Raw genomic sequence first — 72,089 nt, forward strand, 5'->3', positions numbered from 1 at the left:
TGCTCATGATGCACCTGCTAATGTATGCCAGAGTGCAATTAGGTTTACCTATCACTTCTTCACATTGATGACTCATGTTCATCTTGGAGTCGACTATGACTCCAAGGACCCTTTCTGCTGCTTAGAAAGTCATCCCCCAGTCTGCAAATGTGTGGTTGATTCTTTCTCCCTAGGTGTAGTACTTTGCACTTATCTTTGTTAAACTGCATCCTATTCTTTTCTGCCCACTTTTTCAACCTGTCCAAATTCACCTGAATCCATTCCCTGCCCCCCAGTATGTTTACTTTGCCCCATAATTTGGTGTTGTCCATGAATTTGGACAGAGTGCTCTCCACACTCTCATCCAAGTCAATGATGAAGATATTGAACAGCACTGGTCCACAGACCGAATCTTGGGGGACTGCACTGCCCACATCTTTCCAGGTCATTACCGACCCATCCACCACCACTCTCTGAGTGTGTCCCATGAGACAATTTGCCACCCACCTGACTGTGTAATCATCTATGACACAGCCACTTAGTTTATTTATAAGAATGGGATGAGACACTGTATTGAAGGCCTTTTTGAAATCCAAGTAAATGACATCTCCTGCGATTCCTTTGTCTAAGCATTTGGTGACCTGATCATGAAAAGAAACAAGGTTAGTCAAGAAGGATCTACCTGCTATGAATCCATGCTGGTTGCCCTTCAGCATTGTTTTTCCTGCTGGACTTCCACAAATGTGATCTTTAATAATTTTTTCAGAGGTTTTCCTGAGGATAGAAGTGAGACTAACTGGCCTATAGTTACCTGGATCCTCTTTTCTCCCTTTTTTGAAAATAGGAACCACATTGGCCCTTTTCCAGTCCTCTGGGACCTGTCCTGAGTGCCATGAGTGCTAAAACAGTCATGCCAGTGGTTCAGCTATGACACTGGGCAATTTATTTAGCACCCTTGGGTGAAGATCATCTAGGTCTGCTGATTTGAATGCATCCAGCCCCTCCAAGTGCCCCTCAACTAGGTTGGTGCTAACTGTTAGTGGTCTGATGTCCCTCTTGTGTCTGTGCAGCAACTGAAGGAGGAAAACCTAGAAAAGTCCTAAGAAACATGTTCTGAGGTATGGCTACATCATTAGTGGCAGCATAACCCCATACTTCAGCACCATATAGGATCTGAGACACAACTGGCTTTATATGCTGATATAGGAGCTCGGAGTAGAAACAATTACTTCCCTGAATTTGCAATAGACAATCCTATTATGACAACCCAGTATGTTCTTGGCTTGTTTTGCAACAAAATCACACTGCTGGGTCATATTCAGCTTATGGTTTGCTGTAGCCCTCAGATCCTTCTCTGCAGGACTGCTGCCTACCCAGCATGCTGTTCTCCAGTCTGTATTTGGGCATGCAATTTTTCTATCCCAAGTGTAGGATTTGCACATATCCTTGTTGAATTTCATATGGTAGGTATTGGAACATGTATCCCATTTATCAAGGTCATTCTGGACCCTAGCCATACCCTCCAAATTGTCTGCAACTTGATCCAATTTGGTGTCATCTGCAACTTTCCTTTTTTCTCCTCCTTTCTTCTTCTTGTTGAACCCCTTTCTTGTTCTCATTAAAAAGGGACTGAAATTCGTTGTCATTAAAATTGTTTAAAACGTTTAATCAAAATGCTTGTTTGATCAAAAGTAACTATTCAACTGACACAATTTTTTTACTGGAATATTTTGCTCAAAAAATTCCAGGTTTCTTAACAAATAGAAAGAACAAAATGTTTTAGTTTTCTGAGATATTTCAATTTTGGTCAAAAATGTGCTTTTCATTGGAAAAAAATATTTCAGTAAAGAACTTTCAAATAGGTCTAATAGACTGTTTTAAGTATGGCTTTATGTAAGCTCCTGAAAAATCTAGGCTATCAAAAAGGTAGTGACACAGTAAATTACCATTCATCATAAGACTGTATGGTACTGGCTACCCTCTTACAGGGCATGTCTACATGAGACGCTTTGCAGCAGCCAAATAATACGTCACAGTAGCACATCACCCGTATTATTCAGCTACTGCACAGGAGTGTCACTTAAAAGATGTTTGCCAGCACTACTGTGCAGTAACTCTAGTTACTTTGCATTTATGCAGTGCTTGCTTATACGAGTACTAAATAAATGTACAGTAACCTTTGCACAGTAGCATCTCATATAGATACACTCACAGAAAAGTAGATATATCTTACAACACTAAAATCTCACTAGCTTCTCCTCTGCTGCAAATGAGCAAGTAGAGGAAACAAACATCAAGACCGAGAGGTACCGTAGAATGTAAGGACCCTAAGAGCTTGACATTAGTAGTACAACTTGGAAGTTCAAGATATACAGTCTACCAGAAATTTGTAGAGAAAAATACAGATTGAGAAAGTAATTGGGAACTAGGGAGGAATAATCAGAGTAGTGGCTTTAGCTCAATTACTGAATTAGTTATGGACGATTACTGCACTAAAAAATACCCATAGACATTTGATCAGATAACAACATTATGACGTGTGTGACAGGATGGCAGCACACGCTCACTGTTCAGACATTCTATGCCTTGGGCATAGTTTAAAATGTATCATTCCAATCCTTGTTGCTTTACGAGAAGGCCTTAGCGCAGTGCTGCCAAGTCATCCCCTATGCCAAATAATGTCTCCAGGGTCATCAGTTAAGTTCTTTGTAAATCCTGCTCCTCGATAGCCTGCATTCTATCTTAAATTTCCATTTAAAATCTCTTGTGTTATGTCTAGTCACACACATCCTTACAAACTGTAAGATTCTCTTTGATTTGCTTTTGAGTCCAATTGTCCATTCTTTTTTCTTTCCAGATAGTCTGTTATTCTATGCTTTACAGTCCAGCTCTAACTTTACCTCCATCTGTCTGCTAAGTGTTTAAATGTCTTCTCCATCTGCCATGGCTGGCATTTTCACTGCCCATCAGTAAATACTCACATGACTAATATGTATTGAATGCATATTAGTATCAGTAACTTACCTCCAATGAAAGTGACATGGACTACTGAAAAAATATTCAGAGCTAATGGACTATGTCCAAGACATTGTGTGTTTTTCCTTTTCCTTTTCTAAGTTAATGAAGAAATACTCGTTATTTACTGTTCTGCTTTGAGTGCCTTCCTCTTTTCTCATGGTATCAAATAATTTCTCTTTCATTCATTGGCAATGATGATAAAGAATGATGAGATAATGCTTGGTCCTTCAAATCCCTTCTCAAACCAGATCTTTCAATTAGCCTTTCATCTTGGATTTTCACCTCAGCCCTTTTTCCCAACCTTGTCTCCAAATTGTAATTTATTAGGTGAAGTCATGTGCACTCAAAAGATGTTTATATAAAGGTAAGCACTCCTCCAGCTCTTTCCCTGCTTTTAGCATTGCCCTTCTGAAACCCTGTCTTGCACATTTTATTGGCATCATTTGCTGTGCTATATCTAAGATAGGGACAGTTCTGTAACCTTACTTATATTGAGCAGCACACAGTTCTTTCAGTAGCCCCAGTGACTTTAATTTGACTATCCAGAGAGTAAGTGCTTCTCAATATGAGAGCTACAGCAGATGCGATATGGAATCATTTTTGCACAGGCAAAACTGCTTTCTAGGTGCTGTGTACAGCAATGGTACTGCATAAATAATACATTAGTAACAGGGACATGGGTGTCACTTTTTTGCAAATTTATCCAGGTATTGAAAAGCCTAAACCCAAGCTTTTATATGTTACTACAGAAATAAAGTTACCTATATTGGTGGCACCTTCAGTAACATGACATGTTGAGTTGTACAGTCCTCAGTCATCTAATATAATTCTGACTTCATCAAATAATGCAAGAAAAGAAAAGTATGAGACTTTCTCAAACATAGGTTTTAGAGTGTAATTACCCCTCAGGCCACTAAAGAAGAATGGGAAAAAATATTTTTCTTTCAAACTGCAGCCTTGAAGATGGAAAGCATTTTCCGTCTATGGAAATGTCTTTTAACATAGCTCTGCTGGGTATAAAATGAACTTTATTTTGAGTGACAGTCTGCTATTTTCTTCTCAGAATCTTCAGTCTAACTCTATTTCATGGTGTGTCGACTCTCTATATGATTACTCCAATATTCAGGTGCAGAGAAGTAAATGTTTCATGAAAGTGATGTCCCTGTCAGTAGTGTGCATATCATCTGGCCCCCTGAGCTGTCAGTGAACAGATTGTAGAATTACCATTAGAATACAGGAGCCCATAGCTGCAGGCAGTAAATGGAGAGCCGGTAAGCATATGTCACCAGCATGATATTTTAGCTTCATATGAATTTGTAAAGTGGAAATAAGCCAGCAGTATTGCAGCAACTGCTAACTGTTCTGACTACCCATGTTTCCACATTACACCATATGTTCACAAAATTTGCAGCAAAAGGAATAAAACTACTTTCCACTTTTCTGAAATATAACATTACAGGATAGGGCTTAAAATAACATTAGTCTAATGCGTCAGAACTGTGCTTAGCTTAATGGAATTTACTTTTTAAGATGGCACATGATTTCCATGAAAGTCCACCTAGGAAATTGCATTTAGTTGCCAGCAGGATAAAAACAAGACACATCTGGTTGAGTCCTCTAGAGAGAAAGGTGGAAGATATACTTGGATCTCAAAGTCAAATTATATTTTTAATTGTATTTAGGATACAATTTGAGAGCAGGCCATCCATTTAGGCAGATGTGTCTATCAATGCTGGTTAACTTTTTTTTTATTGCTCTCTCAGGTGTTGCAATATTGATAGTATTTTTTTTTTAATTTTAATTGAAAAGAAGGAACTATGATCAATAAAGAAGACTTATCTTAATGTCAGGTACTTATTTTTAAATATGCAGATTTTTACCTCCTGCTATCGTATTAATTCTTGGATATGTGGAAAAACTGGGACAAAGCAGTTTGACCAGGTCTTATCCCACTATAAAACTGCATGTTACATTGATATCACTTATCACATACAATATCTCATTACTTTTTAACATTTATATTGCAATACTGCCTTGAGACCAACTACTTCAAGGCTGCATAATGTCAGATACTATACAAAAAATATTAAAATAGCAGTCCCTAGTACTAAGAGCTTGTGTGTAGGAACTGAAGCTTTGTGAAGCAGCTGTCCTGTTAGCCTGTGAGACAATGTCACCATCTCCTATATTGTGTTTTGTCAATAGCCAACAGTCTGTGGACAAACATGCCCCAGCACAACACACAACCACTCATAAACCAATGTGTTTAGGAGAGAATGTATAACATTGAACTGGATATCATTTTTGTAATAAACCTTCCAAAAAATAAATATATATAGGCATTGTCTTGGTAAAATGTAACTAATACAACTAAGGGTGAGTGTGAAGAGACATTGACTAATGTCGGAGAGATAGAGAATGAAGGAGTGACAGAAGCAGTGAAAAGAGGAAAATGCCGCTTCTGTCGCTTTAAGATAGAAGGGCCAGGAGGAGGGTGCAGCAGCGTGCAGAGTGAGTCCCCACGGATGGGACAGGAAGAGGGAGAGAAGTCCACAGGGGTGAAGGGAACACCCAAAGACTAGTCCTGTGAACAATGGGTAGCTTGATTAAACCTCATTGAGCTGGGAGTGAACAGAGAAGAAGCTTCATTGCCAGGAGGAGATTCTGAGTGGCGTGGGTATGTTGACCAGAGCAGCAGTGAGATCAAAGAGGGCAATTATTTTCCAGGGTATACACCAAAGGTGTGTATAGTTTTTTTGCTTGTGTTTGGACATTTTATAAAGTTAATGAGAATTTAGAGAAATTCACGAGTGAGAGTGTCTAAGTGACGGGTACTCCATCACTGTGAAGAAACAGAACAACACAGAGAGATCTGGCAAGGTAAGATCTCTCTAGGAGACAGAGTGGCATGTACTAAGAAAAGAAAAGGAAATAAGAATTTTTATTATTTATTTTAACTGTTAAATTTCAGTTAATTTGCACTGTATATTATGTAATAATGGAGTGAGCCAATTGAAGATGTACAAAGTCAAAAGTTAATATATACCTGAAAAGCATACAATAATCACAGTCTATTTAACTGTTAGTTGGTTATAAATGTAAAAAGAAAATAAAGAAAAGTGATTAACAAATTGTGCTCCCATAATTTACTTTAATCTCAGGTGTCATCAGGAAGATATTCAATGGAGATGGTGAACCAGTAAGTTCATACGTATATTGTAGTTGTATGATTGCAGTAGAAAATAAATAACACCTCCCGACTAATAAAATCGAGAAATAATTAAGATATGGCAGGCAAGAGTCAGAATATACTGCAAAGTGTCAAACAGTGGCAATCACAAGAAAAAGAAAGAGGAGCTCAAAAGTGAACCTAAACAGAATCTCCACAATGAGATTACATAGTAAAGTTAGCAGGTGCTAATTCTAAGAAATGTTAAACTGTGTATGGTTACTAGTGCTAGTGATCAGATGCATATTCAGGGTTAGCCTCTAATACGCATTGCTTAGACCTGACATTACACGGCTGCTGAGCAGGGGTGTGGAAACTCTGCTCCATGCCTGGCCTGCTTGCCAGCTCTCTATCCATAGTATAGGGTTGAGGAGGAGGGAGGTAAAGGTCCCCCGTTTCTGCTTGGATTGCCCACTCTGCCCCTGAGATCAAACCACTGCTCGTCATTGGCCCTCAGATCCCCTCTCTACCCCTTCCTGCTGGGTGCCTCCATATCCAGATTGTCCCCCCCCCCCCCCCCCAATGCCCTGATTGCCCTTCTTTCCCAAGATAACTGCTCTGCTAATGGGAAGATTGGCCTCTTAATCAGCCCAAGAGAAGTAGTGAAGAGAGAGGAGAATCTTTCTCCCTGTCTGCTTCTGGGGTCCCTGCAGCCTGCACTGCTCCCATGCACCCAAATTCACTTCCACTGGGCCCCACAGCTGCCCCCTGCCCCTATTTCAGTTGTCGGGCCCGATGGGCTTGATCTGGGTGCACAGGATTGGCATGGTCTTCAGGTAGCCCAGGAGCAGACAGGGAGGGAGAATCCTCCTATTCCCACCCTTGCCTCTGCTGGTCTCAGGCTGATCAGGGCAACAGGGTAGTGACCTGGGGTTGGAGGGGCCAGTGGGGGACAGAAGGGGCAAATGGAGTAGCAGGGGAGTGATCTGGGGATGGAGGGGGTAATTCAGGGGTTGGGGCAAAATTTGGTGAGCAGAGAAGGCAACATCCTGGTAGCTTCCCACTCACCTGCTCCCCCCTCCATCTTCCCCCCTACCATTGGCTCCGCTACCCTCCCTCACTCCTTCCCTCCATCCTCACCCCCCTGTTGCCCAGCTATTCCAAGCTGTCAGTCTACAGCTAGAGAGTCCTGGGTGATAGCTGGTGCCCCTGGGAGCGGTGCCACCTGGGATACTGGAGGACCACAAATTTGTGGTTTTATCTCAGCTGAACGCAGAGAAGTTAATTTAATCTTGATAGTACAACTCAAAGATAATCTTTGTCCAAACTGGTGCAACTTTAAGACATCTAAAGGGCACCTGGTACTTGCTAATGAGCTTTAATATGTGATTATTTAAATTTTAGGTGCTCTTAACATAATCAAATTGTAATGTGTAATCTCACCCTAATATTGTATATACTTCATTGGACTTTCATTTATCTATGTTCTCAGCATCATACTCAAGAAGAACACTGCATAAAGGAAATCAATATAATATTGGTCAACTGTTCTGCTGAATTGGTCCTTATATAAAAAGAGGCCAAACTTGATAACCTTCCAGAAATGCTGAAATAGCCATTTATCAGATATATCATTTGAGAAAGGTTTAAGTTGTATGTCCAAGAGATGCAAAAGGAATGTTTCTGTTTGACTTCTTACTGGCTGTTTGAGTTCACTTATTCTCTTTATGGCTAGGGACAGACATTCAAAAAGCCTGAGCTTGAATTGACTCAATCTTTGCAGGCTAGTCTAACCTGGCTAGGCTGAACTGGATTGAAACCAGACAGACTTCCCAGAAATGCAGGCACATGTCTGCAGTTGCTCAGGCTAGAAGCTGTGTGGGCCGGGTCGAACCCCGGGCCCTTTTCGTTGCGCTGCACACAGGCTGTGGCCGGCAGCCCGGGCAGGCCGGGTCGGAGAGGGCGGGCGCCGAGCTAGAATTAGGCACAGACACGTAACAGTTGATTCTAAGATTGTTTACTTACACTGAGATGGTCGCGGTGCAGGCTGCAAACTTGCTTGAGTTGCGGTTACAACAGAAAACACGAACAATCACGTGGAGTTTGCTAGGCTCCACGCAGACAGAACTCCGGATGTCCAGGACAAGGGCGCCTCAAATAGAAAACTCCTCGATACGTCTTATAGAAAGTTACTGCTCGAAGACAGGAAGAGGTGGGCGGTGGATCAGGCCGCCAAACTCCTCTGAGCAACACACAGGGTTTCTATTACCCTGCCGCGCACACCCAGAGTCCCCACGAGATGGATGCGGAGTCCTCTTCAGCTTGGGCGGAAACTGCTCAAGCCTCTTATACGGCTAGCAGGCCTATCGCTAGCCGCCACGTGTGAATAATTTAGCACTAGCCAATAGCGGGACACGAATTTGCATGCGAAGAGCGGGAACTCCTTTGCGCTGTGCATTTCTGTGTTGCAAAGAAAATGCACCCTGCAAAGACAGCTGCAAAGTGGTGGGAACACTCCTTTGCATGCGGGTTCTCTGTGCAGCAGAACTCCTCCGTGCAATGAAGCTGTAAACCCACGGGGATGATTCTTAGTGCCGAAGCACACACAAAAAATCAGACCTTTGGGTCATGACATCCCCCCTTGCTGAAGGCACAATAGAATTATACTTCAAAGCTATCATCCGGGTTATTAACAGCTCTGTCAATGGTTAGCGAAACTAAACGAGCAAAAACAAAATCAGTCAACAATAAAAGTTCATCCTCAAGGGATCGAATCAAATAATAGCCGGCACACACACATATACATAAAATCACATTCATAACAAAAAACTGGACGATCATGACTTCAGTGGGCGTCATGGTGGAATCGCGCATCAGGCCTTCGTTCCTTTCGGTGATGTTGTCCCTCTCGGGGCCTCTCTCCACCATGCACTCCGAATCCCTGATCTGTAAAAGAACTCTCTTAAAATGGTTATTCACTACTATTTACAAAATCACACAGGACCGCACGATAATGCAGTCGATCAAACTTATCATCACTATTAAATACAAATATGTAAACACGATTCTATACTGGACAGTTCTTTCTCTTCACACTCAGCAACTCGATGAAATCATCGAGGAGTCATCATCGCCTTCTTTTAGATAGTGAAAACCTAACTCGTAGGCTAGCTGCCATTGTCCCGTGTCTCCCAAAATCTGAAGCTGTCTCTTATTAAGTCCAGAATGCTGCAGGAGGAATCCAAACATGTATCTCTCCTCTTGCGTTCTCTGGCGTAATACTGGACGTTTGGATTCGTGGCGTTTTGTGTTCTGAGCCTCAGTTGGGCGTTGACATTCCCGATCACTGGGCAATCTTGGCTCCATCAGGACGCGCAGTCTTGGCAACTGATGAAGGAGACTACTCACTGAATGATCAACCATTGGGTTAAGCACAATTCGCAAAACTACGATGTTTCTTTGCCCATAGACCTTAAGACAACTATCTATGCTGTTGAGGGTTACCAGAATGGTTCCAGCGTCTCGCAGGTGACGATGAGGCCATGGTCACATTCGTTGGAGCGGTGTTAGTCCCAGCATACATTCTCTTGGGTTCCAGGCACAATACGAAACTCCGATAATAGCCAGTACAAGCTGTTCTGCACCGGTGTGCTCTGGTCGTCCGTCGTGCCATGCGTGGGCCTTCTGTTCGATCACTCCTGCCACAAGCGCTGGAATTGGAATAGGTCAGTGGATGCTAAACTCCACCATGTCGATGTCGGTGACATGTCCCCTACTCCATGAAGCTTGTCTCACCAAGAAGGTTGCTTCTTCCTGGTCCAGGAGGTTGGACCCTAGCTCCACGACCAGACGTCCCAACCACACAGCCTGAGTTTCTTCGGGTCGGATCCTGAATTCTCTACACAAATTCTGCAGTTCGGCTCTGGAACGAGTGTAATAGGTGGTAGCATGAACTGCAGTCTGCGGACCGATGACTGGGCTGCTTGATGCTGCAGGCTGATCAATTTCTCCACGAGTTGTTGTTGCTGTTGCTGTTTCTGTCGGAGCTGTAGTCATTGTTACAGTGGGGGTTGTTGTTGTTTCAGGCAGGAGGGGCGGATGCACTCCTCCGCTCGACTCCCCCTCCCTTCGGCAGAGGGGCGTGGTCAGCAGAATCTACGCTATGTCGCTGGGCGGAGTTACCGGCCGAACCCTCGCAGGTTCCTCCGAAGCTCCATCCCTCTCTTCCGGCTTCTCCACGCGGTCTTTCCTCTGCTCGGCGCCATCTTGTTGGGGCATTTTAAGATCCTCTCTCTCAGCCGCTTCTCCGACCGCCTGAACAGCCATACGCAGCTGGGTTTTCAAGCTTAAAGTTTTATTCATTAGGTCTGTCATCGTTTGAAAGGTTGCATTTAGTTCTCCCCCCTTGGCACACTGTAGGACCACTCTCTCATCTACGGCGCGGTCCTCCATCTCCGGGTCTTCGCGGAGCTCGGATGGACGATCGCGACCCCTTAGTCTAGGTATTACCATGCAAGGAGAAAGCCATCCGATTGGCATCGGCTCTCCCATCTCCCAGGCACACCACGAGCAACGGACACACTCCCGGGTGGGGGTCAGGCTTACTGCGCTCGCCGGGTCAACTTCGGCGAGGGTTACAGCATCGAGGGGCCTGTACAGGACCCACTTATCACCCATGATACACCCGAACGCCGCGGGGTGAAGATACGCTTCTTTCCCTTCTAGGGCTCCGACTTCGGGAGCTCCTTCTTCTCCCTTTAGCGAAAGTTGTCCCCAGATACATCTCCTGCCCGTTCCGCCCACCTGGTGGTATGCGATGTGCACCTCCAGTTCTGCGATGCTTGTTACGCTGCGTCTCCCACTTATCCAAGGGCAGTTCTCAACCAATTCTAACTCTAGCGAGCCCTCTCCTGATCCTATCCTCGTCGCCATGTGTGGGCCGGGTCGAACCCCGGGCCCTTTTCGTCACACTGCACGCGGGCTGTGGCCGGCAGCCCGGGCAGGCCGGGTCGGAGAGGGCAGGCGCCGAGCTAGAATTAGGCACAGACACATAACGGTTGATTTTAAGATTGTTTACTTACACCGAGATGGTCGCGGTGCAGGCTGGAAACTTGCTTGAGTTGCGGTTACAACAGAAAACACGAACAATCACGTGGAGTTTGCTAGGCTCCACGCAGACAGAACATGAACAATCACGTGGAGTTTGCTAGGCTCCACGCAGACAGAACTCCAGATGTCCAGGACAAGGGCGCCTCAAATAGAAAACTCGTCAATACGTCTTATAGAAAGTTACTGCTCGAAGACAGGAAGAGGTGGGCGGTGGATCAGGCCACCAAACTCCTCTGAGCAACACACAGGGTTTCTATTACCCTGCCGTGCACACCCAGAGTCCCCATGAGATGGATGCGGAGTCCTCTTCGGCTTGGGCAGAAACTGCTCAAGCCTCTTATACAGCTAGCAGGCCAATCGCTAGCCGCCACGTGTGAATAATTTAGCACTAGCCAATAGCGGGACACGAATTTGCATGCGAAGAGCGGGAACTCCTTTGCACCGTGCATTTCTGTGTTGCAAAGAAAATGCACCCTGCAAAGACAGCTGCAAAGTGGCGGGAACACTCTCCCTTGCACGCGGGTTCTCTGTGCAGCAGAACTCCTCCGTGCAATGAAGCTGTAAACCCACGGGGATAATTCTTAGTGCCGAAGCACACACAAAAAATCAGACCTTTGGGTCATGACAGAAGCTACGGGGTGCTACAACAGCCCTGCCTTCCCTTGCACAGAGCAGAGCTGAGGGGGGCACATCCAGGCCCTGGCAGGATGCTGTGATTAGGGAGGGGGTCCCCACCTCCTGAACAGCCCAGCAGAGAATGTTTGTCATCTCTGACTCAGTGTTTATCACCCCATTAAGAAAACAGACGGGCATTACCAACTATCTGTTGATTCTGCCTTTGTCCCATGTGCCACAGCTCAGAGGTAGCCAGCATGTGGTCTGCTAGCTAATACTGAGAGGTGTTGGAGAGTACCTGCTTAGCAGAGAGTGGAGGGTGGGGAGCATAAGCCAGGCAGATACCTGCAGAGACTACCCACACTGCAGCCAGGGAGCAGAGAGGAGGGGCTAGCCCTGCTGTAGAGCAGAGAGCCCCGCCCAGCCCAGAGAGCACATTGGGATGCTGAGGGAGTCAGATTTAATATAAACCAGCAAGGGGTCTAGGACAGACATTGCATACACCAGTTTGAGCCAAATCAGTTAAGTCTGATACTACATTCAACCAGGTTTATCTCAGACCAGTTACAGCCATTCTCAAACTGGGTTATATGGATGGATCATCTGTTTTGTTACAGGTTTAAACCAGTTTCTGATCACTTAAACTGGTTTATATGTTATGTCTGTCCCTAGCCTGTATGATTATTCTAGTGCTGTTTGGTCATCATTTGGGGTCTAATTATTTTAGGGAACTTCTAGCTTTTATTTGGGCATTTTATATAGTTTAAATCAAATAAATAAATGCATAAAAATAAACAATGGCCATGTGAGCATGCAGAACAAGCTAAATACATTTTTTTTAAAAAGAATCTGCAGTAGAAATACCCTCATTCATATTTAGACTTCTGTATTTTTGTCCCTTAGTCAGCAACCTCTGATAAATGGCTATACCAAATGTGAAGATTCTACCCAATGGCAATTAGGAGCTTACTGAACCACTTACAACCGTGGTAAGGCACTATTGTGCCTGCGGCGCACATGCTCACTTTAGCTAATTAGAACCACAAAAACTGCTGAAACAGAGCTGCTGGCCTCTAATCACCTTCATTTTAAAAACTGAAGGCCTCCTGCACCATCACAGGGATACAAAGGAGCTGGTCCATCTGCCATAGCTGGCAAGTTCATGGTTGAAATTTGATGAAAATGGCTGGTTGACTTTCAGCTCTTTTGAAAGGTCAATTTTGAGACTGTTTATTCATTTTCATTGGCCCATAGTGAATAAATGGATACACCAGATATCAAGATTCTAACTTAATCAGAACATGCAAACTAATTGTCAGCATGTCAGCCATTAGAAATATCTATATTATATACATGATAAATCAAATGTTTTGAGTCCTGGTCCCTTAAATGTACTATTGTCAGCTGTGACAATAGTACATTTTCCAGACTAGTATTCTCCTTTCCCTTCCGTTTCCTTCCTTTTTCCAATAACTTATCCCTAATTGAAGTTCTGGGATTTGATCTGAGATTTAAATGAGTACAAGTCCAGTAAAATTGAGGAAATCAAGGCAAATTCATAGATTCATAGAATGAAGGCTGGAAGGAACCTTGGAAGATCATTGGGTCCAACCCCCCTTGAACCAAGCAGGAAAGACAATTGGGGTCAAGTGACTCCAGCAAGGTGACTGTCCAGTCTCCTCTTGAAGATTTCCAGGGTAGGCGATTGCACCACCTCTGGAGGGAGTGTATTCCAGTCTGGACACCTTAACTGTGAAGAAGTTTTTCCTAATGTTGGGCCTGAAACATCTTCCAGGAGTTTGTGACCATTGCTCCTGGTTTTCTCCAAGGGTCATGTAAACAAGGGTTAACAGTTGTTCACCAAGCCCTTTATGTATGCCCCAGATGTAGCAGTAAGCTGCTACAAAGTCCCCTCTAAGCCTTCTCTTCTTCAGGCTGAAGATTCCCAGGCCCCTCAGCCTTACCTTGTATGGCTTGCCGTGCAAGTCTCTAATCATAAAGGTGTACCTTCTCTGGACCCTCTTGAGCTTTTCCATGTCCTTGTTGAAGTGTGGTGCCCAGAACTGGATGCAGTACTCCATCTGCAGTCTCAATGATGCCGAGCAGAGCAGAAGAATTACTTCCTTGGTTTTGCTGGAGATGTATCGATTGATGCATGCTGGAGTGTTATTTGCCCTGCTGGCTACAGCATCACACAGCTGGCTCATGTTCATACCATGGTCACTTATTACCCCCAGGTCTCTTTCATTAGTAGTGCTGGTCAGATTGGTGTTGCCAAGCCTGTAAGTTTTCAGGGGACTGTTTATCCCCAGGTGGAGCACTTTACATTTCTTGATGTTAAATCTCATCTGGTTCTGATCTGCCCATCTCGTCAGTCTGTCTAGGTCCACCTGTATCTGCAGCCTATCTTCAAGCATGATCATGTTTCCCCATAACTTGGTGTCATCCATGAACTTGTCCAGTGAGCGCTTCACCTCCACATCCAAATCATTGATGAAGATGTTAAAAAGCACTGGACCAAGCACCAACCCCAGAGGGACACCACTGGCCAGTTCTTGCTCAGACAACACAGATCCATTCAGCAGAACTCTCTGGGTCCTACCCCATAGCTAGCTTCCTACCCACCTGTCTCACAGTTAAGCCCACAATCTTCCAATTTTCTCATGAGAACATCATGGGATACCAAATCAAAAGCTTTTTGGAAGTCAAGGTATACAATGCCAGCCTCCTCTCTCTTATCCAGGTGGTGAGTTACCTGATCATAAAGGGAGATGAGGTTGTTAAGACAAGATGTGCCCATGATCAAGCCATGCTGGCCGTCATTTAGAAACCTACCTTCTGCAAGCCTATCATGTATAGACTCCTTGATGAATTTTTCTAGGATTTTCCCTGGGATAGAAGTTAGGCTAATTGGCCTATAGGTACCCAGGTCCTCCCTCCTCCCCTTCTTGAAGATAGACACAACATTGGCCCTCTTCCACTCCTCAGGGACCTCTTTGAAGTGCCATGAGTTTTGGAAAAGCTTTGCCAGGGGTTCTGCTATGACTTTGGCCAGCTCCTTCAGTGCCCTCAAATAAAGTTCATCCAGGCCTGCTGATTTATATATGTCTAATTTTTTTAATTGGTCACACACCAGTTCTACGGCAATAGTAGGAAGGTGGTCATTCCTAGCTTGCTCCTTCTGTACCTATCTGGTTTGTTTTCCCCCTTGGCCCTGTGAAAAACCAGAGCAAAATATTCAGGATTTCAGTTTTCTCCTGAGCACTGGTAACTAGCTGTCCTGAGTTGCTGAGCAGTGGCCCCACACTCCCATTTGTTTGCCTCCTGTTCCCTACATATCTAAAGAAGGACTTCTTGTTGTCCTTGATCCCTGTTGTAAAGTTTTAGTTCAGTTGCCACCTTAGCCCTTCTAATCTGTTCCCTATAAATGTGGGTCATTGTTGTATAGTCCTCCTTGGGACTTACCACAAGCTTCCATTGTTTGTATGCCTCTTTCTTCTTTCTTAAGAGGACCATGATTTCCCTGTTTAGCCAAGAGGGCTTCCCAGCTCTTTTGCTACCTTTTCTCCATGTGGAAATGGACTTCTTTTGTGCTTCAAGGACTGTGTCCTTGAAGAATGACCACTCTTCATGTACACCTTTTGCCTTCGGTCCCCGGTCCTGCGGCACTTCCCCCACTAGTAACCTGAGCTTGTATAAATTTGCATTTTTTAAGTCCAAAACTTGAATCCTGCTATCTAATTTGTCTGCCTTACGACAGACAGTGAACATGATGGTTTTATGGTCACTGCCATTCAGGCTGCCCTCTATGTTTAAGTCAGTCACCAGGTCATCTTCTTTCATGAGTACCAAGTCTAGAAAAGCGTTACCTCTGGTTGGCACTTCCACTTCCAGAGTCAAAAAAAGCTCTTTGATACAGATCAGAAAGAAACACAATCGATCTGACTCGGCTGAGCATTCCTCCCAAGAGATGTCCAGGTAATTGTAGTTGCCCATAATGACCATGTTCCATGCACATGCAGCCCCTGTATGTTCTCAGGTGAACTCTAGATTGAGTTCCTCCCTCTGCTTTGGTGGTCTGTAGTACATACCTACAGTTAGGCCTCTCTCACCATACCCACGACCTCCCCCCTCCACACCTCCCACAGAGTTTGACCCAGAGGTTTTGAGTCAATGTCAGCCTCCAAGGAGGTATTAAATTTGAGGACCTGAAATCTTTTTAATCAAAATATGCATATTGGGTAAACCAGAACCATTTACAAATGTATGCAAAATCTATTGAATTGTTTCTGTCAAAAATAAATAAATTTAAAAGTCAAACATTTTGTTTCCCGTGGTGCAGGACCAGTCTACAGACCAGATCAAGCCATGCATCACCCCCTGTCACCACACTGTTGGACTGGGCCCTGCACCATCTCCAGCCAGCCTGCCTAATTTAAATGAAACATTAAGCATTTTGTTTGTTTCCAAGTAATGTGGAATTCGGAAATGTAACTATATTTAAAAATCAAAATAATTTAAAATCAATCTGGAGTTACATTTACACAACTCTACAACTGGGAAGGATGGAAAAGATGATGGTAGTATCGGGTTATGGACTGAACCAGTACTTCATGCAATTTGAAACAGCTTAAAGATATTCCACTCAGTGCCAAATTGGAATGGGGAGAATTAAACTGGGGCAAATACTTAGTGTTCCACTTGAGACTTGTCCCTTCATGTCTGTTACAGCTTTTTGGCCCTTGAGATGCCATGTATATTAGTGTGGCAAGGGGGTTTCACAGAGCCAGTTTCATCAGCTAAGGATTTCCTTACAGAATAGGAAAGAGTCAAGAGGCTTCCAGTATTTAACATAGAGAAGTAGAACTGAGGTTTCTCAGCATCATTCAGAGGGCCCATGGATTTGGCCCTAGTATTATCCAGAGGCAGTAGGAGGGATGTAGCAGGTCACCAGGCTTACATCAGTCATTGAACTCTTGAACTAACTCCCATAATCTGGCCCCAACCACAGTCTCTCTTGCCTTCACAACACAGGCAATAATGGCCTGGCTTCTTTTGTCCCACAGAGCTCAATAGAAAATATAAACAATAAGCTTCAAGCCCTGGGTTAACCCACACCAGAGAGCACAACAAAAAACATAAACACCACAAGCATGGGTTACTGCCCACCCTCTATACTCTTTTCTTCTTTGGAGAGGCCTACCTCTCCCCACAAACAATTCCCCCTCCAGGTCCTCTCTCTTCCTCTTTCTGTCCCCTTTTATTTCCCGGTCAGCCAGTAGACTTCCCCTCATTTACTGATTGACTAAGCCGGCTGTGGCCCCTTAGGCTAATTGCTCTAGGCTGCAAGCCTGCAGCTTATTACAAGGGGGTACATTGTTTGTTTTACCAATAAACAAGCTGTTCAATTATTGTTAAAGCAAAATATATAGTAGAATTATACATATGATATGAAATGTATTTATTTAGACTAAAAGAGCTGTTAATTATGGGTGTGCCAGGGTTCTAGTAAGGTTACAAATGTGGTTTAGCATGGAACAAGATTGTCTTAAGATGAGAAATAGTATTTATTATGGCCTGATAGAGATTTAGCCTTGGGGTAAGGGTAAGCTACCAAAGCTTTAGGGTTCTTAGCAGGCCTGCAGTATGGTAGTTGGCTTTGGGCAGCAACAACAAAAGATAAATGGCTTGGAAAGCAAGCCATAGGAGATGTTGAAAGAAATAGGAACTTTAGCATGAAGAAAAGGCAATTAAGAAGGTATATGATAACAGTCTTCAGATATCTGAAGGGCTGCCGTAACAAAGAACACCTTTTCTCTCTTGCTGCAGAGAGGACAATGCAGATCAATGGCTTGAAGTTGCAGCAGAGTAAATTTGGATTGGCTATCAGGACAAAAAATCTTCATTGTTAGAACAGTGAGGCAGTACTTAGGGAAGCTGTGCATCTCCATAATTGGAGGTATTCAAGAAGAGCTGGATAAGCATTCTCATGGCTGATCTAGGACAGAGTTTTCAACCTGTAGTATGGATTCCACAAGTGGCAAGCACAGCCTCTTTCTGTGGCACATTAAAGAACGGACAGGCAGCACAGTAGCAGATAGGGCGGGAAGCAGAAAGCAGAGTAGTAGATGGGGCAGGGGAAGGGGAAAAAGTGGCACTTGGGAAGGGCACAGGGCTAATATGTGGCATGCCTGCCAAAAAAAATTGGTTCCCATTGGTTTAAGAGTAAATATGCCTGAAGTGCTTTATAAAGCACAGCAATTAGACTCCTGGGGCCCATCCCCACTACACACATGAATCACTAGGAAAGAATGAAAAGATCTCTGCAGCCTAAAGCAGGTAGATACTGAACCATATTCAACAGCAGGAGAAAGCACCAAATGGCTTAGTTATGAAAAAAAAAAAAAATAAAGGAGCTGGGATAGCTTTATGGAGGAGATACAGAAAGGGGAATTCTGGCTGTGTAGTATATGGAAGTATGCTTTCTGAGCAACATGGAGGGTGTTTGGTTTACCTACGGTTCTGGGCTTTGCTGTTTGCCACAATGGGCCAGGAAGAAGTTTTCCCCCAGCTGTTGCAGGTGTCAGGGATGTTTTGCTTTCCTCACAAGCACTGGGAGTTTGACTAGGGTGTGCAGTGCTCCTTCTGGGACTAAAACTTGGAGATTCTTGACTAGAGGGTCTTGGCCCTCTGCTCAGGGTGAGACCGATTGCCACATTTGGCATCAGGAAGGAATTTTACCCCATGGTGAGAATGGTACAGACTGGAGGGAGGAGGAGATGTTGCCTTCCTCTATAGTGGCCGGGGGGGAGGCTTTCCTGGGACCTCTCAAGTATATTTTAAGAACCTTCATAGAAGCAGGACACTGACCACTTGTTCCCTGCTTTACTTGGGGTAGGTTAGGGTGATTTTGGTGACTTTGGGCAATATGTCTTGTAGTGGTGTAGGAGAGTTGACTATAATTTTTAGGAATAAGTTAGACAAAGACTTGTATAGGATGGATAGAGATGATCCTGCCTCAAGCAGATGCTTGGACTAAATGACCTCCCTTCCAGCCCTATTTTTCTATGATTCTGCCAAGTCTCCAATGTATGTTGGGACCCAGGGAATTCCCTAATCATGGTTGTAAGTGTAGTGAAGAAAGAAGAATGGATGGTTTTAGCTGCCGACTGACTTAGGTGTCTAATTCCATTGGGAGCTTTTGAAACTCTGATCCCAAATATTTTTATTCATGATCTTTAGGGTGCTGACAGACATAAAAATTAAACCATTTTATGTGCTGTTTAAACTGCAAGCATCCAGATATACAAGCCTGTTTAGAATGGAGTACATCTCCTGGAATGTTTCAAAAGTACACATGGACAATTGGGTATTATTTTGAAACTTCTCCTGGAACTTGTTCAGCATTAGGTATATACACCACATTTTCTGTGACAACTGTCTGGTCAATCCTCCAGACATCCCGCACTGTACTGCTCTGCTTCTCACACCCTCTCCCCTCCTCCCCTTACCCTCAGCTTCTGCACAGAAATTGGCTTCTCTTTACATAGCCAGAACTCCACTTCCCCAATGTATATTGCCTGAACTTGACCCAGTTTGCACCATCCCAGAATGCTTTGGGTTGGGGAAGGAGTGGTTAGTGGTGTAGAGGAGTAACTCTCTTTTGGGTTCCTGGGGTGCTGTGTACTTTGCAGGGCTGCCCAATATCTCTGTCTTTAATCAGCACTCTCCCTGAAGCTGCTTGCTGGGTTCATTCCACTGGTGGCAACTGACCAAGCTTTGGAACATGCCAAGCTGATCCCTGGCTGTGTGGCAGAAGGCCACCTCTATTTCCTCCCAAAAACTCTGCTCTGTGACCATTTGGCTAGGATAGGCCCTGCAGAGGTTACACAACATACCCTATCTCTTTAGGTAACCTGAGTTGGATACATTCCTGAGGGAGGGGGGGAACCTACTTCCTCTACCTAGGCTTGAGCTCCCTAGTGGGCTAAAGATTGCAAGTCTGCCTAGCAACCAGTGATGCATTTCAAATTGGTTGGCTGGCAGCCAAAAGGTGCTGGCCTCCATTGGACTAGGTAAATTAGGTCATAAGTTAAGGGCTGCCGAGGAGGTGGAGGGAGTAGCCATGATGAAAACTCAGAGAGAAGAGCTGAACCTTCTGAAACTTGCTCTCTCTCAAAATTTGTGACCAAGGAACTGCCTGCCTCCAGAAGGAATCTCCACCTGCCTCTCGATGATACTTGTGAGTAAGCTACCTGAGATCTAACTAAATATATAGCTTGCAGTAACTCAGATGCGTGATCAAAGGCTACTCCAGCCACCGTGTTTGCTCTATGGGATTTTCCTGATCCTACTCAACACTGTACCCTATTCCCACCCTACTCCTTGTAACCAATAAAGCTCTTCTTTGTACCTAGCATGGTAGACTTATAGAGATTGGGTCTAGATTATGCCTTGGTTCAACTGACTAAGGGAGACCACTATTCGTGCTTCCAACTGAGGGAAGCATCCCCAGGTCTTGAAGTGATTCAAGTACCCTTGAAAGCTACTAGGCTTGTGTTTCCCAGGGGGCACCATGCCAGGATCAAGTCCATCTCTGGTTTGTGGCAGCAATACCCCCAGGCTAGTGGGTGTGCTCCAGGAAGGGGGTCGGCCAGACGTGAGGCACCCCCTGGAAGGTATTCGGGTGCAGTGAGGTGGGTGGCTCAGCATAGGAACGCTCCCTACTGGCCCACCACAGCTTGCATTCCTGAAAAGGTCTTAGCAGGTTTTCAAGAGCATTTTCCCCTAAGTCCATGGTCAATTTCATTCCATTCCTGATGTTTAACATGGAGACCTTGGGTAATCTTCCAGGAACTCCAAAGTGGAGGTACCCTTTCTTCCCACCTGGCCCACCACCCCCCACAGCTCAAATCAGCCTGGGATTCTCCAAAGCCCAGTCAGTTGCCATCAAAAGAATAAAATTGATAAGTAGCTTGGGGGAAAATGCTGTTGAAGAATGGTAGAGACTTTTCATAGCACCCAGTTTCTCTGGGACCCAGAAGAGAGAGAGGCATGGATCCAGGTGACCTTTCCCCCTCTTCCACTCCTTCCCCCCTGCAAACAACTGGCCACCACAAATCAGACTGTGATGCACTGAATACTAGTATATTGACAGGAATAGAAATAAATTGATGAGTGGCTTGGGGGAAAGTACTCTTTGAAAGTCACAGAAGCATGGGGTCTAGCCTCTCCTGCCCACACACATACCCCTGTGCATCTCTAGCCAGGGCACCACCACACAGATTTTGGTAAAGTGCAGGAATGGTTTTTATTGAACTCAGTGTTAGAAGGGGGATCATAAAATTGTAACTGTGGTCAATTGACCTCTAATTCTTCCTCTTCCTTGGCATCCAAGCAACGGGGGTCTTCCTTCCCTGCTCAGGACATATAAGGGAAACTAAGGAACTCATTGGGAGACATGATGGGCTGGGTATTCAGTGTCACCCCCTGGTAGAGGTTTGACTGCACTGTAATGCCTAAAAGGTTGACTGTTCTACTTAGAACCCTTGGCAATGTGTGTACAGACACCTCTACATTGGGAAAATTGGGAACTGGTTGCCAATCAGTGACATCCTTGGAACAGTTCAAGTGTTATGACTGTCCAGACCCTTAGGTATGTTCTCACAAGACAAAAGGAGCTGTAAGAATTATACTAGCACCATGGATGTGGCCTGGGAAATGCTTGAGCTCCAGGCACCTAAGGGCTCTATATTTATCCCTCCCTAATATGTTAATATCTACCCCCTTCTTATTCTTCCTAATCTCTATTTTACTTTATTTCTTTGTTTCTTTCTGTCAGACTTAGTGGGATTACTGTATGAATGCTATTAGAGCTGTGTATGGACTTGCCGATTGATAGAGATCCTTCTACCCTCAGGTGTTTCCTCAGTGCTCTGATTAACCCTGAATATGTGCCTGCATAGGCTTGACATCAGTTGCCTACCTTTTATCTCTCACAATGCATACATGGCTCTTTTTGAAGGGCAAGGCTATCCAAAGCAAGAAGTGGATCCTCCCAAATGTGGATAGGTGTAAACAAAGACTGAAACATTTTTAGGGACCGTATTTCAGTGGAGGCTAGAGCTCAACAGAGTTACACTTCCCACCTATGTCCTACCTCAGGAAAGCCACTAACATATTTCCTCTTTTCTTTTAGCAAGAGGAAGCAGCTCAGGCAGGGAAGGTATCTGTACCCCATTTCTGGGAGTAACAGGTTCCTTGACAAAGACAAAAATTCCCCATCCACAATCTCCAATTAATATAAAACCTTTTAGCTAACAAATAGGGTGTCACAGGACGTAGCATAACTATGGGTGGGCAAACAGGGTATGAGTCCCAGGCTGTATGGCTAGGGACAGGCATTGCACATAAACCAGTTTAAGTGATCAGAAATGGGATTAATGTAACAGAACATAAGTTCAGTGCACATAAACCAGTTTCAAAATGGCTAGAACTGATTTAAGATAAATCTGGTTCAATGTAGTATCAGACTTAACTGATTTGGGTCAAACCAATTTAAGCAATGTCTGTCCCAGACTCCTTCCTGGTTTAAGGTAACCATGAGTCCAGTATCCCAGATGCTTTGCAGCCCTGGGCTGTACTGGGCTGGGCTGGGTTGTGCTAGGTTTATGCTCTTTGCTCCAGAGAATAGGGTTGGCCCCGCCCCTCTGCCACCTATCCAGAGCTTCAGCAGAGACTGCAGGCACAGCAGGGTCTGCCTGGCTTCCCCCTGCTCCACTCCCCATCACCATCCCTCCCTTCCATCTCTCACAGCAGAGATCCCAGCCCATGTACCCTAGGCATGTGGTATGCCAGCTAATGTGAGAGGTGTCTATGTGTGTGCGCGTCTCCAATTTCACTGGGAGAAGACAAAGGCAGACAGAATAGTATCCACTTAGGGCTTTTTGTAGCTAATCAACAGGTAGGCTGTTAATGCCTTTCCATTCCTTTCTTGGAAAAAAGCTGTTTAAGAAGAGCTTGAATTAATGAGAGAGTCTTTTGTTTTGTTGATGGGCTGACAAACATCAGATCTCTGCTGGCTCCCTCGCATGTCAGGTTTGCAAACAGTATGAAGAAGCAGAGAGAAGGAGATTGAAAATCTCGGTATCATTGTGGGGTGGGGTGTTGTTCCCTTAGTCACCTCTTACCTCTCAGGAAGCCCGACTGGAGTACTCCTGCATCTTGAAACCGACTCTTGCCTGCCATGTCTTGATCTTACTTGAAGTTATCAGTCAGGAGGTGTTATGAACGCAGAATGACCCCGGCCATACAGATGGAACCCTTTTCTTGTTGACTGATGTGTCACTTCCTGCTCTTCTGGATGAAACCCCAGCCACTTTACGCTTTACCCCTCAGAAGAATCCACTAGTTTCTTTATGGGATTGATCAATTCGCTGTATTGTAAATCAAAATACTCTTTTTCCAATTTTCCAGGCCACTTCAATGGGCTTATTCAACGTAAAACAACATATAAGAACCTAGGTGACCTTCATGAATATTTTAAACTGTTTTGGCCTGGGGGGGGGTCGTTTTTTTTTAAAATAAACTATAAAGAAACTCCCTTCAGTCTCTTGTTGCTTTTCTCCTTTTTTCTTATTGGCTCCCAGGGCACCAACTGTCCCGATCCGTATCCCTCGGATGACACCGGGAAAACAGAACAAAAAGAACCCAAATGAGCTTGCCCTGAGCTTGTCCTGATACCAGTCCACTGCCGTTTCTTCCTTTTCTTCTTCTTTTTTTGGTTCGCTTCTTATTTCTGTTTGCAGCATATAATGTTGCCCTTGCCTTGCCTAGGTGAGTCGATTCTCTTCTCTGCTTCAGAGATTCCTGGGTTCTCCTCCCAGTCGAGTCCCTCTCTCCTTATCAGGGCAGGTCCCTGGGACCCCTCCACTCCAGTCTCCGTTCTCCAGTTTGTCTTCCCCGGGACCACAGGGTTTTTCTTCGCTCGCACTATGCCATGCACCTCTCACACTGCTGCCTGCTCCTAGCTTCAAAGAGCAGCTGCTCTAGAAGCACCGCTCTCCCAGCACCATCCCAATTCCCATTGCCCCAATCTCTTTTCCCATTCCACACATCCTCCCCCTTAAGATGCCGCTAGGCACCTTTATTTTTTCTAGCCTCTCGTAGTGGTTATCTCCAGAGATGTCCATGTGCATCTGGGAGATTTCACTTGAATGGCAATGGGAGAGGAAGTCAGCTACCACATTGGCTTAACCCAGTCTAAAAACAATGTCAAAATGAAAGGGTTGTAAGGCAAGGGCCCAATGGATTATTCTTACATTATCAGTTTGACTGGTTTTTAGTCACCTCAGTGGGGCATGATCCATTATTACAGTGAACTTTCATCCTAATAGGTAGTATTGAAAATATTCCACCCCCCATTTAATGTCCAAACACTCTCATTCAATTGTGCCATACCTTTGTTCTTGGGATTGAAGTTTCCAACTGGCATAGGCAATAGGACGCTCCACTCTGCCTACCTCTTGTGTTAAAACAGTGCCTACAGCTTTGTTGGATGCATCTGTCTGCAGGACAAAAGGACGATTGAAATCTGGAGTGTGAAGCACTACTTCCTCTCACAAGGCCTGGGGAAAGCCATAGGGAAAGCATCAAACTTTGAGATCAGACTTAGCTTTCTGAAGTAAGTCTATACATAGCCGTAGGGTACCGTCTTGCTTGGGCACCACGACTAGGGGGCTCCTCCACGGACTACAGGATTCTGTTATTACTCCCTGGGACAACATCTTATCTATCTCTGTCTTGACAACCTCATATCAGTGATATGGAATTCTCCATTTTTCCCGTACCACTTACCCTTCAGGAGTGACTATGTTGTGACTTATTCCTTTCACACAACCCAAGTTCTTGTTGAACACATTTTTGAACTCCTGTACGAGGACTGTTAATTGTTCTTTTTGTTCAGTATTCAATTAGTCTCTGAAGTTTACTCCTTTATGTGTTTCGCTTTCGCCCTGTGAAAAGAAGGCTTTTTGCCCTACAAGTGGCAGTTCCCTGAGCCTAGTCACAAATAGTCCTTCGGGTTCATTCCACTGTTTCAATAAATTAATGTGAAAAACTTGTTTTTCTGTCCTTGAGCCCAGATGTAGTATCTCATAGTCAATGGGGCCGACCTGCTTGCTTATTTTGAACGGCCCTTCCCAACACATTAAAAATGTACTTGTCATACTCGGTAGAAGGACCAAAACTTTCTGTCCTTCATGTAATTCTTTTTCCTGAGTGCCTTTATCACAGTAATTTTTCTGTTTCTCTTGGGCTTGTTTAAGATGGCCTCTGGATACTTCTCCAACCCTTTGTAATCGTCTCCTTATTTCTTGGACATATTCCGTTGGTTGTGTCCCTTGTGATCCCCCATTCTGCCATCCTTCCCGTACCACATCCATCAGGCTCCTTGGCTGATGTCCATAAATTAGTTCAAATGGGGAAAACCTTAAGGATGATTGTGGTGCTTCTCTTACCACAAATAACAAGGGTGATACTAGCACATCCCACTTTCTAGGTTCCTCTTGAGCGCCCCTTTGTAACATACCCTTTAGAGTCCCGTTGAATCACTCTACCAGCCCGTTCATTTGTGGATGATAAACAGCTGTTCGTAAGTGTTTAATCTTTAATACTTGACATAGACTTTGCATTACATGGGACATGAAGTTTGTCCCTTGATCCATGATTATTTCTTTGGGTACGCCCATTCTAGATACCCACTTGAGTAGTTCTTCTGCCACTCATGGTCCAGTGACCATCCGTAAAGGTATTGCGTCTGGATATCGGGTGGCATAGTCAACCATGACTAAGATAAACTGGTGCCCTGCAGAGCTTTTCGGTAAGGGTCCAGTTATGTCTAGGGTTATTCGTGAAAATGGTTCCTCCACCACAGGCATTGATTGTAACGGAACCCGAGAAGGTTTTTGAAGACTAACTCACTGACAATTTGGACAGGTTCAACAAAACTCCTCCACTTGCTCATATAACTGGGGCCAGAAACACCACTTGGTAAGTCTGGCTTCCATCTTGGACTTCCCCAAATGTCCCCCCAATGGATTGGTATGACCTAGTTTTAATAGCGGGCTTCGGTACGCTAGGGGAATCAATAGCTGTGGTACCTCTATTCCATCATGTTATCTCAATTTTATCCTGTACAGCAAACCTTTTCTTAATTCATACCGAGGCAATGCCTGACACCGTTCTGGAGATATTACCTGTTCATCTCGCTTGGTCACTTCTGACTGGATGATGGATCAGAACAGGTCTTCTCCCTCTTGCACTTCTCTGAAGTGCGCACTGCTCGATAAACTCTCTGTATCCATGCCTGCTACATCTGGCAGATCCACGGCTTGCTCACCGACCATACCCTCCTGTGCTCTTACTGTATCTAACACCTGGTAAATTTCTGCTGAGTCTCAGCCAGAATCGTAGGATACAGAAGATCCCTTGCTAAACCTACGGGCATCTCTCTTGTCCTGCCGAGAACTTTGACCATGTATTTCCTCTGTTGGTACATTGATGGTTGTTCATGCATGCAGATCATTTGCACAGCATCTGCTTTTGGAGTCCATTCTCGAGGGGCTAGTTCTGTTTGGATTAGGGCCTGTGTGCAAACGGTATCCACTATAGCTTTTATCCTTATCCCCCCGACCTTTACCCATACCGTGGGCCTCTTATTTGGGCCTTCGCACCCAAATTTTCCGATGCTGAAGTCCATCAGCTCAATTGGCCCGTTCTCTCTGTTGTTGTTCCATGGCATCCTGGGATCACCAGCGTGTTCCCTTAACCTTGGTGTCAGACGAGGGTTACTTATACATTCCCGAGCCATGAGTCCTATCTTTCTATATCAAAAACAGACGATTGTCAATTTTCTCTCATCCCATGGTTCTTTATATTCTATTTCTTGTGTTGTTGGGTTAGCTCCTCCTTTAGGGCCACGTTCCTGGTTGTTTTCTCCTTGGGCACTGTCAAAGTTTTCTGCTATTTGCAGAGCTTCTGTGGATGACTTTGGGCAATGGCATCGCACCAACCATTGTGTATTTTCATCCAGACCCAGTAAGAACTGTTCTAATAAGATTTGGTCACACAGCTCCACTTTGGAAACCTCGTTCGACTTCAACCACTTCTCTAAAAGATCAGCCAAATTGTGAAGTAAAATCCAAGGGGATTTATCTTCTTTTCTCTTTCTCATGCGAAATGCCTGTCTGTACCTCTCAGGGTTAATGTCCAATTGGTACATAATCTCCTATTTGACCTTGTTGTAATCCATCGCTTCTCCGCGTGGCATGGCTCTATAAGCAGCTTGTGCCTTTCCTATCAAAAACACTCCTAACTGACCAGCCCACCGGTTTTGCTCCAAACCCAAGGACAATGCAGCTCTCTCAAAACTCTCTAAGAATGCTTTGGGGTAGTCTAGAGGTGTCTTTTGGGGAACTTTTAATTTCACTTGGTTGTGCTGTGCCCATGCTTGTTGCTGGAGCCACTTTTCCTGGAGGGCAATTTGACGAGCCGCTTGTTGTTGCTGTTGCTGAAGGAGCTGGCCTACCAAATGTAGTTTGTTGTAAAGGCTCAGGATTTCCCATGGCGCCTGGTTGCATCTCCATGTTTTCTCTTTTCTACCTGCCCCTCTCGCACTGCTGCCTACTCCCAGATTAAAAAAGCAGCTGCTCCGGAAGCACTACTCTCCCAGCGCTGTCCCAATTCCCGTTGCCCCAATCTCTTTTCCCTCTCCACAATCATCAACAGATACATGCACTGCACACCCCGCTTTTCCTCAGAGTACTAGCTCAGGGCTGGGGTTTGGCAACACGCCTGCCCCTTGAGCAGCAAGTGGGGAAAAGTATGGGACATGCAGGCAGAGTGGAGGTTACACCCCTCCCTAATCAGAGCATCCTGCCAGGGCCTCCCCTCCCACCCGCCTGCCTGCCCACAGCTCAGCACTATGGATGGGAAGGGAGGGCTGGTTTAGTGCCCCCTCCCCAGCTTCTAGCCTGAGCCTCTACACACTGTAGGCATGTGCCTGCATTTCTTTAGTCCAGAGGAATGTTTGTGCAGTTACAAACTCATTCAGTCTAGGCAGGTTAGACTGACCTGCAAAGATTCAGTCAATTCAGGCTCAGGCTTTTTGAATGTCTGTCCCTAGCCTAAGGAAGTACATGACCAGAGTCACTGCCACTGTCATCCTGGCCACCATTATGCCATCCCTAGTACAGCTGCTGCCTCTGCTCTTGCCACCGTCACTACCCAGGACACAGAACCATCTTGTTATACCTTTGGTCACAGTAAATCCTGGCAGTTTGTTCTAAATGTTGTTCTGTGCTTGATTCAGCAGTCAACAGGCCCCACACTGCTTGCAGGGGAACTGTTTTTCCATGAAACCAAACAGCTATGGTAGAACTTCAGCCTCATTGCATCAGTCACACTGTTGCAAGTTGCAACAGTATACATGTGTTATGTGCTTGCACCTTTGGTGTTGGCTTAGGATAGATTCAGGGGGTCAACAGGAGTAAAAAAAAAAAAAAAGTAGAAACTGAACTTTCACGCTGGACAGATGATAGAAATCTGAACTCAAGATGGTGCCTTTTGTTACATGGTCACTTTTCAGAGCAGAACTTCAGTTTTAACGTCTGCTGGTTTTTAATTACACAAGTACAAATAAAACTTTGCAAACATCTCTTTCTGTTTGTGTTTGTATACATTATAAACCAATTCTTTAAAAAGAGAAATCTGTAAAAGAATTTGCTACCCAGTCAAAGGCCTCATTTGCCAAGTTCTAGCTGGGATCTAATCCTATGGCTGTATAATATATCCTGAAAATGATGTTTGTACTGGAAATGCTGACAGAACTTTAACCATAATTATGGCATGTTACTATAAATATATACGTCTGCACAGTGTACACATGTAATGTAGCCACATACATATAGTGTATATAGTGTTTTTATTAGTCATGAAGCATTTAATGTTTGACATATTTTGCAAGTAAAAATGCTGTACCCTGAACACATTTTAACAACACTGACAATAATAAAATTATAGCGATATTTATTGTGACAGCTCCACACAGCTGTCACCCTTGATGATGATGTATTGATACAATGCGTTACAGGAGCAAGCATTTGGCTGGTGTATCGCTCAAAAGATGGAACTGCTTCAGTAGCAGATGTACCTTAATTAAGAAAAAAAGGTCAAAGGAGACAAAGGCAAAAGTGCGAGTGACAATTTTTTCCCCCCGATGATGCTGTTTCTGGCATCATTGCAAAAGTGTGATCTTTCCAACACATTTTTAACACCCTTCTTGCTTTCTAGTAACTTACAGGAAGAAAAAAAGGGCAGACATCCAGGTGCTACTTACACACATTACTCCTGTTCTCTACCAGGGGAAGAAGAGAGATAGTTCCATTACTATATGATTCAAATTCCCTTAGGGGAACTGTCATGTTGTCAATCAAAATGACTTTTTTCTCAAGCATACTTACTAAGATAAACTGGTCTTTTATAAAGGGACACTGTCAAGGCTTGTTAAAAGCGTACATGGCAATATTGTTTCAGTTTGCAAGCAACATAAGCACATATGTTTTACTATCCCTCAGCTGAGCCTCTCCAGTGTGTGTGTGACAACAGGCAAGATAGTAAAATATAAAAAATTGATATACAAGAGAAGGAACAGGATCCTAGCTAGTCAGGCAGCATAAAAAGGCAGTGAAGAGTTGATGACACAACAGTTAATGGAAGTGGAGAGCCTACAGGGGACCTACCCCTGAAACACTAATTGCAATTTCTTGCAGTTTAATAGGTTAAGAGATTCCAAAACAAACTTTATAAACATGTACATATCTATAAACACAGTAATGAGCTGATTATTAGTGACTATTACATACTGTAGTATTGGTAAAACTCTAGATTGGTGAAATTCATTCCAAGGCAGAAACCTTGCACAAATTAACAATTTATTTGATGCCCAAGTCTTGAATCACCAGCTCCTGGAGACATGGGATTTCATGAGACACTTAGCTTGTATTAGATAAGAGTAAGTTTCTAGTCTTCCCGTTGAGAATGAGCTTATAGACAGATCTTTTTTTTTCTTGCCAAAAAGCAGAAAAAGGAACTGCTATTTTATGCTATAGAGCTGAGAACTCTGGATGACCAGATAAAATTAACTCCCTCCACTTTCAAGGCTTCTAATAGGACCCCCCAAACTGTTAGAAGCCTTGAAAATCAGGGGAACCAGGTAGTTTCAAGGCTGCTAATACCACAGCATTGACAGAGCTGTGTTCATGGATTTGCTTACCATAGGGTCTATGCTGTGGTATTAGCAACCCTGAAACTGAGTAGCTCCCCTCATTTTCAAGGCTTCTAATTTATAAGTTAAATAAAGAGTTGAATGTTAATTACAAGAATCCAATATTTTAATACTAGCCTTTTGACAGCTGCTTTTCCTTCAGTGTTAATGGCACAGTTAAAATGAGTACAGTTAGTTACAAAAGTGATAGCATGATTTAAAATACTACATACTTCGGTGTTTGATGGGCTTAACTAACAGCACATAACCAGTTTGTTATAATGCAATCAACAGGCTGCAGATTGTGACTGGCATAGTGTTAAGAGAATTACGTACATACCTGGTATATACACACTGCTGAAGGCCACCAGATATTTTACTACCATGTTTGCATTTATGCTACTATGCCAGTGACCAATTTGATTCCAGCTGGATTGTGGAACTAGGTGCAAGGTAAGGCCAGCTTCAGTGATAAGCAGCAGTGTCAGACTAAGAAATGTGACAGGAGCTGGTGATAAACAAAAGATTCTGAGGCCATTTGGCAAATGCAGGTTGTCAAGAAGAAACCCACAAAACAAGAGTCATTATCGTTTGCAGTCTACTGGTGTTTGACAGACAGGAGTACCACTCTGCTGTTAATCAGCAAGGCATGCACGAAATGGATCTGACTGCAGTATGTCTCCAGTTCCTTCAGCACAAAAGAAACAGGAGAAGCGTTTCTGTGAATCCACTCCTGCATTGTACCAGAATGTAACGACATATTTGAAGAAGATGGAAGCCAATGGGAGATGCTAAAGTTAAAAAGAGACTTCTATTTGCTGCCTGTGAGATGCCAAGTTGCATACAATGCCAAGCTGCATAAACTCTGGCACGGTATGATCTGGCAACGGTACACAGTACACTAACACTGAATTCAACTGATTTAATGCCAGGTGGGAATTTATGCACAAGATGCCCTCCTTGGGTATTCCCACAGCAACATAAGCCAGAGTTGTTCCTAAAGATAGCCAAAGACGGCAAGAGAACACAAATGAGAAAGGATCCCTATGTGGCCATGTTGAAGCATCACAATGCACCTCAGGACTAGAAAACAGCCCAGCACAGTGACAGAAAGGCTGCCCATGGGAAAGTAATCTGCTACAATGCAGTAGCAGTGGAGAATATCAGGTAGGGCTCTGACAAGAGAACATCAAGCTAACATAACAGGTCTCTACAACAAATGAGCTACAGACCTGAATCAAGTATGAACAGACAAGCAAGTCTTGGTCAAACCATCAAAACACACAAAACAACTCAGGTTTCAATGAGGCACAGGTCATAGAAAGTAGCTGCAGACTCAGGATAGCAGTGAAAATGAAACACCAGACAGCTATGAAGAACTGTCAAATAACTACCACCTTTGGATAAATGAGTCCCAGGCCAGGACAAAGATAACTTAGAGAGAGTCTCCATCATGAACAAACCTGAGAGATGGGAGTCCGATGAAACATACTATATTTACAAAGCAGCAAACCAACAGGCTGGAAGAACTGTGATTATTTAGAGAAGAGAACTGTAGTGTGGAAATAATTTGATAACAGTCTTTGGATACAAAAAGAAATGTTACAGAGAAGATGGTGATCAAATGTTTTCATTTTCTACTGGGGACAAAATAAAAAGTAATAAGCTTAAGATGCACCAAGGGAGATTTGGGTTTAGGTTAGATGTTAGAAAGAACTCTAACTCTGATGAGAATGGTTAAGTACTGGAACAAATTACCTAGAGAAGCTCTGGAGTCTCTGTCACTGGAATTTTTTAAAATGTAAGTTAGATGAACATTTGTCTGGATTGGTTTAACTGGTGATGATCCTGTCCTGAGAAGGCATTTAGAAAAGATAACCTCTCAAGGTCCCTCCCAACTCTATTTTTCTATGACTGTATTGTCAGAGCTGATTTGGATCAGTGCCTTGACACAGTGGAACTTTCTAGCACAAGGCACGGTAAGGCAGGGGAAGTCTTGGCATGGTGAAGAGTTCCGGCGTGGATAGAGTTCCCGCCGAGGAAATGCAGATTTGCATAACACAATTGGCCGATGTTCAGTTATTCCCACGTGGCGGCTGGCAATTGGCTCGCTAGCCGTATAAAAGGTTAGGGGCGTTTCTGCCCTAGTTGGAGAACTCCGCGATTCCCCCTGGAGTGGAACTCCGGCAGCTTGATCACCTGCCAATGATTCCCCGTCGGCGAAGCCTTGCGATGTATCCTCCGTGTTGCATGCCCGAGTTAGACCTGAGCTACCCGGTCTACAAGAGCTCCTCGATTAATGATTAGAGAGTAGAATTGTTGCAACTACGATTGTCTGCGCTGTATACGACTCTACAGTGTAAGTAAAGCTACCTCTGTTTTTCCAATTGATACGTGTCTCGTCTGTGCCTAATTCCGCTCTGGTGATAGAGAGTACCCATCTGCCTGTCATGGGATCACAGCCGCAACCCCAGCTAGCGTTCCTGAGGACTCCTGATCCTCGATCCCCCCTCAGCCCCCACATAGCGTCACGAACAGGATCCTGGTTCAGACTGGCATCACAAACAGGATCAGCGGGATTGGGATTAGGATCGACAGGATCGGAGTCAGGATTTGGGGAAGATCTAATGGAGCAGGAGCTAGTGAGAAGTTGCCCCTGGCATAGCGGGAGACGCCACGTGGCCAGCTCCGAGGAACTAGGCGCCCACATTGCGTATCACCAGGCGGGTGGAGTGAGTGAAAGGTTTATCGATACCTACCTTTCACTAAAGGAAAAAGGAGAAGAGGTATCGGAAGTATGGGAGGCACGTCTGCACCCCGAGGCGTTCGGGTGTGTGATGGGCAGCAAGAGAGTCCAGTTCAGGCCCCGAGAGAGAGGGAACACCGCACCCCTCGCCAGATGGGAATCGGGCAACGTGAACCCGGCTCTCAGCCAGGAGTTTGCTCACTGCGTGCAGCTCGTACGGGAGGGGGAAGAGCCGATGATGGCTGACCAGTTCAGCCCCCCGCTGGCGCTCAGGTTGAGAGGCCATACGAGTGTAGCCCCGAGGGATAAAAGAGAGAGAGTATTGGATGTGTTGCTCCGCGCTGTGACAACTTTGCTGCGGAAGAATGCAGACCTAGAAGCCCGACTGCTCACGGCCGTTCCGGCGGCACGAGAAGCGGCAGAGGAGAGAGGCCTCAAGTCAACGCCACTCCAAGATGGCACTGAGGAAGGAGCGAGCTGCCTGAAACTGGAAGAGAAGGGAGGAGCTTCGGGAGAATCGGCGGGAACCCGGCCGGCGACCCCGCCCACCGATGCGACATCACTTCCGGCAGCCCCACCTCCTTTTCACAGGGAGGGGGCAGTGAGTGGAGGACATCCGCCCCTCTCCACGGATGCAGCAGCAGCCTCGACAGCGGCTACGTGTTCTACAGCAGCAAGCAGCCGAGTGAGGGAGACAATCCACACTACCCATCAAACTAGAACCTGGACTGAGCTACAGGAACTGTGTAAAGAGTCAAGGATCAAGCCCGATGAGACCTTGGCTGTATGGTTAGGACATCTGGTTGTGGAGTTTGGATCCGACCTGCTTGATCTAGAAGAGGCTAGTTTCTTCACTCGACAAGCCTCGTGGAGTGGAGGACACGCCACCGATATAGATTGGCTAACGTATAACACTCACTGGCCTGTTCTGCTCCCAGCACTCGTCGCAGGTCAAGTGGATCACAAGCCCCACGTCTGGCACGAGGATCGTCCGGTGAGGATCAGTGCAGAGCAGATCCTACTGGCGGTGATAGGAAGCTCGTACAGTTCCTGGAACCCCAGGGAGCATGTGCTGGGATTGTCGCCGACCCAGCAGTGGAGACTGTGGCCGCAACACCACCTGCAAAACCCTGGAACTGTTCCAGTGACTTTTGACAGCATAGAGGCTTGTGTTGAGGTGTATGGAGGAAGGAACGATGTATGTTGGTCCACCGTCCTTCGAGCCCTCCTCAACCCGTTAGCCGGCCAACCGGCCTGCAGTCTCCTGCGACAGCTTCCTCAAATCCAAGCGCTCATGAAGTCAGACACAGGGACTTCGAATGACCCAGAGTGAGTGTGGCAACCGCTGCAGAGGACGAGAGAGGAGACGCTTATGTTTGGTTTCCTATTACACCACTCCAGACTCACAAAGCGACAGCTGCGGATCCTGGGAGACGAAGGCCAATGGCAGTTGGCCCATGAGTTGGGTTTCCAGTGTCTGAAGGATCCAGACGGTGACTCCGGAGCGTCCTCATCATGTTAGGATAAGACAACGCAGTGTCCATGTGTAGATCGTCATTCGTGACGGTGCATCTGGGGGCATGCAAGAGCCGTCTGGAGCTGAGTCGAGTTCAAGCACCTGTGTCACATGCTTGAGGGAGAGTGGGGAACCAAGAGAAGAGATCTAATTACCTCTCCAAATGGATAGTGTTACATAAGTTAATTAATAGTGTCTAAGAGTTCTTTTTCCTACAGGTTTACCCGAGGTTCGAAATACGTGTCAGAAGTGGATCCAGAGAGAGAAAGAGAGATGCAGAGGTCGTCTGACGTGTGACTCCGCCATGACACCTATTGAACTCCTCGTGACTGAACTTTTTGTGACCAATGTATTGATGTGTATGTGTATGTGTGTTGGTTACTATTTGGTTCGATCCATAGAGGATGAACTACTGTCGTTGTATACTTTTGTATATAGCCAGTTATCTTTAGAAAGGAGCGATACCTTGGATGGCGTGCACGTACTTCAAGTCCCAACTGTGTCTTCAGCAAGGGGGCATGTCAGAGCTGATTTGGATCAGTGCCTTGACACAGTGGAACTTTCTAGCACAAGGCACGGTAAGGCAGGGGAAGTCTCGGCATGGTGAAGAGTTCCGGCGTGAATAGAGTTCCCCCTGAGGAAATGCAGATTTGCATAACACAATTGGCCGATGTTCAATTATTCCCACGTGGTAGCTGGCAATTGGCTCGCTAGCCATATAAAAGGTTAGGGGCATTTCCGCCCTAGTTGGAGAACTCCGCGATTCCCCCTGGAGTGGAACTCCAGCAGCTTGATCACCTGCCAATGACCCCATCGGCGAAGCCTTGCGACGTATCCTCCGTGTTGCATGCCCAAGTTAGACCCGAGCTACCCGGTCTACAAGAGCTCCTCGATTAACAATTAGAGAGTAGAATTGTTGCAACTACGATTGCCTGCGCTGTATATGACTCTACAGTGTAAGTAAAGCTACCTCTGTTTTTCCAACTGATACGTGTCTCGTCTGTGCCTAATTCCGCTCCGGTGATAGAGAGTACCCATCTGCCCATCACGGGATCGCAGCCGCAACCCCAGCTAGCGTTCCCGAGGACTCCTGATCCTCAATCCCCCTTCAGCCCCCACATCTATGATTTTATGACACCAACCAGCAAAAGGAAGGCAGTAAGGGTTGAGAAAGTACCCCACCAACAATGATAACATAAAAGATAAGCAAAACATTAGTTCAAAGAGCAGTGCACTTGAAAGAATATTAAGTCTAACAAGAAGTTGACAATAAAGGTCATAGAAATCATAGAGAAGTAGGGCTGGAAGGGACTTCTAGAGCTCATCTAGTCCAACCCCCTGCCTCAAGCAGGATCACCCCTATCCAAACCATCCTATGCACATTCATTGTCTAAATTCTTGGCAAAATTACACAGTCAACCCTGACACAGCACTAGACATAACACCCTAACCAGCCACAGATAAAGCAGGGGACCATGGTGGCCAAAATCCTGCTGCAGTATAAGTTGTTAATATATACTCGAGAGATCCCAGGTAGAGGGCTATGCTCCCCCACCCCTCCACCCAACCCCTTCCCCCTGCTCACAGAAGAAGGCAAAAATCCATCTGATCGTTGGGGAAAAATCTTTCCTGACCCTAAATAAAGAAATCAGTCTGACTCTGTGGAGGGGCAAGGCCCACTAGTCAGAAAACACTGGCTTTAAGTCCCACTAGCAGTATTGGCACACGCCAGTCAAAATCCTCTGCTTTGGCTGCAGCTAACACCCGAAGCCTCTGAGGAATAGTTAAAAAAGGGGAAATAACAAACCCGCACATGTAGCAGAAATGGGGTGGGGGTGGGATTCCTTCCCATCCAGGAACCAGCAAAGCCCAGAAGCATGGGAAATAGCCATAGCAGAGCATAGGCTTAGCTAGGCCAAGATCATCCAACCTCTCCTTGAACACTCTAGTGACAATTTACAACTGCCCTAGGCTATTTCACTGCTTCTCTGTTCCTCCTATCCAATGTAAACCTACTTTGCTACAACTTCAAGGTATTGGTCTGCCTCTTATTCTCTGCAAGAGAAGAGAAAAGGCATTCTCTGTCTTCTTTATGGCAGCCCTTCAAGCATTTGAAGACTGCTATCATGTCCCTCTTAAGCACCTTTTCTGCAAGTGGAATATGCCTAGCTCCTTTAGCCTCTCCTCATATGACTTGCTTTCTAAGCCCTTTATCATCTTTGTCACCCACCTCTGGACCCTAACTTCTCCACATCTTTTTTAAAATGTAGAGTCCAAAACTGCACACAGTACTCTATGTTATACCCCGACTTCACGTGGTGCCCAATGACTAGGGAAATAATAATCCGATTGCTCATGGATCCTGTTACTCATTAGCCAGAGCAAACAGGGAGCAAACACCAGCACCAACTGCTCGCAACAGCTTTATTCAGAATGGAGACAGCTTTGGACAAGGGTCCCAAGAAAACAACAAACCGAGGACCTCTGCTGAACAATAGTTCTTTTCACATTTTATACACCTTGGTTCATACATACTAAAATTCACTCCACCTATGTCCCTCCTTGGGTTCCACCCATTTCTCCTCCCATTTCAAGCTCCTCCTCTGTTTACTATTTACTTCTGTTAACATGGAATTGCCTATGAATTTCATTCATTTACATGTCTCTCTGCTAAAAGCGCATGCATAAGGCCATGAATTCGGGTACTCTCGGTCACTTGCTGGTTCTTTCTCGTTCTTTGACAATTTCAGCACCATCTCCAAGGTCTGGCTTCTGTCTTTTCTCCTGATGATAGCTGGTGGGCTGCATCTTGTTCTTCTTATACAAGGAATCATGTATCCTGCGCACTATTCCATTGTTAAAGAAACTACTTGCCTAAGCATTTGCAAGGTTAGTTTAATACATCATTCTGCCTTGTGACCAGCTGCCTTGCTGAGACATAGATTAAAAGTCTTGTTCTAGCTGCAGATCCAATGCTCCTCAAAAATCCATGTTATTGTCACCCTAACACGCTATATGAGGCCTAACCAGTGCCGAGCACAGAGGCATTATCACCTCCCATTTCTTGGCCTTAAAGCTTTTAGGTGCCTTTTGTGCAGCTGTATTATACTGTAGATTCATAGTGAGTCTAAGATCTATCAAGACTCCTAGATCCTTCTCCATTGTGCTGCCATCCAGTCAGGTGTCACCCATTTTGTATTTGTATTTTTTATTGTTTTTCCTGGGGTGTAGCTCTTTGCATTTGTCAGCATTGAACTTCATCCTGTTAGCCTTCTAATCTGTTGAGATCCTTCTGAACTGCACTCCCATCTTTCAATCTGTTCATATGAGGGATGTGACTACAATGTTGTTTCACTATCCTAGACTTAGACACCTGCTAAAATATCACTAAATTAGATGCCTATGTGAGATTAGGATTTGCAGGTTAAAAGAGAAGCCTATGTACCTCGATAACTTTTCTTATCATTGACTCGCTCAGTCTTTTATTTTAGAGCTCCAGGGTTGACACCAGATTTTCAGACAGTAGCCTACACATGAGATCAGTCACTCAAGAAGTGGGGTATCTGGAGCCTAAAGCTTTCATAAACTAAGAGGGGAATGAAAGCCACAATTTCCATCTCTTAAAATAATTCCTTAACTGCAAAACTATAAATTAAACTGGGGCATATCTATTCTCCCCTCTTTCTGTTGAAGCTATGTCACTATGCAGCCAAGAGTTCAAGCTTGGTAGGGGCAAACAGAATAATCAAGGGGGAGCATGAGTCAGTGCCTGAGTGGTGAGGACACTTCCCTGGGAGTGGGGAGTTCTGAAGTTGTGGTTCCTGCTCCTATCACTACTTATGCATTTTATTTAATTACTTTTTAATCCAAAATTTGTATACAATGTTGGGTGGGACCTAACTCAGATACTCTGCTGATCTGCTGAGGACAACCATCATCTCCCATTAAGGCATAGCAGAACTTATCACTGCCTTCATGCTGCAGGCCTTTCCCAGGATAAGATGACACCCCTGAGGAGAGTGAAGATGTTTCCTGTGCTTACTCTTTGCTTCTCTAGGATTTAGGGGATATGGTAATTTGGAGGACTGAATTAGGGATCTTTGGCTCTCCCTTTCCCATGTCTGAGCAGGTATTCCTTATGATTCACTGTGACTCGCTTCAATGTTCACTGTTTAAAACTTACTGGCAAAAGAGTTTAAAAGCCCATAGCAAAATCTGGACCCACTGGTATCTATAGAACTTTTGCTCTTGACTTGAGTAGAGTTAGTTTGACATCTACCGTGCGATTTGTCAGATACTTTGTGCTATTACAAAACCTCCATCAAAGGGTTAATCTTTAATACTAGCATTGCACAGCTTTGCTTTGGCTGACCAGGTTGGATCTCGTTCTTCTATTTGCATTGCTGGGCATACATTTGTATTTAAATCTACCATCTTGTGCAAACCAAATGGTTATACAATTGAACATGTCTCTGTTAAGAGGCATTCATGTTGTCTTTTTAAATATAGTTGGGTGGAAGCAAGATAATGTCTGCCATAGATGATTATATCAGTTGTATGACTAGACACAATATTTAGAAATGGCATAATATAGAGAGCTATCTCCTCCCTAGAGGCCTAACTAACATGCTTGGTGACCTGGAAAAAACTTCCCTGCACACTAAGGGGGAAACAGGGTGCCAAGCACAGGAGAACAGCTGAAGGGAGGAAGGAAGAAGGAGGGTGATCAATCTTCCTGCCCCAGGACTCAAAGGCTCCTGTTGCTGGTGCTGTGTCTCTGTACCTAGCTTCTATGGCTGAATGTACATGGTTGCTTCTGCAACAGTAAAGATTAGGGGAAGGGGGGAAGAATTCAGCACCCTTCTAAATTGGCACCCATGACTGGTGCCCCCACTAGCCTCCCTCCCCTCCTCCCAGTTACACAGCTGCTCTAGGCCTGAATTATATGAAGGTATTTAATTACTACATCATTTACATTTGGGAACTAACCAGGGAAGCTGTCTCCTGGCCTATCTTGCTCTCTTGGTCCCCCCATGTTCTATTTTGTACAAAACTATAAAACATTCTGTTAAAAATGTGTAGGTCAGAAAGACAGGCCCTTGTAATCTGGAACTGCTGAAGCTGCTTGTGCCACTACAGTTTCTACCCCTGTGTGTATGTATGTTAATCATTAATTACACATACTTTTTTTCATAGGACACCTGCCTTCCATCAAATATGCTACTCTGAGAATGAATCAGGTTTTGTTAGCGAATGAATTTACAGGCTCTTGGAACCCACCACCACATTCTTTGTGAAAGTCAGGAGATGTACAGAAAATGAGGCAGGGACTGCAGAATGCAATGGCATGATGTTGCATAGTACGGCCTAAGGCTGTGTATAGACTAAATGAAGGGCGTGTGTGCATGACACTTTAAAGCAAGCTAAATGCTTTTTCATCACTTTAACGGTGTTGGTTTGTGCATGCCTTGGTGGTGTATTGCTCATTAATTCCAGCCTCTGTAGGAAATTCAGCAGTATAATGCACCTTAAATGACTTGGGGCGTAGCATACTAAAACTCCTCCAAGGAGGTTTAGTTTGCTGCCCTACAGCTGTGGAGTGAAGCACCGAGCTCTATGTAGTTCTGTGGCTCTGCAGGAAGCCCTGCAGGCAGCATGGCAAGGCAGGCTCCGCTCAAGAAAAGCAGTGAATCTGATCTCCCCTGCCCCCGAGCCTGACTTCCTGCTTGAGCTGCACGGGGGCCTGGTGCTTCCCTCTGCAGCTGCGGTGCCTTCTGGGACCACCCAAGAAAGGCACCTGCAGGTGGGTGCTGCCTGTGTGGGGGGGCTACTGCTGCAGAGGGAAGCACTAGGCCCCCCCAGTTCAGGGACCACTCTGCCCACCGGCAGCTCGCCCTCCCTTCCCTGTCACCGGAGAGGCAGGTAAGTCAGCGGGGTGTGTACACAACAACGGGGGTTTAATCAGCCCTAAATTGAAGCAGTGTTTTTAAAAACCCACTGCTTCAATTTAGGGCTCCTGTTTCATCAACATATGCCCTAACCTACTTAAACCAAACTTTTCACACTTCTCACACATGGTTGTTAAAAACAATTTCTGGAGGCAAACGTGCAAAAATGCTGAGCACTTAAGCAATTAAACTAAAATTCGAACAGAAGTCACTGGGAAATGGGCACTGCCCTTAAAAAGTGTTATACAAATGCTAAGTACTTTGAATGTTTATGTACAAAGGGACTGCACTTTGTTCTATCATTTTCTAACTTCTGAGTATTTGATTTTGCAATGTCATTTCTTTAAACCATTGTTTTTATTTATTTATAATTCCTTGACTTATTTTCTACTTAATTTTTTTAACTTTTTTTTTTTTTAAAGCAAGCTGAAAATGTAGAATTTCTAAGTCAGACTACACATCATCAAATGGGTCATCTGCAGGGCAAGACCCATAAGCATAGGCCTCTGGTTCTTGAGTTAATGAAGTAGTTAATAGTAATACTAGGCTGTTATCATCTATGGGGACCAGCCACTACAGAGGGATGAGATACATACTCAGTCTTTTGGCTTTGCAGGAATGTAGACTCAGGAATCCTGGGCTCAATTCCAAATTCTGGAAGGGAGTGTGCGTAGTTGCTCTGAACCTTTCTACCACTGTCATTCTTTACCTCAGGCTTTGCCCTGTTCCCTTCTCCCCCCCCCCTCCCCCTCCTTCCTCTCCCCCCCGCACAAACACACTCATCCTTCCTGGCACTACCTCTGTTCTGTAACACTTTCCTGGCCCGGCTCCTCCTTCTGCACCTGCCTGGCTCTTCTTACTGTCTCCATTCAACAAACCTCTCTCTGCCAGCTGTGGTTCCTCCTGCTTCTCCCCAAACTCCTTTTTCCTTACCTATGGTTCCTGCTTCCATTCCCTACTCAATTTTTCCTTCTTCCTACCTACTTCTCATCTCTCTTCAACCAAATCAGCCTGATTCCTCCTTCTCCACACTGTCTGGTGCCAGAAGGGAAAGAGGTACCAAGATCACAGTGCTCTTAGTCCTGGTACACAGTGCCATAGTAGCTCTGGCAGCTCAATGCAAGGAACACCCTGCTCCACCTCCGCAGATTAAGGATAGAGCATGCTCAGTTATTCCATGGAGGTGGTACCTGTGCAGTCAATTTGCACTTTGGTGCTATGTTTGGTGGTGTATAAGGATCAGAGGAAAACAGGGCTGGAAGGGACTTCAGGAGGTCATCATGTCCAGGCCCCTGCTCAAGGTAGGATCATCCCTGACTAAGCCTTCCCAGCCAAATATCTGTCTAACCTGCTCTTGAGCATTGCCAGGGATAGCAATCCCACAGCTTCTCTAGGTAGCCAGTTCCAATGCTTGATTAACCTCATAATTAGAAATTTCTTCCTATTCTCCAACATAAATTTCCTCTGCAGCTGTTTGAGTTCATTGCTTTTAGTCCTGCCCCCTACAGCCAGAGAAAAAGCTATCTTCATCCATTTTATAAGCACCCTTCAAGTGATTACAGACTCTTATCAAATCCCCAACCCCTCATTCTTCCCTTCTGCAGACTAAACAATTCTAGTTCTTTCAACCTTTCTTCATAAGTCAGGTTTCCCAGGCCTCTAATCATTTTTTGTTCTCTACTATGCTCTTTCCAGTCTGACCTCTTTCTTGAAGTATGTAGCCCAAAACTGGAACAACAGTACTCCAGGTGAGGCCTCACCAGTGCTGAATAGAGTGGAAGAATCACTTGCCTTAATATGCAAGAGAAACTCCTTTTAATACAGCCCAGAATACTGTTGGTATGGAGTATGCTTAGTGGAGACAGTCTTTGAGAAAGATGTCTGCCAGGTCTAACAAACCACTGAGCATTTTCTAGGTTAAAGAGTTAACTTGGTTAGGATTTTTATAAGACTAAAAATGGGAATATCCCTGGTACTAACAGCAGCCCTCTGACAAATGTAAAGTCTTTTTATGAAAGCGTTGAGGCTCATCAGTATAGAGTTTTGTTTTGTTTTTTAAATATGCACAACATAGCAACTGCATGCCTAACACTTTGTGAAATGGCTGAAATGTTTTAGCTAACAACTTCAAAATGTATTTATTTTGAGGCAGGCACCTGGCATTAAAAATTCCAGTGTGAACAATTATAAAATGGTCACATAATGGAAAGTATTTGGCAGCCTCAGTTATAGGCATGGCTACCATATGTATATCACATGATGTCTGTGTGTGTGTATGTATATGTAAAGAGAGAGAGAATCACTTTTGCTACCAAAAATTTTCAAGGTTGCAAAGTGAATGCATTCTGAAGTCATTAAATGACTGTCAACCCAACCTCATCTCTGCCTCCTTATATAAATTGTTCAGCTGATGGTGTGTACTGAGTGAAGGTAGAGAACCTCTGGAAAAAATAGTATACACATAGAGGAAATCTATTAAGGCAATTTCTTGAGAGAGAAATTTTCCTTACTGGTTTTTGGTTATCCATTTTACAGACATCAATGTTATTCATGTGATTCTTTTAGTGTATTCTTCACATTGGCCATTTTATACTTCCTTTCTTATTCAGTTGTTATTCTAGTTTATTTGAGAATAATAAAAACTGTCCTGATTACAGGGGCTGTTTGTTAACTTGTACTCCCTCTCCTGGCTCTAAAGCATTATAGCATTAAACATTGTAGGCCCTACAGAAAATGGCTACTTAATGGATCACTGATAGGCTAAATGGCTTTTTTTTTTGAAAAGCCACTACTTTTTTAATATTAACATAAGTTTATAAATTTTGGAATGACTGTAGCATTTAATCAAATTTATTACCTTCAGTTTAAACAATATAAATAATATAGTCATTTTCATCCTTGTACATTAGGCCAACATTGCAAAATTTGCTTTTGAATTAATGTTTATTTCTTGGGGGACAACCACTTGTTTTGTTTTCGATGAAAGGTGGTAGAATTTTATACAACAACAAAAAAGGAAATGCTATACCAGACTGTGGTTCCTGCTGCAGCTCTTTTGCACTACTAAACTCATTTCACATCGATTACCAAACCACTTTTCGATATCAGCAACTTCCAGTCTCTTTAATCTTCAATGAATTTGAACTTGAAATCTGCAGGCTGAAAATCTACAGCTCCTTAATACTCATTTCCTTTTCCCAGCCTATTTTCTCACCCTTTCCTAATAGACTGAAGCTAATTAAATATGGGGCTTAAATAATTCAATGGCAGTGTTGCCAGCTCTTTTGATTTAATTGCAAGTCTCATGATATATACAAACAAATCTTGCTTTATTTCCATTTAAAAACAAGAAAAGGAAGTTTCTAGTTCTCATGCTTGCACAGAGAAACTTGAAAATATGACCTGAAAGCAGGGTATGGCTACACTGCAGTTGTAGCATTTTAGCAAGCATATTCCCATGCATGGCCCTAATGCCACTGACCCATTCCAAACAGAAATACATCGGTAAATGCTTCTGTCACAACTCAAGCTCAAAACAAACAGCTATTCCTAAGGCAGCTGGGAAGGAAGGGAAAGGAATGGAGGGACGAGAAAGAAGATGAGGTGAAAGTCACCAATTCTATCAATTCTGAAATAGGTTACCAGTTAACCTTTGTGATATTCTTAAACATAAGCTAAATGTATGAGTTTTCTTAGTTGTATCGAACCCATTGGCACTTTGACATTACGAGGACTTCATCACTTCTTTCTTTTAATCAGTATCATAAAATGGTTCCCTCTAGTCATTGACCTATGGGATGGACTGTTAGAAGGGCAAATCCAATATAACTACTTTTAAAGAGGTAAGAGGATTTTATTTAAATGAAGCCTAGGTAAAAAATAAATTCACAAAAATGCACGTGAAACATGTCTTTCAAATTTAGTGTATTCTGTAGATATTGCAGTCAAACAGGTATTTAATGTTTGTTTTATCAAAATTTTAAAAACACATCGAATCATTTAAATTCTGTGGAAGTTTGCATACTTTTATAAAAAATGCCAGATGTTTTTATCCAGCTCTACTTTAAGCCAATAGAAAACAATGTCTAGTTGCCTTGCTCTTGGTGTTCTGGACTGAACTGAAACATTTTTAAAAGTTATATGTATCTGAAGAGGAACTCAGCTCATTAAATAAAGGACTTGTTTATATGGGAACTCTCAGGAAAGTTAATCTGAATTAGTTTCTAAAATGGATTAATTAACCCTCATTAAATTCCTTTGTGAGTACTTGTATTCAGATTAAGAGAATCATGGTGTCCACACAGAGGTTTAATGCAATTTAATTAATCCACTTTAATTTCAAGTTTTTAGATAATTTGGATTAATATTCCTGAGTCTCCCACATAGACAAGCCCTAAGTAACCAGATTTTAGGTGGTATAGGGCTGTATGTGGAGGACGTTGGAAACATGAAACCCATTACCCAACTGAGAACCGGGGTACTATCATTTGCAGAGCCAGCACTACAGATTACAGTCTGGGGTAGTATTCTAAGCCCTGATGCACCAATAAACCCACTCAGATCTATGTGTATGTACACCGTTAACCCTTCCGCTGGCCTATAGCTATTTCAGTCACCATCTCTGAAGTCAGAAAAGTTCAAACATGGAATAAGACATAAGTTCTTAACAATGAGGGGTAATCCAAATTGCTTGAAATTAGTGGATTCTACATTATGTATCAAATTGAATAAAGACTCTCTAGAAGATATGATCTAGCTCAAAAGCAAGTTGTTGAAGTCAGTGCAGGAATGGGGATAATCCAAGGACATAAGGAGGACAGTGGTAATTATGCATTTTAACAGAGCAATATTTGTGTTCAGTTTTCTTTAATTACATGATAATGCTTGACTGTGTAATTGATATCATTACAGTATCGAAATACAGATAGTCTTGGACATAGTGCCAAGCCACACTGCTCTGAAGACAGCTCTGGCATGTAGGGGGAATGCACATGCTGAGACGTCCCTTATAATGGTGCAGTGCACTGAATTCTGTGCATCTGGCTACTGCTGCAGGCTGGCATACAGACAGGCACTCTACACTTATCCAGGCACTATCCCAGCCCTCACTGAGTGTAAATTTTGTTTGAGTAAATAGACACTATTAAGCTGCAAAAGAAGGCAGAGATCTTCAAGCACAGAAAGAAAATTGGTCAGGGATTCTAGTAGTCTGACACTCAGCAATGTTACTAAGTTCTTCACTAGGAAATATTTAGATGACCAATACTCTGGTAGCAAAAGCCACAAGAGAGGTGCTGTTAAGAACTTCCTTTTTGTGATGCCTATTTTTTTCATTATATTGGCTTCTCATGTTACATAGCTTTTTCCCAGACATAAAAATTAAAAACCTTGCCTCTCTCGAAATGGCTTCAATGACAGCCTAGAGTAACAGAAATATAGCAGCACAAGTAAAACTCCTGTTCCATGCTTCTTGATTGATTTTAGTGTTATGAGATAGACAACACAGCATGCTATTTTTTCTTACATGAAAAAAAATCAAATTTTTCTAAGATGTTTTTGCCTGTAAAAGTTCATATGATGCTGTAAATGCACTTAGACTAAAAAATATGATCCAGTGGTGTGGGCATAACACTGGGAATTCTGTTATTTATTGGATATATTACAGCTGAACTCCTGTTACAAGAGTGCTCTACAAAAATATTTGTATGGACATGTAAAAAAGATAGTTAAGAGATAAGTGCCAGTAGATGGTGCTCAAGAATATGCAGCATTGTTCTTGAGTTTTCGAGGGCTGCTTCTTGTTGTGAGTGCAACTCATGGCAAGTAAAGGAGCGAAACAAGATGGACTCTTTTAGTGCTACTGCTGTGGAAATACTAGACACTTGCAACCCTGAACAATTTCTAAACTATAGCTGCAATTCCACAATACCATGTTTACAGGCAGACTCCCACTTGAGCTCCCAGAGTGTAGACCAAATTGTAAGACTAGGAAAAATGTAAAAAGTTGGGTATAACAAACAGTAGAAAAAAACAGGTGCAGGTGGATAAATGATGGCCTGTGTCTCTGTGCATAGCCAGCTAGCTATGTGGACAGTTCAGCATTGCAATTTCTGAGTGCAAGTGTTAGCGCTAAGACTGACTCTTTCTGTGACTTTGGACAAGTAGGTCACAGCTCCTTTCTCCAGGTATTGAGTTCCTCCTGAGAAGTTGCTGAGTGCTTCCAACAAAAGTCAGTAGGAATGTACCATCCCTCAGGAAGCACTGAGCAACTTTCAGGATCAGGCTTTCTATCCTCTCTGCCTCAATTTCCCCACCTCTGAAAGGAATAACCTCATGGGACATGGTTGGGATTAAAGGGCAAACTATTGCCATATGCTTTAAAAGATGAAACACTTCAGTATCGTCACAATACTCTGTTAAGGCTCTCATGTTTTTCTATCTTCTTTCCTGTCCCGCTGGTACATTAAAAACCTCACTTAGAAGCAGGAAAGAGTGGAGACAGAGAAAAGGGGAGGAGTGGCTGAAACCAGCCAGGCAGCCACTACTTTGAAAAATGAATAAGCAATTCAAAAAGTTCTCCATTACAAAAAGCAATGGTGCATTAGAGTGGCTTTCAGGATGAAAAGCACCTTGTTAAGAGCACTGTCCAGTTGGACAGAAGCAACCTTACTAACTGGAGTAACTGCCACATGTAAAAACCTAGTATGTTTCGGTTGTCTAGCTAGAAAAAAAAGTAATTTGTTGATGGTGTCTACATTTAATTATTAAATAGTGCTATTATTACCATTTCACTTGGAGCAAAAATATGAAGAAGTACAACAACAGGGAAAGGCTGCTTTGTAATAATGCTGACTTGTGTGATAGCCTGGAAAAGGAGGGCCTTAGGGGCTTTATCCATTGCCTCACATATAATGCAACACTGTGGGTCAGAGTCCAGCTGGCACAGGGGATGGGTTTATGACCGAGCTGAGAGCAGAGCTGGAGATGTAAGTAGCAGCTGACCATCTTTTGTACATGACTAAAGTATGTTTTACTGAATGACTTTAAAGTAAGTAAACTAAACATTGACTTTCTTTTCTTTTGTAATCAGATTAATTTAGAATTTGTGGAAGATGCTGGACTGATATCGCTGAAAACCACAGTTTCATTTTTTATGTAAAACTAGTACCACCAAGGAAGCCGGTTTCATCACTGGGACATAACCCTCAATGCTAGGGGTGGAAGTCAAATTTTCTACGAGTGCAAAATTCTCCAGGCTACATCCAAATTCCATTTTAGGCCCATTTCCTTCCCATTGGTTCAAAGCCAGAATATTGGATTTTGAATATGTCTGCAAATTTTTTTTGTCCTGAGAAATCCTTTTCTGTGGATTGTGCTCTGCACTACACAGTGTCAGACAGGATGTAAATGTATCCCTATACCTTTGGTTTTATATAACACTGGATTCTAGTTCCAGTTCAATAAAAAATCTTAAGCACATTGGTAGTGCCATTGACTTCATTTCAAAATAATACAAATAATGCACATTACCCAGGTGGAGAAAGTATCTTTCAATGAACTGCTCAAATATTTGCATTTAAGCACCATGTTGAATTTTTAGAGTTGATGTTATTTTGCAACTAGATTGTTATTTTTACTACCAGATTTCACTAATCTCAGATGCCTACCAGGACAGTTTGATAGAAATAATTAAAAAGAAAAGATGATTGAAAATATATTGGCTGCCTTTATGCAAGAAAAAGCACAAGGCAGAAACTGTTATCAATGCCAATCAACAAAAGAGACTGAAATCCTGTGCAGTTCTGAAGAGAGGAATCTATTTTCTCCCCTTCCTTTTGGCAGTATTATATACACAGAAATCTTGGTCTCTGATTAACCCCTGAGTAAAGAGTAACCTTCACCTAGACAGCTCTGCTTTCAAAAGAGCCAGCCGCTGTAACCAGAGCCTGTTCAATTATTCTTCTTCAAAGAGAACAGGCAACCAAGAATGTCAGGTTCAGAGAAGGAGCTATAATTTTGAAGCAACTTCCTGTTTGGAGATTTTTTTTGATCTCTCAGTGTTGTGAGTGGAAGGAAATGGTACGAAGGAGATACTTTCCCCATCTGTGCACTGTGTTATTATTGGCAATTACATAATTTTATAAATGAAGGTGATTTGCTGCCTTTGTCTACTTATAGGTTACAACTTAGAAGACTTTTGATATATATTTATCTATGGTCTCTGACCAAGTTACACATGCCAAATATATACTTTATAGTATGCAACATAAAGAGCAGCATTGTTTTCATCCAAATTAGCAAAACTGAACAAGTGATATTTATTCATTTATTGAACAAACTAGCCAATATTCAGAGAATTAGCCTGCTAACTTAAAGCTAGGTTAAGTACAACTGGGCTATCCACGCCACGCTATATTTGCAGGCCAAAACCCTCCTCTCCTGGCAGCACCCCAACAGAGTATTTTCACCAAGATAAAGACAGTGTTAAGCACTAATATTCTTCCCCATTGGCCAAAATTGTTGTTATCTAGAATTTCCTATTATGAAATAAATGCATTTTGATAAATTTAAGGAAGATTCTCTGTTCCCTTCAGTACCATACATCTCTGGTGATGTATAGTATTGATTTCCCATCCCACTTAAGAGACCATAAAACAACTGGTAGTGTTTAGTGGCTTCCTGTTCTCACAACCCTTATTTCATCTTTGGGTACTGAAAAGGATTGGGCGGGGGGGGGGGGGGGGGGGGAGAATCATAGTATAAGAAGATTCAAGCTTTGACCTTCACCCCTCTAGTCATGCCCCTGCACTGATGGCATTTTCAGTCCAGCCTCCCAGATGATTAAGTGATGGAAAGAAATGTCTAAACTTTAAATCTTAAGCTGGATTCTTCTTATCTTCCACTTTCTGAAGTTTGGTTAACAAAAGGGGGAAAAAAAATCTCTCTCAAAAGATACATTGGTTTCTTTCATGGATTCATAGTTCAAGTCCAAAAGAAACCATAAAGTTATTGAGTCTGACTTCCTGTATATTTTAGGTCCTTAAATTTTACTCAGTTTCTCCTGAATTGAGGCCAATATCTTACACATCAAGTCTAAGGCATAACCCACATTTGGCTATAATCTGGAAAGCCAAGACTCATAGGCAAGGTACAGACATTGTACTTTACTGGAAGAAGTGATCAGAAACCCATTCCAGAACACAAGTTCAGTCTATATCCATAACAGAATAAAGTTTGCACACACAGACTGGTTTAAAATGGCAGAACCTAGTTTAAGATTTGCCCCACCTGCACCTAAGAGCAAATATGTTTTCTGTTTGCTACTGAAATAAACTATACTGCTTATAGATAGGGACCTAGTCAAATCGTAATTTCATAGAAATCACAGAATTAGGCGATGTCCACAAAATGTGCAGTAAAAAAACTTACTGCTGGCTCCCCAGTGAGAGCTAGCAGTCCTCATGGACACTGTGGCTCAACTGTGCAGCCTGCCGGGTACACAGGGAATCTGTCAGCATGAAGAGGAACAGGCAAGATGGCTGCCACCCTCACCCTTCACTGCTGATTGGCTGAGAGGGCTGCCTGTCATGGGGTCATGCCCCTTTCCACCAATCAGTAGTGAGGGGTGCAGCCACATGATGAACAGCTGTCTTAACCAATCAGTGGTGGGGTGGGGCCACCATGGCCCCTTAGCCAATCAGAAGCATGGGGGGGGGGGTGTGAGGCTGCCCTGATAAGCCCACAAAAATGGTGGCGAGCCCAGTGATCTGCCCATGAAATCAGCTGCCTGCCTCATCAGTTTGTAAGCCTACTTACAGAAAACCATGTAACTTAGATCAATCCCGCCTTGGGCTTTTTGAATGTCTATAACAGGAGTTCCCAAAGTTTTTATGCCACGGCCCAGCAAACCGTGGCCCAGAAGTGGCCTCAGTCCAGCAAACCATGGCCCAGCAGTCTCCGCCGACTACGGCTGGAATTTCCAGCCAGAAGACAGGTAAGGATTCCTCCCCCCCTCCGGGTGGCAGGTATGGCCCAAACCCTGCGCTGCCGCAGACCCTGTGAAAGGAACCATGGCCTCTCTGCCCAGCAGTTTGCTGGCCTGCAGCCACTTTTGGTCTAACAGCCGACCATGCTGTGGACTGGCAGCCAACCCGCCACAGCCCGGCATTGGGCTGTTGCCTGGGGATTCAGAACCCCCGTCTATACCTAGCCATGGAGTCGCAGAAAAGTAGGGCTGGAATTGCCATCTGGAGGTCATTTAGTCCAATCCTTTGCCTGAAGCAGGATCAGTCCCAATCCAAACCAACCCATACAAATCTTTGCCTAACTGATTACACTAAAGCTACATTCAGCCCTGTCACAACCACAAGGCATAGCTCCATAACACACCACAGATAAAGCAGGGGAAGTATGGTACTTTATGTCTTGCTGCTGCAAGGGCTGTTAAAATCTGCTTGAGAAACTCATACTTCTTTTCATACATCTGCCACAATTTTGGGCCAAATGCTTGGCTTAATGTTTGGTGACATCAATTAGCAGTTATACAGCTAATCTGTAGTTATTAGCAGCTTGAATTAATATATGAGCTTGCTAGTGTGGACAAGGGCTCTGAGGGGTAGCCCTTTATGAGCGGCTTTGTTACCTTGATTCTGATTCTTATATTGACTCCAGACTGCTCATGAAATAAATTATTAATCCCTGTAAGTCAAAAGGTCATTAGCTGTGTTAATCTGAATTCAGGCAGAAGGCAGGTTGGAGTGGCATGCTAGAAACTATTTGGTTCAGAGAGGCATGTGCTTTCATAGGCAACAATCTACTTCATCAAGTGCTACCTGCCACCCTGTCCAACCTCCTGCCTATTTAGGATAAGCATGTTAGAAACTGGCCCCATCTGAGTAGTGAATATTTGGCAGAGCTTTCAGTTAGGTTCACGTTGCCAACAAATTGCCTTTATTTCAATTGCTTACCTTGTTTAGATCTATAGGCTCTCTCTCTCAATTCTATTTATACACTAAGGGGCTTGTAGGGCCATATTCCCTCCTTTTTTCTATATTCCTACTGTCATTTTAAATAAAGCAGTCTCAGTTTAGAAAAATGCAAATACTAGGGGAAGGAAAGAGAGAAAGAGAGAGGCTTATAAAAGTTGCTTTCTGGAAAAAACAGAGAGGCTGTATAGATAGGAAGCACCTGCTGTCACATGCAGTTCCTTCCTGGGCGTAGTTACTTAGCCTTAAATCTAAGCATTCACTGGGTGAGTCTGGGACTATTTTTCTGCTCCAAACAAAGCCTTCACCAAGACTATCTTGACTGCCTTCTACTTCCCCTCAGGAACACTTCTAGAGTGTGCAGCCTGTGTGTTTCCTTGGAAACTGCCATGCAGCAAGTATAGTATTATGGCATGTGCCTATTAAGGATTTATCCACACAGAATACTCAAGGATGAATGTTGGGCTTTAGTCCAGTACCAAAAGACAAAAACCTAGAGAGATGATACCAGGGAGCGGGTGACTGCAGGGTCTATTAGATGACTTGTGTGACCGGAGAGAACCATGTGGCTTAGCGTGGCTTCAGTGGGCACAGGTAATTTGGATAAAAGCCAAACACTGATCCTTTCAATGCTCTTCATCCCCATATGAATGTTGTTTTACTATGCTGAAGCTATTTTGGAGCACATTTGTACATGTAGTTTGTGATGACTACAGCATATGCATCCATATAGCGTTATTAGGCTGATTAACCCCCTCTGTGTTTATATTAAGGTTTCCAGGTAATATGAATATGAGTTTGGGCCAGAATGCCCAGGGCATATCCATAATGCTATGGACATTTTTACATATTTGCCTAAAGGGATCCGAGCTAAGTTTTTTTTTTTTTTCTTTCTGTTGTGTCGTAAAGCAATAACAATTATACTGCCAGGCTTAAATTCACTTTTGTCACATTGGCTATAAAAGGCTCAAGTTCAGAGTTGCCACACCCTTGAACAGTTTTTCTCTCATAAGCTGCTGCATTAACTGTAGGCAGCAGAAGGGATGTGGAAGCAGTTTGTAATGGCACAAGATGGGCTGTGTGACTCCCTGAGCAACCAAGAGGACTGACACGGGCATCAATGTCACTTCCCTCAGCACTTCAGGGCCCACTCATGCTGAAAGGGAGCTTCCCAAAAATTAATAGAGACCTCTGGCATTTGAGCCATCAATTGTTCAAACATCTGGCGGTTAGCTCCCTTATGAGTGCAGACATCTGGGTGTTCCAGAAGACAGAATAAAATTTGTAGGCGGCAGAGGATCCAATACTGTTCCCAATGCCACTTCTTAAGGTGGATCAGATTCCACACTGTTATATCACCAACATCCAATCAACCACTCATGCTTTTGAATTCAACTTTAATGGATTAAATTGGATCAGAACTACAAGAATATAAAGTAACAACAAAATAAATTGAATTATCTCAGTGAGAGACGGTCCTTTTTATAAATTGCTGCCAATCTTTCTTTGGCTGAATCTGCAGCTGCAAACAACTTCAGCCCAACAAATCTTTTGAACTTAAAATCTTGAAGGTACACTAAATCAAAGGTAGTTGCCACAGTTATTAAAACTCCATATACTATTATACACATGTTCTTGGCCACTTCAGTCTCAGCTTGGCTAATTATGTGTGCCTGTGTGTGTAGCAACAGTGAGTGTCTGCCTGTTTGCTCTGTTCCTTCATAACTTTCTCAACAAGCCAAGCAGGCTAAAGACATTTCATCTAGAGTTCAAAAGTGCTATCCTTTGAACTGTACTTGGACTAATGGAAGAATGTAAAGCCTTTGAAATGTCTTAAGAAACAAAAATTCATAGCACCTGAAAATGACAAACAACTATTGTGTACATTTTGTGCCACTTTCTCATAGCTTTACAGTGGTTAACAAGTCAATATTTTAATGCATTTTATGTATTTTGATATATACAGATATTTTAAAAGATGCCTTCCCTAAACTCCAGATAGTTTTGATAAAAAATTCAAAACTAAGCAACTAATAATCTACTTAAAAATGAAGATGCAAATTAAAGTAAGTAACCATAAAGTATAAATAAATAATACCCCTCACCAACAATGTATAAAGAAACACCGTTATTAAAATGCTTAGGTACTTATGTGTTGCTTACAATCAGTTCACCATGATAACTCATATGTACCATTTCTAGACATAATTGGACTAACAAGCATGAGTGGACACTATGTATATTATAGTGGTTACACTGATTTACCAAAACGCCAGACCCATATCTGCCTCTGAAGAAAAATATCTAGTCAAGAATATTTATATTCTCTGAAATGTATTCATCGTGGTTTCATTTGGCTTCTCTGTGAATAAATGAGACTGAAAAAATACTGCACTATAGCTACACAGCAGCATTTCAAGCACCTCACTCCCAGTCAATGAAGGATTCTGAAATGGAGTTAGGCTTGTTTATCAGGCTTGCAGGGTCATGCTGTGATCCATATTCCTTTGGTTTCACTTAAAACTCAAATTTTCTCTCTGAAGATAACATGCTTCTCTCATATTTGGTTATCTGATTTCCAAAAGGATCTTATTTTTTTTAAATGTAATTTTTAACCTTTGTTTAAAAACTTTTTCCCCCAGCCTAAACTCTTTTAACTTTATGTATTTTTTTTCAAAGAGAGTATATATACATAAAAGGAAAACCTTTGGCTAGGCAAATACCCTACAAAACAAATTCATTGAAGGTTCAGAAATGGTTGTAAAAATCAATCAGCATAAAAATGATTTTTTATACATGTCTTTTTTGAGGTAGTATTTTTTGTTAATATATTAATATATATATATATATAGTGGCCTGATTCTGTATACTTGTATATTGGGTGAAAAGAGCTTTTTGCATTGAAAAAGGTTGTAAGCTAGCAACTTCAAATAAAACCATTTGCAAAGGTAAACCGATACATTTTGATTTTATTTTTGTATAGATTTATATATTTGCAGTCTCTTAAGTAACACAAACATTTTAATGTGAAATGCAAAAAAAAACAAACCCCAAAACAAAAACCAATAGCTCTGTTCATATTTGGATTCCAGGGGAAAAATTATTTTACCCTTCAATGAAACCTGAAAGAACTTAAAATATAGGGTTATATTCTTACCTGGTATAAACTGATACTACATAAGGCTCTGAACGATAATTCTACGTCCTGTTCCTGTTTATTTGAAAGCAATAAAAATATATATTAGATATGTCTGAAAAAGTGCTTTCAACCTGTGGTGTTGGTATAGCAAGTCACACCACTCTACTATAGTGCCCCTTTAAGAGGCCTGATTGGCATGTGTGGAATGCAAGGATTAGCGATGTAAACTGCAGCAACCCTATGCTTAAGGAAGGCAGGGGCCATTTAAATGTGGGGAAGTTCTATGCCGCCAGAAGCTGGGAGTTAAATAAAAATGTCTTCTCTGGTCTTGGCTTCTTAAACCTTTTAAATGATTCCCTATAAACTGGAACCTATCCATCCAACTTGATCTGGGGAATGCCCTCCTTTCATTTCTCTTCAGCACATCAGGCCCTCCTGTTCTCTTGCACCACACACAGTTGCTGTATTTTGTTTGCCTATTATCTTGCGATCTATTATAGAACCATTTTTCAGCTGCTAAATAAGCGCATTATCAAATCTGTCTCCCAAACCGGCAAATGGAATGAAATGTTGTGCAGCAGGCCTGTTCCTGAATAATCTTTTACACAAATATAGGACCTTTCATCTCAATCATCTTTCCAAGTCAGGTATATACAAAAATCACATTATACATCACTGAAAGACGATCTTTTTTTTGGGGGGGGGGGGGTGGTAGGGAAGACTCAAGTATCAGCCATTTGAGAACCCAGGATAACAATTTTAGAATAAGAGGTGCATGGGGGTGAGTGGACTAGTTCCCTATCATGCGTTTGCATCATCACCTGAGTAAACTGAATAGAGAGTACAGGTCAGTCGCATCATACACTCATTTAACTTACGTGAATTCAACTATATGCAGGGTGGGAGGGGGGGCGGGGCTTGAGTTTGCACACGGCGCTACCGCTTACCTGGAGGCCCATTATGGTGGTGACTGCCACTGTCTCCAAAACCTCCCGCTGTTGCCATGGAGCTGTGCCTGGAGCTGTGGCCAGCCGCTGGGTGGCAGCACCAACGTGGTGGTGGCCAGGCGGCACGTAGCCATCCCCACCACCACCCCGCGCTGCGCTGCTGCCGTCAGCCGCACAGCTCTAAACATGGCTCCGTGGCGGTGGCAGCTGCAGGAGGTTTTGGAGGCAGAGGCAGTCACCACTGGCAAGGAAATTTTGACTATACATGATTTTCGCCTTATGCGCTGACTTGAGAACCTAACCCCTGCGTAAGATGCGACTGACCTGTATGTGTAAAACACTGTCTGCAGATTCTGCACTCTCTCTGTGCGGATATTAATAACCGCATGGGGTGAAATGTACCACAGTAAGGCTCAATATAGCCAAATAAATATGAAGAGAAGCACAAAATGTTATCAAGTTAGAATGTTCTTTCCATGCAGGAAGTGCGCACACCAACTGCAGATGCTTCCTCAGCTTGATGATGGGTATTTAAACCTGAAGGCTTTCTAAGAAGAATTTTATCAATTATTTGAGTTGGTCTAATAAAAGATACCAGATTTACCCAAAAGACCTTGTCTGTCTATGTCCTTACACCAAGACGGCTACAACCTACACCCTCGTATCAAGTTAGAATAAAATTCAGAACCTTCTTGACACCCATCTTTTGAAATGTTTTATGGCTACAAGTTTGTCAAGTACCAAATGTTGTAATTAATTAAAAAACATAACTTTCAATCTCTCAGAGGTGCCCCCTACAAGCAATGGCCTGATTCATAATTGCTTCGCTCCATTTTTATGCCACCAGCACTCATTTGAAGTCAGCACAGATGCACCAATATAAAATCCAAGTATCGGAGAAGTAAATGAGTATTCAATCTAAGGCTTTGGTTCAGTACTCATTTAGTGCTACCCACTATGTCTGCCTCCCAAAGGCCACATCCTCTGGACTTAATGATTACTGACAAAGGACTTGGTGACCTGTACAGGAGACTTTCTTGTTAACATTGGACCTCATGCTCTTCCAGGTTTTCTCACCCATAACCCATACAATATTCAGTTTATACAGACTTTGATAAAAATGACTACTGGATATTTTGTGCTAATGAAGCAAGAGAGTGATATATACTGCTGTAAGTCTTATTTAATTGCTAGGGTGCCCAACTTTTTGCACAGATGTTTGTTACAATTGTTTACATTTAAAGAAATAAAAAAGCATACTGGCATTGTAAACAGGCATGTCAGACCATTCCTATAGACTGCTTCATGATTTAATATAAATGGAATGGCTGAGAAATGTAAAAATCCCTTTTCTTCTGCCCATCTCACATCTGGATATTGTACTCCATGCATTACTATGATATCTGAGTGTGTTCCTGACCACTAAAATATTATGGGAATTGTTTTTTTAATCTCCAATTTCACTGCCACTAATACATTGTTCCAAAGTACCGACCAGTGATTTACATCCTTCTCAGTGGCTAATCCAGAGGCAGTTTGAGACTCTGGCTCTTTAGCCACAAAAAACAAAACAAAAAAACAGTAGCAATTCACACTTCTAGCTTTGAAAGGTCCTAGTTCAGGAGCGGGCAAAGTCCAGCCCATAGGCTAGATTGGGCCTGCTGTGGACTCCATTTCCCATCAGCCCCTGCCTGCCTTGCTTTGGCCAGCTTCCATGGAGATTCCACTAGCGGTGATGGTGTGACAGCACGGGGCCAAGGTTTCCATGGAGACTGGCCCCAGCAGCACTGGCAGGGCGTGCAGCTGGTCAGGGAGCTGCTCCAGGGGTGGGATCTTGTGGTGGTGACAGTGTGATCCATACCAGGATGGAGCTACAATCTGCTGCTCGCATGCCTCAGGGCCGGGGTGTGCAGGCAGTGGATTGTTTTTTTGTCCTGGCTCAGGACAATGCTGTCACCACTGCAAGACCCGAGGCCCAGCCTTGGAGCAACTTCTCGCCTAGCTACCTGCCCTGCCAATGCTCCTGGGGCAGGTCTCCATGGAAACCCTAGCTACAGGTTGTCACTGTGCCACCACTACTTGGTATCCATGGAAACCAGCTACAGCAGCACAGGCAGGGGCTGCTAGGAAATGAAGTCGAGCCACTAGCCAGATCTGCCATTTTGCCCACCCCTGCTCTAGTTCAAGCTCTAGTTTGCTGGTTAAAATGGTAACTATTATGCTCCTCCTGTCTCAGGTACTTATATTGATCCTATTGTCATCAAATCTCATCACTTCATCTTTACAGAATCAGTCTTCACAGACAAGGAACTGAGGGACCAACAGAATAAGGCCTAGACTTATTCTACCTATTCCATAGGTGCCTAAATAGGACTAATTGTCCAACTCCCACTGAAATCAATGAAAGTTAAGCACCTAAGTGCAGGGGCTTCTGGGTTCTGGGGCCCTGCACCTCTGGCTGCTTACAGGCAAAACTCATGACATGAGTGTTTGTGGGACTGTGTCTGTCTTGGGACACAGGGGGGTGAAAACTGCAGGCCTTCTAGGCCCTGCTGTGGCCATGAAGCCTGCCAGCTGTCAAGGATATAGGTGCAGGGGGAGTCTGGGTTCTGGGGCTCTGCACCTCTAGCTGCTGACAGGCAACACTTGTGACATGGGTGCTGGATAACAAAGCTTTTACTGTACTATTTGATATTCCTCTGCTTATTCATCCAGGGATCATATTCATCTTATTTCTCAGACAGATAGAAGTATTTGTTGAACCTGCAAGGCTCCTCTCATGTTAAATGTTTACAGCAAGACTAGGAAGAGCAATGCAAGGGCCCAATCCCATAGATGCAAAATGAATTACTAGAAGGAGTTGAGTCTTATTGTAATCACAGTGCTGTAGGAAATATGCAAAAAGCAAGGGGCTTTTTAGTGATCTCTTTTTTGGACAAGCTGTATAGTTGGAGGAGTGTTAGACCAACATTGAGGCACAAAGTGCCCTTCTTCAGTAGGGCAATTAAATATATTGTGAAAAAAGCCTTGCTTCTCACATAGGCAGACAAGGTTCTTTGGGTAAATGTGATATCTTTTATTAGACCAAATAAATAGTTGGAAAAGTTCTTTGCAAGCTTTCAGGCACAGACACCCAGTGAGTTCTTTGCTTTCTGCCCTTTTGAGGAGGTATGCATCATCTTGTACTAGTGGTTCTCAACCTTCTTAGACTCAAGGTACCTTGGAAAATGCCATCTTTTAGCTGTCACTCATTTTCTAACTAAAAATAAATAAATAATAGAGCAATTCTGCTGAAAAGCACGTAGAACGATCAAAATGTTTTTGATGCTATGGATTCCTATTTGAAATTCTGGGTTATCATGTGAATCGAATACATAATTGCATATATAACAGTGCTAATATTGTGAGGTACCTGGCAGAACCCTTAGAAGAATCTCCTGATACCTGAGGGTGCTGCGAAACCCTAGTTGAGAATGACTACCATACAGGATCTGGCCACAATATACTCAAGAAAACAGGTAGCATATAGATGTAGATTTCCCATATTCAGCTTATGTGACAGGCCATTGAACACTCCAAGGTTCAGCCCCTGAACTGAAGAGAACACAGGCTCATTAATGCTTATTTTAAAGAATTTTTTTATGGATTTTTTTTTTTTTACTTAAAAATCAACATATCTAAAAACTGAACAGTACCTAATCATGTTAGTCATAGAGCCTGGTAGAGTAATGGAAAAACAGATATTTGCAGGTGCTTGAATAAAACTTCAGTTAGAACTGCCTTTGAAGGCAACACCAGAAGAGGCTTTTGTTCTTCTATGTTTTCCTTTTAATAATCTCATCATGCTTAATGTTGCACCATTACATAGTTCTTATTTTGCATAAATACATGATGATTATAGCTGTATAACCTTGGCAACACACTGTCCTCTTGAGGCAGTCTGAAATAGAAGAGAAATGCAGATTATGCCACGTAACTGCCCTATTGGGAACAATATTTTATAATGTTTTATTTCCTATCCATAAAATTCAACTAAAATGAAGGTAATTTGGGTTCTACTAAACCAATGATAAGCTAGGGAGGAGATACCTAAATCATGCATGTGTGTGTGGGTTGGGAGAACGGGGAGAGGGAGGAGGGGCAGGTGCACAGAAGTATGTGTAGCCAGAAGACTGATAAAATGATCAGCCCATACTAATAATTGCCTATGTTTGGTATTTGTATTCTGCACTCAGAACACAAAGGCTCCAAATTTCAGAGCCTCATATAAAAAGACAAATTAAGTTAAATTGTACTGCCAAATCTCACAGGCCAGGAATGTTATCTATAGTCCTTAGCTTATGACCATATGAAAAATGGTACACAGAAAAGGAATAAAGTAAGAATAAGGGGCCAGATATTCAGCTATACCATTTTACACCTACCAAAGGCCTGGTCTACAACATCCGTGAAGATAGCCATTAAGACTAATTTAAGAACTTTTGTCATGTCAGCGATAATTTAGCTTTCATTTAATAACAGAATATAAAGGCCCTTTTCATTGTAAAGACAGAGGCTGTGTAAGCTTTCATACCTCTTTGAAAAATCCTTTCATAGGTGCAGGAAATACGCTATATAATCAGATTGAATTGACTCTTGCCCTTTTACATATAACTGTGTGAAGCAGCACCCTCCTCTAACTCAATACTATATTGTTGGAGAAAAGCACATTTTTGTCAATGCCTAGTCAGAAGCAGAATGAAAATGCTTCATGAGTTTGATACTGTATCCTCTAGGCATATAAAACTGTGTGAGTTTGCCTGTGTGAGGAGGATGGTGATAAGTCCCTTACTGTACCTCAGGGTACGAAGAGGATAAAGGTAAAAAGGCTGCTCAATGAATCAGTGAAATAATCTCTAAGAAATCCCTGGGGAATAGACCTTTGTAACTAGGGAAGCACATAGCTATAACTTCACCACTGACTGGATGTTGCTTTTATTTCTCAGCACTGTAAATGAAAGAGTGCTTCATTAACATGTGAGCCCATTAATCTTGTATTTGGCATATGAATTCCCACTTGATTTGAACATCTGCCTGGAAGGCGCATCTTTAATTAGAACAGACATGTTATTCAGAAATTAAAATAAATATCAAAACATATTTCTGCATCTTTGAGCTTGTTTTTTTTTCATACTACCTGAGATGAAATAATCATGGCTGAAACTTGTCAAGTCCCAGTGGTGCTAACATTTCATTAAGGGAGGGCAGTATAACAGTGTAATTCAATATGCATTTATGGGATAAATCTCCACAGGGTTATATTCTACTAGATCATGGGAAAACCAAACAAGATGCTGGCAAAACAGTTTCCTGCAGGTTACAACCCAGGCATTTCAAATAACAAACTTCTGTTTAACACCATGCTGTTTAGCATAAAAAATGATTTAAGTGGCATTGAAGAACAAACCTAAAAAGGGACTGAGGTTAAAATGATGATCTCGATCCTGAAGTACTTGTGTAGCTGGAATCACCTTATAACTGTTTACTTGAAATGAAATGCTGAGATGCTAGTGAAGAAGAAGCTAGTCTGTCTGAAAAGCCAAGAGAGAGAGTTTATTTAGTTTCCCAAAAGGGAACAAAGGTAGATGAGCCATGGCAACCTCTGAAAACAGTGGGCAACTTCTGCTGAGCACTGGTTTACTGAAGGGTTGCCAACATTTTCATTTCAGTGGAAGAGTGAGTGCCCTTCTCACTTACCAAAGCCTGGGTCTTTGTGTATTCCAGATTGCAACACTAGTATAAACAAAATGGTGTTGCCAGAATTATAAGATTCTTCAAAAGACTCCTAGGATGCATTTGGCAGCATTTATTTGCAACTATGCTGAGAGATGCCCATGTTGAAAGTCACCATAAAGATGTCCCTTGACTTTCTGTTTTTCTCTTGCCATTATAGGCTGAGTACCACTGTATCCCCCACGTTCTACACATACTCTATTCCATTTTCATCCCTTTACAATGGTTACAGTTACGTAACTTCAGCAAAAAGACCTCCACAAAGGTAAACCCTAAGGAAGCTGGGAGAACGAAGACAAGTACAGTGGATATGATGAATCAGCTACAGGAGGCCAGGAGAATTTACACAATGGAACTGCACCAGGCAATGTAGAAGAGGATATTGGAAACAGACAGTTGTCATGCCACAAGGCCCAGGCTTCTTCAGATCCAGCATCCTCTAACCCAGTGGTCGTTAACTGGGGGTATGTATACCCCTGCGGGTACTTAAAAAGGTCATAAGGCGTATGGGGGAGTGGGGGCTCTGGCTGCTGTGTGTACCCTGGCGGAGGCCCAGGGACCTTGTGCCCCCCACTCTCTTTGTGGGTTAGAGGCAGCTGCCTCTGCGTGCTGGGCTTTGTGTGCCACTGCAGCTGCCCCAGGAGTGGTGCCACACTATGTGCCTGTCACTGCTGGGCTGTGCCATGCCCCTTGCCTGCCCAGCGGTAGGAATCACATAGCATTGCACTGATCCTGGGACAGCTCCAGCAGCGCACAAAGCCCAGCGCACAGCGGCAATCACCTCCACCCCGTGCACAGATTGAGGGGGCACATGCCCACTGGGCCTCCGCAAGGGTGCATGCAGGAGTGAGAGCCCCCTGCTGCCCTGGACGAGCCACCCAGTTACCAAATGTCCCACAACCCAGCGCAGCCAGGGCCCCATTCACCCTAGCCCCTTCCCCTACCTGTGCCCCACTCCCTCCCTCACCACAGAGACCTCGATCTGCCCCCCATGGCCCTTTCCCCTCCCCCACAGACTTACCTGCTGGGTTGGGGGGGGGTGTGTGCATGCATGCACACATGTGCTTAGCCCCCCCCAATAATTTTAATATAAAGAGGTACGTGAGCTGAAACTTTGAGACAGAAGGCGTATACTACTTAAAAAAGGTTGAAAACTCCTGCTCTAACCCATCCAAAAACATCATGGAAAATCATAGGTTGGGGCAGAGAGAAGAATTTACTTGCCATATCTCCTTCACACTAAACTCTATTTGTCTGGCTATGTGCAGCATGGGAAATAGGTCACCATACAGTATGTGAATCTATCATGCCTTGTTATTATGGTGGAGCAAATGCATCAAGAAGAATTTTGGCTTCAGAGGCCAGGATGGAAAAAATCTGCATTATAAAGTACAGGAAACAAGAAAAGAAGGTGATCAAGCTGAGCCACCTCCTATTTCCTCAAGGAAAAGGGAGATAAAATGGATGAGCTTTCAAAAGAAGATAAGATTGTAACCAAACAATAAGTGGGACTCATTTGATTTGATTCACATGAAAACCTGTCAGATATATTATTCAGATTCATATATGTGGCAGGCTAGTGCTCCTGTTTCTAATGAAAGCATACGCTCATGGGGAAACACATATAATTCTACCACAATACTGGCAAATGATATTTCCCTGTGGATGGTGGTTCATACTTCCATTGTAACTGAATTTATTTTTTGGGGACAAATTCTGCTTGCCTTAATTCATGGAATAATTTACTTAGTTCTGGAAAATTAAAATATCACCTGCATGGCAGAGGAGTTTCATGGAATAGTATTCTTTCCATATAGTTTAGCTGGAATTTCAAGACTGTAAAACTTCACAAGGACGAGATGCTGTATGTGTATAAGGACAGACTTAGTCTGATCCTGTCTCTCTGATGCCAGTAGAAGTTGTGCTAGCATTTATCAATTTAAGAAAATGTAAACCCTACTAGCATTATATCAATTGCTTTTCAGAAGAGAAAAAAAACTCATGCTTTTAGTATACTTCACACCAAAAACGTAAGGGGAGATAAAGATAAGCAGTATGACAGAACAAAGTTGAACAGTTTAGATGGGACCCAGGCTTTGTTTTCTTTTCCCACGCACACAAGCTCTACTTTGTTTGGCCAGCATCTAAGAGAATGATAGTGTTTCAAGAAGTGAACTTCCAAATATATTTACATATATATAAAAAACCTCTTTGTGTCTACTGCATTTATACTTAGGGCTGGGTTATTTGAAAAAATAAAGGCACCTTATTATGAAAGTCATTGACATATATGTTGCAACCTGATCTTTGACACAGATGTCCTCTGACTTATTAGTTGATTTGGTGTTAATAACTGTTAAAAATATAGTACCAAAGAGGAATTTTGCAAGACAGACAAAGCCAAAGCGTAGGAAAATAATAAAAAAACAGGGATTTCACACATGAACAAATTCTGTTTTGTCCCCACCAAGGTAATGGCAAGTAACTACACTGAGATCATTAAACTTACTCAAATTTTACCAAGGTGTACTTGAGAACCTGTCTCTAAAAGAAAGGGAAATTCTCCCCCCATCCCCTCACATATATACCATTGGCCCTGTCTCCTCTGCTCCATCAACATTGGTGTACCTTCCCACTTTGGCACTATATTTCAGGCATAGAATTAGAGCTGTGTTAATACTTTTTCAGTTTGGTGACTGAACAAAAAAGAAAGAAAAAAAAAGAATAAAATAAAATAATTTGGACTGGATGTACCCATTCTCCTCTCTCTCCCCTCACCCCACAAAAAACACTTTTTCTTATAAAAACAAAAACATGAAAAAAATCATTGTTTATCAATACACATTTTATACAACATGGGTGGCCATGCCATCTCCTTCTGCTCCTCCTTCCGACCCTCCTCCCTGCATGGAGCTTACTGGGCAGGTGTGGCAGATGGTCCCAATGGTTTGACTCAGTCCCTGCTGGTGGGGAGGTGGTGTGGTTGCCCAGTGGCGATGCGTAGGGGCTGCATGGGGGTGCATGTACACCCCCTGAGCATTTTGATGCACCCCCTGACAGGCAGCGTTCCACACTTAAGTGATGGTGGGGGTAGGCAGGAGTGCTGGCGCCCCCCTGAGAGCACCAGCCAGGGAGTGGGGGTGCCAGGAGAAGTGATCCCCATGGTCCTCCTGCAGGGCCTTGACCTTTATGCTGTACTGCTCCCTAGACCACTGGTGGCCATGCTCCCACATGTGGGTTGCCATAACCTCATAAATGTGGGTGTTTGAGTAGCTGCCCCAGGCAAAATACCACTGCACCTCAGTATCACCCCACACCACTATAAGGTTGACAGGCTCTCCATCTGCCCAGCTGGGGCCCCAGGACACTGTCTGCAGCATTGGAGAGGCTGCCATTGTGGCTACTTCCAGGGACCTCAGGGGCTCAAACAAAGACTGTAGGTGCCAGTGGGGCTTGGCATGTGCCCACAAGTGAGAGGCCCAGTGCCCAGGAGGCAGACAGGTGGTGGACCAGGACCTGGGGGCCAGATCCAGGTTCTGTAGGTCTGCTGTGGCTGGCATGTGCCCACACTCCTGGGACCCAATGGCCAGGGGCAGGCAACAGTTGGCACAAACCCTGAAAGCAGGCCAGGGGATCTAAAGGCCAGGCTGGGACCACCAGAGAGCCATTCTTGCTGTATTGCAGAAGAATCTCCCAGCCATATGGCTCTGCCCCAAGCAGGAGGCTGGCCCCCTACTGGTGTGTATGACTGGGAGCAGGAGTTGCTCCTGGTCAGCATCTATATGTGTACTACTGTGCAGTAACTACTGTATTGTTAATCTAGTATCTAATCAGGTACACTGCACAGTATCTGTAGTTAGTAGACTAATTTAGAGCACAGTAAATCCATGCACATGTAGATGGTTATGCTTTACTGTACAGTATATTAGTCTACTGTACAATAAAGTATTTGGTGTAGATGCGCCCAGTATGTCACACACCTGGGTTCAGATCCCTCCCCTGCCTTAGACATTTGATCCAACTTGTCACCATCTATATGTGCAGATGAAAAAGACTTGTTCAATGCCATTTCACCTAGTTCAGGGAATGTATTGAACTAAGTTTTATGACCTCTTGGCAGAGTAACTATGAATCTAAGTAATGTGGAAGGAAGATTTCCCTCTTCCCCTCCTCTAGGAGTTTTGTGAATCCATCTTTCCTTTCTTTAGCTTTTGTAACAATTCCCCAAACCAAAATGTTTCAGAAATATCAACACGGTTTGTCCCCAAAACTCTTCTGACAGTTTGTTTTTTATTAGCCACAAGCCAGTTCTACATGGGTTGTCCTTTCTAACAGTTCTGATCCAAAAAGCTGGATTCCTCTCCTCTTTAAAATCCCTTCTGGAGACTCATTCTTTCTATGCTGTTGAAAAGAAACGAGCTGACTAAGGCACCATCTAGATCCCATTGTCTTCTGTAGAAAAACTATTCAGGTAAAAAATATTCAGGTAAAGGCACAATAGGACCTGATGCACGATCCACACATTGCACTTACTGCCATGCCACATGTGCATGGCAGGAGGCGCAATTGTGGGATCCAGTATGAGATCCAGTCATGCCTTACTGCCAGTGCATGGGGAGTCCAGGATCACAGTCCCAGCACTAGCAAGTAGCAAGACCCCGTGGCTGCAACCCCACATCTGACAGGACTCGCAGCCACAGAGGCACCCTATGCACTCCCACAGATGAGTCCTATCAGCTGATGGGACTTGAAGCTGCATAGGATGCTTCCATAGCTGCAAGTCCCCATCAGCTGTGGACCCAGCCATGGGGCAGCACCTGGCAACATGTTTAATTAATGGTGTGGTAGAAAGAAGCCACAAAGTTGTTACACATTTTTTGTGGAATAACTTTGTGGTTTATTCCTCATTTTATCACACCATTAATTGATTGAACGTGTGGGCATTTCACCACGTAAAATGTAATGTTAATGTTAACCAAATCTTAAGTGTAATGTGTGGTCCTTAAGTGTAAGGTGTGGCCCATCTTAAGTATAATATGAGATTTTTCTACTGGTGCGAGAATCATCACATTTCAGGCACCCACCTCTCACCTTAGGAAACCTTTTCTGTGGCCAACATCCCCATGCTTTAGAGCATCAGTTCCCAAACTGTGGTACATGTACCTCCAGTGGTACCCAGACAGCCTGTGAGTGGTACATAGAAGGCTGGGGGGAGGGGAATGCACTGACACAGATACCCATCTGCAGTGTGCTGCAGGCAGCCAAGAGTACAGCCTAGCCATGTGTGGAGCAGTGCCCAGCATGTAAGTGTGTTAGGGGGAAGGGGTGTGGGGGAGAGAAGGGATGTGGGGGGGGCGCAGATCAAGAACCCCATGGTGAAGGAGGGAGTGGGGCAGAGGCAGGGTGGTCGTGGGATGGCCAGAGGCCCAGGCAGCTCATCCAAGGGTGCAGGGGGGCTCCCACTGCTGTGTGTGCCCAGAGAGAGGAATGGGGAACCCATGCCCCCAGATCTGTGTGCGGGGCAGAGGTGGGCTACCTGCTTTGTGCTGGGCTCTGCACTGTACTGCTGTTGCCTCAGGAGCCACATGTGATGCCATGTGCCTCCTGCAAGCTGGCTGTGCCGCAAGCCCTGTCTGCCCAGTAGTGGGAGGCACAGCATGGCATCACATGTGGCTCCTGAGGCAACAGCAGCAGGGTGCAAAGCCTAGTGTGCAGTGGGAAGCCCACCTCCTGCAGTGGGCAACAGGAGGGGGCACATCCTTCTATGCTGGCCCTGCCGGTGGGATGGCGCGGCACTATGCTGAGCCTCCTATTGTCAGGTGGGCAGGGGACGCAGCATAGGCAGTACTCAGAAAGCACATGGAATTGCACACAGCTCCTGAGGCAATAGTAGTGGGGTGCAGAGCCCAGCAGCGCAGTGGGCAGCCCGCCTCCCCCCCGTGCACAAATCTGGGGGGCATGTGCCCACATGCCTCCCCTGGGGGTGTGTGCAATGGCAGGTAGCCATGTCTCCCTAGTGCCCACTCCCTCACTGTGGGGGGCTCAATCTGCCCCACTACCCCTTCCCCTCTTCAAACTTACCTGCTGGGCGCTGTTTGTGTCTGTGTGTGTTTGTCTGTGAGCTCCGTCAAGCATGCTCATCCCTCCCACTAAAGACATCCCTAAAAGCATCTCCTGATGGGTAAGCTTACACTATCTTTTTTTCCAATTTCCAATTGTTTTATATGACTACCATAGCTGATAAAGCATTGTTTTATGATTACTAAAGTTTTTGATGTTGCTTTAATACATCGTTTGTTACCTATGTAAATGAAAAATTTCCGGGTGGTACTTAAGGCTGTATTATTTTAAATTGGTGGTACGCAATCTGTCAGATTTTGGGAACTGCTGCTTTAGAGGAAGGAAAAAGCAACAACCAAGCTCCAAAGATAGTAGCATTTGTGAAAGGAAAAAATATCCTTCCTGGCCCCTATTGGCAAGCATCCAAAGCCCTGAAGAATGGAATTATCAGCCATTTCTACACCGCAAGATAGTTACCTCTATGCCCCCAAATGGAATTGCAAATACTTGTGGACTCTGCTGGAATTTAAATAATAAATAATAAGGAAGTATGGTTTTGAACCCTTTTCTAGTCTTTTCAGCTCCAAGGAGCTGTACAAGGGACTATAAAATAGTATTGGGGTACTTTCACTTTTTAAGTATGTGACAGTTCTCTCTGAGCCAGTATAGTAAGCATGAAAGGCCAATTGTTTTCATTTTCTGTAAAGATTTCTTTGTACTCTTCCCAGGTTTATTGCAGTAATTTGGAAATGCTTGAAATCTATGTGGAAATGAACCAGCATTCATCGTGCCAAAGGTAGGAGAAGGCATAGCTTGAAAAAGTAGGTAAATAGAATGGACAGACAGAACAATCAACACATGAACTGTACCTTCCTAAGTATTTCTACTGTGTCTAATACAACTGAGCCCCAGTCTCATTTAGGGCCTCAGGGCTCTACTACAATCCAAACAATAAATAACTTAGCACCATCCCTGAGCGCAATTTGTAGCTCCTCAAACATTTCTTTAAAAATTACATTTACAGCGTGTTGCCACATGGCTGCTGTGTAGGGATATGTGAATACATACTCCCTGAACACACATTTACTGAATTCCATATGGCAAAGCTAGACTCAAAAGGAAACTAAAGTCTCATCTACTGCCTATTGATTTACCAGGACCTAAAAAAGTCACCCAAATGTCCACGTGACACAAAAGTTTCATTATAAAAATGGCATCTAATAAGGTATAAGTTTGTTTCACTTAAAGCTTCTGGAAATGGTTTAGACAACAGATAATGACAGATCACACTAGTGCATTCAGTGCACTATAATATCTGTACTAGCTAGCACCAGATGGTTCAGAAAAAGATGCCAGGAACTCCAGATTAGACAACAGAAATAGCCACCCAATAACAGAAGTTTCTTTCCTTTTCAGGCTGTGGTCATCTAATGTCCTGAACCATACTCTTTCCTTTTCTTATCCAAAGAGTAATTTCCCCACCTTCTTCTCTAATACTGCAAAGTAATGAAGTATTCCCTAATTTCAGGTTTGTGAAGTAAACAAAACTTCCTCTCATTGCCATTAAAGAGCTTCTAAAGGTACATATACACGTCACAATGCAAGGTAAATCAACCCAGGTAAAGCACCTTGCTTTTAGCATTGGAACCAGCTTGCTTATAGTTAGCTCACTTATTTCTACAACTCCCTGCATTGTGAAGGCAAGACCACTGGTTCTCAGCCTTTTTAGACTCAATGTACCCCTCATTAAACTGAAGGCATCCTTCAGAAAATGTCAGCTCTCAGTTTTCACTCGTTTTTTGGCTACAGAAAATTAATAGAGCAATTGTTCTGTTGCAAAGAATTCAAAAAGACCAAAATAGGTCAAAAGGTTTTCAACACTTTGAATTCCTGTTTGAAGTCTCTGGGTTTAACTTGTGAATCATGGTTGCACATCTAGTGGTGCTAACGCTGGGTGGCACTCCGCAACACCCTTGAAAGGATTCCAAGGTACTCCAGGGTATAAAATCACTGATCTAAACATACCCCAAGACTTCTGACCAAACTAGATTCAGGCAAAATATTTTAAATGGAGTGATCATTCCTGTAACAGGGTGGGAGGCTTAAAAACCTTATATAAGCATGTGGGAGCTCTTGCAAATCAGGTGTCTAAGACTAGCTAGTAAGGGGGTTCAAGTAGACAGATGGATCAGAGGAAGTTCAAGTACAGTTATGTAGTTATAATGGAGCTTCGGAAGGAATTTTTTGTGGTGTGATGTTTGATCCTGAATGTGAAGAATGAGACAAGTTATCCAAAGTCTAGTAAAGTCACTCAAAGGGCTCCCATTGCTTCCTGGGTTCTGGATCAGGCCCAAAGCTAAGTGCTCTGGTGAGGCCAAAATAGAAATTCGGGCTTTTTACATTCCCTATTGCAGGAAGGCTGATGTCCATTCATTAACTATGATGGTAATTTTGCAGCCTGAGCTAAATTAAGGAAGCATAATAGACTTCAGGATCAATAATATGTTGGCATTGCTCACAACAGCATGTGATTAGAATACAGTAGATTCAAGACCATTTTCTTTTAAAATTTGTGGCTCTCCCCCCTTCTCATTTCACAAAGATACATTTCAAATTACTCTTTTGACCTTAGAAATGTATGGTAGGATTTCAATAGGAGTTAACACCCAATAATTAGATGACTGTCTACAAAAGATAATGTATCATATCACCGCAAAAACAAACTTGAATTTTACTAAGCATTCCTTTTTTGTTGAGCCCAGAATTACCTGGATAGGAAGACTAAGAGATATGTCTTGTTTTCTTTCTTTCACTTCTAAAGTCATGATGGCCACCTTTCTCATTCAGATCAGTAGACTTACATGTCTCCTTTGAAGTTTGTCAACACTGTCATTTCACTTAGTTGTGAGAAAACCTTACTTTCCTGGTGTTAGAAATGATGTCTTTGTAATGCTACAAGCCTCTAGCAAGCAGACGCCCCCAAATGGAATAGGTAACAAAAGATCTTGGGGTATTTTGAGTAATGGTACCTAATGTAATCCTGTTTAAATATTCCAGTTTTGCATTTCTAATTGGTTACCCACAGATGCTGGCATTAGTTGTTTTGAGGGGTTTTTTCAGCATTATCACTCACTCAGCCAGTGAGACTTGTCAACACAGATAATGCATCTGTGTGCACTTTATTTTTCCTGTTTGTATGATAGGGCCAAGGATCAGGATATAACAATTGTGAAACACATGCATACATTTAAATGCCAAGCAATATGGGAGAAATGTTATTAAACAATATATGCTGTTATACTAGTGTATAGTACCTGTTTAGATCTCCCTGTGCTCAGTCTCATATATTAGTCCTGGTGCAGCACATTTTGAAGGCACAGCCTTCTTTATTCCCATGATTCTGTATGTAAATAGTTACCTACATCTTCTTGAAGTCTCCCTTCAGAGACATTGCATCCTCTGATATAATCTTCTGTGGTAAATGCGGGTGTGTTTTCTGCCTTTGAGCTAATTAATGCATGTCACTGTAACAGGGAGCCAGGGGCTCCTGTTACTTGAAGGATCATGCACCAGGCTGGCTGGATGGATGGATGGGGAGCCAGGAAGCAGGCTAACCACTAGAGAGATAGCTACTAATAGTAATCTGCACAGGAGACAGTCATCTAGACTTCTCAGGAACAAAGTGCTGCAAGCAGTGCAGCTAAGACACCACAGAGAAAGGCAGGCCTAAATGGAAACCCTTGAGGCTGACAAGAAGTAGCAGTCAGGTGGCTGAAGCCACCTGACAGGAAAGGGTGGGGCTTTAGAGGTACTGTACATAAAGGCAGTGCCTGAGGGCAGTCTGGCCCTATAGGCAGCAGGTAGAGGAGCTCCTGATCAGGATGGGTGTAGGAGGATGGCCAACTGCTACTTGAGCTGCCCTGGGAACTGTAATTAAGGAGGTTATAGTCTTCAGGGACATATAACCTAGTGTGGGGGGAGTTTTAGTTGTATTCTTATTTAAGCTTTATATTGGTGGACTGGATATGGCTAGAAGGGGAGATGAGAAGGCCACTTTGGTGCCCAAGTAACATGTGTAGTTTAAAGCCCTGCTAGGGTCTGGGCTCAAGAGATAGACAGGGAGAAGCCTAGAGGGTTAAGTCTCCTCTAGAAAAAATAATAGAGATGAAGCCCAAGAGGGGAAGGAACTAGACCCATGGACCCAAAGCCTGAGAAGGGCAGGAACCAGGGCCAGGGGCCTGAAGCCCAAGAGGGTGAGACAAGGACTGGAACCTATAAGCTGGCGCCTGATACAGTGGGCTTGGGCTAATAGGCCCAGCTAGAGGAAAGGGGCAGAAGCCAGGAAGACTGAGACCTCAACAAGGGTGGAGAGGCCTAGGGAGGCCTGACATGAATGATTAATTGATAACATCTGTGAAGCATGGGTAAGGCTGTAAGAGTCAAAGGAGGCAACACATAGCTCTTAAGGCAACAGGTGCCCTGCAGGGTGGAAATGGGCTAGGATGGCCCACTTAGTGCTTGAGTGGGAGGACCACTTGAGTGGGTGTGACCAGTAGGGTCTGGGAAGGACCTCTTGTCTGAAGGACAGATAGATAAGGCCTCACTATGGGACCCTAGGGTAGTCTCCGTTTTCACCAATCAACTCATTACATCAAGGTGCGGCAACTGAGGAAATAATAAGGGGACTCAGGAAGCCAGAATGGGGCAGGAGTCATGTGGCCATCAGGGGACATCATGGCCTCCACTGAGGCTCAATCCTGTTAG

The sequence above is a fragment of the Alligator mississippiensis genome, chromosome 1, assembly GCF_030867095.1.
Source record: "Alligator mississippiensis isolate rAllMis1 chromosome 1, rAllMis1, whole genome shotgun sequence".
Lineage (NCBI taxonomy): Eukaryota > Metazoa > Chordata > Crocodylia > Alligatoridae > Alligator > Alligator mississippiensis.